At 31.4% G+C, this 72,089-nt stretch overlaps 2 protein-coding genes across 4 annotated transcripts; both read right to left on the bottom strand.

Moving 5' to 3' along the window:
• Positions 1-2,707: 2,707 nt before the first annotated feature.
• Chd1 (chromodomain-helicase-DNA-binding protein 1) lies at positions 2,708-22,721 on the bottom strand. Its single transcript, XM_088233683.1, has 25 exons — positions 22,312-22,721; positions 19,666-19,754; positions 17,703-18,122; positions 16,265-16,447; positions 15,087-15,268; positions 14,674-15,003; positions 14,159-14,400; positions 13,843-13,956; positions 13,338-13,502; positions 13,106-13,248; positions 12,882-13,019; positions 12,393-12,744; positions 11,964-12,188; positions 11,197-11,346; positions 10,867-11,115; positions 10,586-10,747; positions 10,377-10,503; positions 9,867-10,054; positions 8,672-9,039; positions 8,177-8,528; positions 7,883-8,086; positions 7,355-7,672; positions 5,469-5,785; positions 4,631-4,885; positions 2,708-4,107 (listed from the first exon to the last, which is right to left on the bottom strand). The coding sequence occupies exons 1-25, from the start codon at positions 22,318-22,320 to the stop codon at positions 3,909-3,911; spliced, it is 5,481 nt and encodes a 1,826-aa protein (XP_088089809.1). The 5' UTR covers positions 22,321-22,721; the 3' UTR covers positions 2,708-3,908.
• Positions 22,722-26,914: 4,193 nt separating this feature from the next.
• Positions 26,915-37,047, bottom strand: LOC148276842 (major facilitator superfamily domain-containing protein 12-like). 3 transcript variants are annotated; one of them, XR_015823646.1, is made up of 11 exons: positions 36,841-36,999; positions 36,145-36,280; positions 33,567-33,715; positions 32,329-32,412; positions 32,157-32,228; positions 31,826-31,940; positions 31,504-31,742; positions 31,222-31,411; positions 30,845-30,956; positions 27,436-27,586; positions 26,915-27,123 (listed from the first exon to the last, which is right to left on the bottom strand). XR_015823646.1 is itself a non-coding variant. In XM_088233687.1 (11 exons), the coding sequence occupies exons 2-11, from the start codon at positions 36,276-36,278 to the stop codon at positions 26,973-26,975; spliced, it is 1,548 nt and encodes a 515-aa protein (XP_088089813.1). In that variant the 5' UTR covers positions 36,279-36,280; positions 36,841-37,047; the 3' UTR covers positions 26,915-26,972. The 3 variants fall into 3 exon arrangements, 2 of the variants coding, with proteins under 2 accessions (XP_088089813.1, XP_088089814.1); XM_088233687.1 differs by having other exon boundaries at positions 32,006-32,228; positions 36,841-37,047; XM_088233688.1 differs by having other exon boundaries at positions 27,512-27,586; positions 32,006-32,228.
• Between the last annotated feature and the right edge of the window lie 35,042 nt (positions 37,048-72,089).

Genomic DNA, 72,089 nt, shown 5'->3' on the forward strand with positions numbered 1-72,089 from the left:
TGGCCACTTGGTGCACTCCAGCCCATTTGTTTCAAATCAGACTCCAATGCGTGCAAATGTGGAGGCGCTGGAGATCTAAATCTCATTTTTTTTTTGTCCTTAAATGACAGGGGGGGGAAAAAATTATTTAATGTTTTAATGACGTTTTTTACAACCTTAATCATGTGTATCAAATTCTTTCTGGTACAAATAGTTTATTGATCAATTATGTCTATATGCTTTGTGTTCAAACTGCTCAACTGCTGCAAACAAATTGCTATAAGTAATATTTCGGTAGTCAGATGGCAAAAGGGACCATCTGCAATTTTAAAAAATGTTCAGAAGAGCTGAAATAAGACTCAATTTCTCAATACACCAACTAAAATCTTTTACTGTTACTTTTAAATAATAAATTAACATTCTAAATGATCCTTTTTTTATATTTATATTTCTCTTGTTTTATATTTCAGGGTATTTACAGATATATTTATTAAAACTTTTGAAAACTAAAAAACAAAAAATTTGTTCAATTGAAATAATATGTTCAAATTATTTCTTTATTTTTTACAATAAAGTTCGGAGTAATTTTTCTAGTCCTATATGTATTTTACTGTTAGTATCACTTTTCTGTTTACCAGGCGCAATCAGGTTTTTGGTGGGTTTTTTCTGTTGGTGCCTATTTGAATATATGTTGAAACTTAATTTATATTTAAATTTGTTGCTACAGAGAGTGAAAACATTTTTGAGAAGGGAATATGGGAGTCTAGGAATTTACAGGGCGTATGACCTGTCATTAGCTGGTTTAAGTTGCCACTTTACACACTGTAACATTCAGTCAACACATGGAAGAGTTGAGGAAATATGGATGTTCAAACATGGGTGGAATGGTAAATGTTACACAGTGTGTAAAGTGGCCACTTAAACCAACCAATGACGGGTAATGAGCCCTGTAAATGCCTCGACTCCCATATTCCCTTCTCAAAAATGTTTTCCCTCTGTTGCAACAAATTTAAATATGAACAACTCCCTAGGGAGAAAATCCAGCCAGTTTGTAAGCATTTGGACATACTCAAAATATTGTTTACTTAGATTAGTCAAATTTTTATCATTACAATTGTCATTTCATGTTATTCTAGTACATTTATTTTTGTTGTCTATTGTTTGTACTGATATTTTTATTTGTTTCCGTTTTTGTTATGTTTATTATAATTTGTAAATCCCTATAACTTGTTTTAGGCGGATGTGATTGTGTTTCGGTAGAGGCCCTAATAAAGAAAAAAGAATGTCAAGGTAAACCCCTTCATAATATAATGATTCTGAATGTAATTTATAAAAATATGGATACAAATTGCATGTCACAGTTAGACAACGCTCAGAAATGAAGACTTTAAATAAAATACCTTGGACTAATAATACGCCACTGGCTAATAGTCGCCCATGCGGACCAAAACCATTCTACGGCTATCAACCACGTTAGAAACCAAGTAGAAGTTAAAAAACCTGCCATTACACATTTGTTGTTATACTAAAAACCAAACAGAACCACAACCCATCCGGGTTGAAACTGGAAATTTAGTGTGGGTATATTTTTTATTGAGCTAAGGAAACACGAGCGGAGGAGTAACTGTAAAAGTAAAGGATTTCTGTGAAAACAAACTTTAAAAATAAACAATAGAAATTACAGTAAAACCTCGTTTTTACATTCCTCAATTTTATATTTTCCCGCTTTTTACACCGAAATATTTAGGTCCTATTTTTTTCCATACATTCTCATTCAAATATTCCCCTATTGATGTTTTTCATAACTGCAGTTTTACGTCCCATTTTTTCATAACTCATTCAATCTGTCAAAAGAGGAGCCGCGCACCGCCGCGTGAATTGAGAATAAAATCGAGGTAAATAGAAAAATGTGTAAATTATTGTCTCAAACTTAATTCAAAGTAGGTACAGTGTCATTGACCATTTTGTTTAAGTGTCTTATTTTGTCATTTTACTAAATAGTGACATGCAGTTGACGGCATGTTTAGGAAGAGTAGTCTTTACATCAATAAATTACGATGCAGAAAGTTAAAAAATTGACAATAGAAATATCATTTGATGTTATACACACATAATGCGAAAATAAGATAGTTTAAATAGTTATCATAAAAGTGTGAAACAGTCCGCGATGTAAATGACAGTTGAAATTTTGTGGTGCCATACTAAAAAAAAGTAATATCATATAAATAAAATTTCCCAATATTTAGGGAAAAAATCAAATTTTATGCGAATTCAAATTTTTCTTTTCGTGTTTATAAGGTTACCTAGATAAAATTATTAATACGTATATTTTTTTTAATTCAGTAAGAAAATAACATTGCAGTATTGTTTGAAAAAATACAAAATATTTTAAATTATATCATTGGTAAATATGAATAATCCCCAATAATGACGGTTCTTACAATTTTTCTGCAGTATATTTATGAAGTCTTATGCAATAATTATATTTTAATGAAATTTCATTTTTTCATACATTTTTCATTTCCTCACTTTAAAGTTTTCTTAGTTCTCACTTTTTTGTTGTTGATCTCTTGAAAAACATAAAACGGGGGGGTTTTACTGTAAATCAATTTGACATGATAAATAAAACATTTCCCTATCGAAGCCTCGATATTGAAATAAATAAATGATAATAATAAGGTTTGATGGTTGCTCTAATAAGTTTTGTATTCTAAATAAATAAAACAAGTTTCAAATGTTTCATTTTCCACTGTATTGGGCATACAGATATGCATAAAATATAAAGTATATTACAGCTCTAAAATGTGATTCCTTTCAAATGTACATTCTAATTTCATTATACATACATAGTGGACATACTTAAAATGATTATTTTACAAGATTCTTGAAAGTTTATACACATAACATTTTCTCATTGTACTTAACGAGTGCCATTACAATTTATCGCTCTTTCTTAGGTGATCCATACAACAAAGAAAATGAGAGCAAAATGAGTAATTATATACACAGTATGATAAAAAAATAAATGCTGATATTTATGACAAAATCTTGGTGATTTCATAAAAAAATAAAATGATTTGATTACACAAAAATAATACAATAAAATCTTGATCAACTTGAAGTTCAATTTCCCTAATTTCATATTATACAGTAGGAACTACTGGAGAGGAACTATCCCTTTTAGATAGCCAAAAATTTCTTTAAGATGGAATCACCCTTTGCAAAAACCCTACTTATAATAATTCACTCAAAAAAGTAAAAAAATAAAAACAATAATACACATAATAATAAATTAACACTGAGAATAAAAATTCTAGCACCTTAATGATAAGCGTACTAAATATTTGGTGTCAATTATTAAAATATGTATTCTTTCATCCGAATAATCACATTTCTACAATATATACGATGTCACATAGGTAATAAGTCCGTAACTTGTAATTGTAATATATTAAAAAAAGTATATCTGCATACCCAAAGAGGTAGGTGATCACAATCAAGTCTTCCAATATTAAATGACATAATAAATTCATAGTTCACTTATCACACTTATGCCCGAGGCATACATAATCACTGTTTCATAGTACACGAGAGACAACGATCCGTATAATACAGTTTCCACGATTTAGACCAATACATATCACAGAATCTACTGGTCAATAGTTTCCAACTGAATAAAGCGTAAAAGTTTTGAGGAAACACTAAAAACTACACTACTCAATTGGACTTGGGCGGTTACGTCACATTGTAACAAGTAGGTGTCATATATTTTCATACAAGTTTTTAAAACGGCATCTGGTATATTTCCGTCTTCTTTTATTATTCCGTCGCTCATATCCAGGTAAAATACAAATATATCAACAGCCAAATTAAAATAATATCAGGAGTGGAATAATAAGCAATTAACGAATAGCGTAGCAGGCGGAAGACTAGGAGGGGGGCGGGGGTCGGCGGTCATAGTCTCTGCGGAAGTCCCTCTCCCGCTCGGGGGGATAGTCTGGCGGGCGCGAGGGAGGGTAGTCCCTCCAGTCGGGGGGGTATGGCCGATGTGGGGGGTACGGGGAGGGGTCACCCGCGTAGTACGCGGCTGTGGCCCCGTAGTGACCGCCCATATATGACGGGTGGAATCTGAAAATTTATCAAAATTTATAAAAAAACAAAAGAACTAAGGCAACGTGTACCATTAAAAGTACATGTTGGCCCTATAACTTCGAAAGCAAATAAAACAAATATGCAATTCTAAATGTTATCCTGGGTGGTTTTAATATTAATATAGTAAATATGGACACCATCATCATCAAAACCTAATCCACACCTAGTGGTGCATAGGGCAAGGCACACTTTGGGTGCCAATTTAAGGACAGCGAAATATTGCAGTGTAAACCAACTCAATTTGTAACCTTAATAAGGAATTGAACCCGGGCAGGACTTTAAGCATGGTAGGCGAATGCGCCAACCACAACATTACATTACAAGGTGAACTTTTCTACAGTTGATTTTCTTATTCAGGATTTTTCCCAGAGAGCAGCCATCAAGTCAAAAACACACGTCCAGAATTCTGATTCTATTTCACACGCAGAACTGTATTCTTCTTAAACCCGGGCACAGAACAAGTGATCAGAATAAGTGACATCCTATCATGTTCATTTACCTTCTTTTATCATGAATCCGCGGTCCCCTATCGGGCCTGTAAGACCTGTGTGGGAGGCCCGGAGCCCCATCGAAGCCCCTGGGTTCGGGCGGGAGCCTGTTGTCTGCGAACCTGCTGGCGCCCCCCGCGCTACCCCAGCGCCCACTTCCACTGCCTCCCGACACGCGGCGCTCCCTCTCCCTATCCCTCTCCCTATCGCGCCCCCCATGGTCAGATTTCTTGGAGTTTCGCTCTTTTTCTTCAGTGTCCTTGCTTCTAAAATTTTTAATGTAAACATTATTACCATAATCGTAATTAGTCTTATGTGGCTGCCTTTTTAGTATTGGTTTGTGCATAAAAGTAGCTTATTCCGATTGAATACTCGTACTTACAATATACTAAAATAAAAAAATACTTTTGCACCACATACTAGTTTTGACAAAACGTCGCTTTCTTTGGAGGCTAGAAGGCAAACTTTTCGGTTTTAAGTTACCTTGAAGAAAGCAATGTGTTGCTAAAACTAGTTAATTTTAAAAAAATCTAAATAAAGTAGTGTGAAAAAGTATTGAGATTTTTTTTATCTATTGATTAATAATGTTCCACAAAGTTGGTGCTTTAAACACCAAAAGTACTCAATAAGGTTTTGTAATTAATTACACGCATATTGTCATTAACCTAAAACCTGAATCGAGGCAAGAATCTCATTTTTTGAACTACTACTAGCACTAGAGAAATCATGAATTTGCTGATTGTTCTGGACGAAGGCAGTAGATTATGACCAGGTCGCAGATCACAACTCGCTTAAAACTTGCATCATTATTTTATATACCACCTAATAATTTGAGATAAATTGAATTACCTTTTATTGTCATTAGGCTCAGGCTCACACTCCCCTTCCTCGAGTTTCCTCTTATTATTTGGTGTAGTGGTGAAATTGTTATTGGAAGCAGCAGTTAGATTATCTTTTTCTCTCTTATCCCTCTTCTCTCTAACTTTATTGTCTCGTTCCTTGTCTCTGTCCCGATCCCGATCCCGATCTCTGTCCTTATCCCGTTCACGTTCCCTTCTGCTTTTTTTGTGGTTATTACCTAAGTCCTTTATGTTTTTATCAGTTTGATGATTATTGTGGTGACTATGATGTTTATGTCCTCCAGAATTATTTTTGCTTGATTTTTCCTATTAAAAAATAAATACATTTTCATTAGTCGAACACCTCATTTTCCCCCTGAATTATTGAAATATTCCCCCCAATTAACGTTTTTCGTAACCCCAGTTTTACATTGAAAAAAATTTAAAACTCATTCTATGTGTCAAAAAAACTCCGGGTTGAACGCCACCGCGTTTCCCCAAAATAACACAATATTTTTTGCTGGGCTATTATGCCGCGTGTCATTTGTACTATTTACTATCGTTTCAGATCGCATTGCAGCATCCACCATCAGGGTTGATGTTATTTGTGTAGATAGATGTGTAACATTAAGTACTTAGGATTTGTACTGTGTCACAGTTGTTGCTGTCTACAGCTCGTCAATGAGGAAGTTCATTGATTTTTTTTATTGGTTAATAGATTAGCCTATTTCTTTTTAAAAAATTACATATCGTATTATCAGCACTATGATTTTTTTAAGTTCTGTATTTCTGAAATAACTCCACTCCGTATGTGATGTCAGAGGTTCTTTTCCGCTTACTCTAGATCAGTTCTGCCCATTGGTCCATTGACAGTAAGCAAACTAGAAATCTTCCATAACTCTCTTATCATTAGTTGATTCATATGAACTACTGAGGTCGTTTAAAGTAATTCGTTTTTATTAAAATATTTTTTGATATTTTCGTTTTCTTTTTTTATTTTCAAGAAACTATGCCGTATAATTTAATGCTCCAATTTTTACCGCGCGCAAGAAAACTTTTATTGTATCCAATTTGCCGCAGGGCAGAAGTTCGTCATTTGAAATTTGTGGCGCTTCACAGTCTAAACTTGTATGTGATTTCTTTATAACTGGATAAGGAGACCAGAGAGCAATTGAGTCACCAAACTTGTTTAAGTATTTGTAAAAGAGGCGATCGAGATTTGCAAACATTCCGACAATATAAACAGAGATGATAGGATGCGTTTAAACTCATCCTGGTGCCCAGTTATAAAAAAAATCGCATAAAAGTGAAGACTGTGAAGCGACACAACATTTTTCATAAAAGTGTGAAACAGTTTTTGACACAATGTAAATGACAGATGAATTTTTGTGGTTCCATAGTAAAACAGAGGGATATCACATAAATAAAATTTCCCAACATTTAAGGAAAAAAATATTGTATGTATTTTAAGCATTTTTTAATATTGTAACTACATAAAATTATTTGAACATGTTTCTTTTTACGCCAATTAAAAAAAAACACAACATTGATTGAAAAAATATGAAATATTTTTACTTAAATCATTGAAATTTGGTAAAAAAATAAAATTATTCATAATCCTAAATTATGACAGTTTTTACATTGAAGTCTAGCATGTTAATTTTATTTTTAAGACATTCCATTTTTTCCATAAATTTTCTCAGTTTAGCATTTCTTTTTGTTGTTACCTTGAGAAACATAAAAAGGTGGGTTTTACTAATGTCAATTTTAAAATAGAAGTTCAAATATCAGTATATACTTCTTGGATAAAATAGAGTTACATAGTTGCATAAATAAAATTCTATGAGGAAGATCGGATATTAAAAACATATTAAAAAATTTCACATTCAAACTTACTATATCTTTACTATTGGCCTTTGGTTCATTTGTTTCATTTTTATCGACAGATGCATCAGATTTTTTCAGTCCATATTTATATAACCTGTACAACTTTTTGGCATCAAAATTGGTAAATTTTGATACAAAATACCAAAGGTTACTTCTCCACTCAACCTTTCTGTCTTGATCAAATTTTTCTAAACAGAGGTCTATTTGGTTTCCGATCTGACGTAGGCAAGCTCTCGTTCTGTTCATTTGTTCCGGTTCTGACAACGTTTGGTCGGGGTTATCTAATGCTCTCAAAGCCTTCTTAACTGGTCTCATTTTTTCTTTGCACTAAAACAATCAGAATATTATATACATAGATAGTAAAAGAGAACAAACTGACTAAAATATTGTGTTAAATATCAAAAACATTTTACTGATAACAGAAAAGGGCACATTTTTTAATGGAAAAACCACGAATGGTACTTATTATATTTGAATATATAAATGACGGAAAATACACACAAATGCACAAAATTGTATGGTTATATTATTCTTTACCTCTTCAAATACAGATGGATCGAGATCTCCCAAAACTTCCAAGGCTCTGGGTTCATTGTTGGCAGTAAAGTGCATCGGGCCTGCGGGTTTTTTCTTAGTTGCATTTTTTGATTTTGGTTCTTTCTTTTCCTTTTTGACTTTTTTCTTGTCTTTTTTATCAGTTTGAACTTCCTCCGTGGCGTGGTTAAGCTGTTCCTCACTCGCCTATAATAGAGTTAACAAAGGTAAAATAAATCTAGGAAACTTATTGCGAATTAAATTTGCAAAATCAGTACACAACACAACAAACATTACCTTTTCCGTTTTAACTTTGACAGTCTTTTTGGATTCATCACCAGATACAGGATCATCATTTTCTATGGTTTCTTTTGATATAACTTTGGGTTTTCTAGTGTTTTTCTTTCTGACTTTGCCAGCTTTCTGGTCCTGAAGTTTTCTCAGTACTTTTAATAAATATTCAGCTCTAGATTGTAAATGCTTCCCTTGAGGTTTTCTATCGTCATTAAATAAAATTTTATCCCCTAGTCCGAGGCTTTGGTCCATTTTTATAGCTTCCCAAGCACTCATACCATACTGGTAAATACCACAGAGCAATTTAGAATCTTCGACCACACTCCAGTCTACATCAAAATTTGGAACTCTTGTTCTGGAATTAAAAATAACAAAAGACACATGAGACAGATTCTTTATTATAATTATCAAATCTTTATCTATTTCAACACTAAAGTGATATAATTTTGAATTTGAATTTAATATCACAGTAATTTTACTAAGTGTATAATAAAGTACCTAAAGTCAAGCTGCCATTTAAGTCTGTCTTCTCGCTCAGCGGGTAACATTAAGTCCAGAGGAGCCATCTCCATCTCACACTGACTGAGAGTTTTGGCATTGACTGTGATTCCTCCGAGCATGAAGGTAATGCGAGCCTTCCTCTTCCCTCCTGTTTGTCCTGCCTCCTGAACAGGCTGCTGACTGTTTGCCTGACTTCCGTTCTCCCCGAGTGACGCTATCTGCGCCTGACACCGAGCTCGAAGGATTTCTCCTAACTTCTTCAGATCGGCAAGGGGTTTTTCTTGCAGTTCGGCATCACAAGCAATATCTTCGAGACGCTTCAGAGGAGCAGAGTATTTTTTATAACTTTTGACAAAGCGACGAATCTGGAAAGGGTATAAGAACTCTTGAGTTCAAATATTAACACTAAATGGACCAACACAATGTATAAATTTCTCCCCATAAACTAAAATAAGGAAGTTCAGCCCTACGGGAAATTGAGTTTAAAAAATGTATTCTTACACGCAGTAAAAATTAGAGCATTAAATTGTACAGAGTAGTTTTTGGAAAAAGTATAAAACAAAAAAATATTTTAATAAAAACGAACTATTTTGCATGACGTCACTAGTTCTTCCGGATCAACCAATGATAAGAGAGTTGTGATATATTTTCCAGTTTACAGTAAGTTAATTGACCAATCAGCAGAACTCATCAAGAAGAGACGTCACACGTGAAATAATTTCAAAAATACATAACATTCAAAAATCATAGCACTGATAACACAATACAATTTTTTTTATTTTTGGCTTAGTTAAATAGTTTATTAACAAATATTAAAACCACTGAACTTCCTCATTAGCCAATAGTTTCTACTTTATAAATTATGCACTATTTAAAATGAACAATTTGATTATTTCAATATTAGTTATGCTGATATATATATATATATATATATATATTATATTGAAGAAATGGAGTATTTCTTACAAGTTAAATACATAATGTAATTATCACATTTGATTTAAGCCTGGAAAGTAATAAATAAGCCCTCAAGTACAGTGAAACGGTAAACATCAAATAATTCAGTTATGACACTTTATTTTTTATTTATTTAACAGTATTTCTCAAAGACCTCATTTTTGGAATATTATTTTTAAGATATTTAGAAAATGTAACCAAGTAAAGCCACAGTTGTATTAAAATACTCTTTTACCTCAATGTCAGTGAATCCCTTGATTCGTTCCCTTGCGGATGCGGGTGGGCGTTTTCTCTTCCGGGGATGGTCCCATCCCCCCTCTCCCTCCCCATCTCCTCCCTCTTCCCAACCGCCCTCTTCTGACCCGGTGCCATCCCCATCAGTATCTTCTTCCCCGGTACCAGTCTTACGTTTCTTTCCCCGACCTGATAAGAATGGTTCAGTTTTAAGTAAATAAGCATTTTTTTTTAAACTACACTCAAAACCTCATGATCTTTAAAGATTTACTTTAAAGTTGTATATTTCCACCCAGGGAAATATTTTTTTTTGGAAATCTAAAAAACAAAATAAAATAGGAGGATAATATAAGATTCTCGCTTTTCATTAAATTTTGCAAAGAAACATAACAAAGTAATTATTTTTTTATGAATCTATAATAAATTAAACCTGTTTTAAGTTATTTTATTATTTTTATGAATTTCCGTAGTCTTGCCTAAAATTTTACGCAAACACATTTTCAAGACATACCTTCATCTCTTTGTTGGATTTGCTGAAGAGTTTTCCTAGATCTGGGTGGTAAGTAAAGATCCTCCATTTCTTTAGTTTTTTCCTCTTCTTGTATAGCCTTTCTAAAATCTTCTGGTATAATATTATCCTAAAAAAATGAATATGAGTACACAATATGAATACTGTCAATAAAGATTCATATAACATTTTCAAAAAAACATAATACATACCCAATCTTTAGTTTCTTCATCGGGATCCTCTTTCAAATCGTTAGTTTTCTCTTCATCAAAGGCGAAGCTAGCTACTTTAAATGCAGAAAGCAACTCATCTCCTACCATTGTTGGTGCATCATCGCGTGTCTCAGCTCTTCTCAAAATTTCATCAATATCACACTATAAGTAATGTCAAAATAAATCATTAGAAAAATGACAATATTAAATAAACGAATAGTGAAATAATTAAAACTGTATTATAACATAATATGCACATTTCATTTAGAATCGATACTTACAACAGGTTCTTCATCTCCATCCTCGTCATCCTTAAACAACTCCTCGGCACCAAACTTCAAGATGGCATTGAGATCTTCCTTATTGAACGGTGTACTATTAGAGGATCCAGCCCCTTTCTTGTCTAAAACAGTGCGACCTGTTGTGTCCATACGCTGTATAACTAGATGATCTAAAACCATTTTCCGTTTTGCTCTTTCTACTATTTCCTCCTCTACAGATCTTGCAGTCACCAATCGATAAATGTTTACCTGCAAAGTTATTACTGTAAAATACCTTTGTGTTTTCAAATGAAAGAAAACAATTTGAAAGAAATAAAATTAATAAGATACCTGATTCTTTTGTCCTATCCTATGTGCTCTTGCTTGAGCTTGAAGATCATTTTGGGGATTCCAATCGGAATCAAATATTATCACAGTATCAGCAGTTGCTAAATTAATTCCTAAACCACCAGCTCGAGTTGAAAGCAGGAAGCAAAAATCCTATAAAAAATCAAATACATTAGATAAAATATGCATTCCAGTATCCAGTATCCAGTATGGTGCCCAATGGCAAATTTCATATTTTAAAGTAGGGAGATTGCAGCTACTGAATTTTTGGTCAGAAGTGGAGAGATATTCGCTATCGAGAAATATTTAACAAACAATTTTTTGCTTACTGCGCGGCTAGCAGTAAGTCTTGTAAGCATTACAATATTCGCCGCATAAATGAAGCGCCTTCAATAAAGTTAATTCGAAATTAGGGAGCCAGATTTAGAGCTTCGACAGCAGCTGCTGTCAACAGACGTTGCCAAGGTCCAGCTCTATCTGTTTTTTATGGATGAAGACATCTAGCGTATTAGAGGAAAATACACAATGTCACTAACAAGACGCTTGTTGATTTTGAGAATCGAAAAAGTGCTTGCATCTTAGAGGTTGGCATTTTAAAAACGCTGTCTTTAAAAGATAAAATCCACATTCATTTACTTAAAATTAAATTAAGAATTATTTAAAGAACTTATGTTCTATTTGTTGATCTATTTATTTTTCCATAATTTTTTTTTATGCTTGAAATCTACCACTGGACACCCTGCGCAGAGCTAAAATAATTGTGTACTTACCACGGAGCCTTCAGCATTAAAATGATCTAATGTTTGCCTTCTTAGCTCTCCCTTAATGCTTCCATCCAAACGTTGGAATGGGAAGTGTCTTTTGGTAAGATACTCCGCCAATATGTCTAACATCCGAACCATTTGGGAAAATATAAGTACACGATGCCCCGTTTCACGTAACCTACATAAGAGTTTATCTAAAAGCACCAGTTTACCAGACCCTTTGAGTAGTTGCTGAAAATCATAGAATTTTAATTAAAATTCGGTAACACATACTAATGCTATTGAACTTTTCATCGTCCACACAATGATACAGAAAGTCTTCAAATATAATTTTAGATATCAAAAAACAGACAGCCACAATAATCTTGACATGAATTAAATCAGTAAGGCAGGCTATGGTTATACAGTGGTCAAATGAAAAATTACTTAAATTACCTGCACAACATCATCATGAGATGTTTTGGCTTCATATTCAATTGGTCTAGTCAAAAGAGCGTGATTACAACATTTCTTTAGTTCAACAACGATATTTAGGAAGGTGTTTGTTGAACCCTTAACACCTTTCCGCAAGGCGCTGTAGTTTTTTGTTAAAATCCACTTATAATATTGCTTTTGTATTGAAGTCATTTCTACCCTTAAAATTTGTTCTACTTTAGCAGGCAATGATTTCTCAACATCTTTTTTTTGTCTTCTCAAAATAAACGGTTCTAATTGCTTATGTAGTTTAGAATAACCCCTTTGAGCGGAGTTTTCATGGTCCTTCTCAAATTCCTCCCAAGTCGCAAATCTGAAGTAATTAAAAAAAGTTATAAGTTGAAAATGCATTTTGATTCCAACATAGACGATGGATATTTAAAAAAAACTCAATATATTAATTAATTAGAAATCTATTATCACAAGAAATAGGTGCAATGTAAGACATACCGATGAGGCATAATAAAATGTAGCAGGGCCCAAAGTTCTTTTAGGGAATTTTGGAGTGGCGTACCAGTGATAAGAAGCCGGTGGTTTGTATCAAATTCCTTTAAAGCTTTGTATAGAAGAGAATCGTCATTTTTTAATCTGAAACAAAAAAGAAAATATTTAAACTGCGCTAGTAAGCAATAGTCAAAAAAACATTTGATTATCGGCAAACTCTATTTTGTTACCTGTGTGCTTCATCAACAAGAAGTGCTGCCCAACTAAAGGATCCCAGAAATAGTCTGTCTTTTAATACTATTTCATATGTGGTTAAAATTGTGTTGAATTTTAATCTCTTTGAGCTGGCAAAATCCCATTCATATTGTCTTATCTAAAATTAAATAATTCATTTTATATCGGTGTTCTAACAATTAAATAAATTATGGTATTTTCATTGAAAAATCACATTCATGAGCTTACAATTTCACGGGATGAGACATCACCGAGGTATGTGACTACATTGATTTCTGGAGCCCACAGTTGGAACTCCCTCTGCCATGCGGTCATTGTACTGAGTGGAACAACACACAAGTATGGCCCGTGCATAGATTGGGCATGGAACAGGTAGTTTAAGAAGCAAATAGTCTGTAAAAGAAAATTTTATCTTTATTATTATTTCAATTCAAATTAATGAATTAATGAAAACCTGCGATGACATAAATACATATAAAAACCCATCAAACAAATTTAACATAAGCAATCCTGAAAGCCTGCTAACAGAATATATTAAACTTCCCATAAATAAGTTAACGTTTATTTTAAAACCAAATTTGTTTATCCGCAACATTAATTAAACAAATATTAATTAATGCGGATTTCATGTTAGCAATTAGAGTTATTTAAAATTAAGCTTCAATATTGGGTATATAAAATCATTATTTTAGAATTATTTATGTATTCTTTTCATAAAAATAGGAAATGTTACCTGAATGGTTTTACCTAAGCCCATCTCATCAGCCAAAATAACGGAGTTTTCTTTACACCAGGCGTGTACCATCCAATTTAATCCGTCCATTTGATAATCTCTTAAAACCAACACCTAAAATAAAAATGTCCATAAATAAGTAGACCTGAAATAAAGTACTATTTAACGACCTTGACTCAGCTTGATTGCGGGGATTGTTAATCGAATCCTGACATTGAAGATAATAATAATTTTATTCTTTTTTTAATTTGGCATCATTCCACTTTGGCAAAAAGCCACTGTTTGCCTCGGAATAAGATACTAAGGAGAGCATTACCTTATCACCTCCCATGTACTCCGGCTGACCCAGGATTTGGTGGAACTTGGGTCGATACTTGAGTGCCTTGCAATGTCTAGACGGGGTTGAACTAGAGTCTTCTCGCATTCTGAACTCTTCAATCTTTTTGGGCCATTTCCTACAAATAAGAACTGAATCTTCCCATGTGGCATCGGAATACGGGAGTGACTCCCATTTACAGTAATAATCGGTACCACTTCCGTCATCACGAATGTGTTGAGCTGTGGAAAGTACATATTCAAATATTATTTATTCATAAATATATTTTTTTAAACAAAGTTTAAAATAAAATAATTTTCAAAAAAAATAATCGATAGAGTAGAAATATATTTTGAAATCAATTAAGATATAAACTAGTACATATTTTTTATCGACTAAAATGTGCAAATTACCACGATGAATATGAGCTGAATACCAAGTATTATTAAATTATTTATTTGCTTATAAAGATTTTTAAATGAGCATATAAAAAATAAATATGTGATGACACCTACCTATTATTCTTTCTACGTCGTAATAACTTTTAAGGAGTTCTTGTTGTAATTCTAATTGGCACTCAAAGTAATCAATATCTTCTGGGCCAGCGTGTTTTTTCCACCAAGCAAGATCGGCCTCTTTTTTCACAAAGTTTTCTAATTTTTTCATTCCTTTGACCTTCTGATCCTTTAAGCTCTGCTCAGACTCCCACGTATTGTGAATATGCGACCAATCTTTCCACTTTATCAGGTACTGCGGTTCGGTAGTTTCAGTGTCATTTGAATCTACATCGGCGTTTGGATCACCATTTTCTTCTACGTAATAACAAGTTGTTTTATTGCCTGTAACTAAAATCAAAATAGGTTTTGATCGATATGTTTTTGAAAGGTGAGAAAATTCATTGAGAATGAAATCAATAAATGGTACAAACCTCCTTTCTTTCCCCATCGATGTGAGAGCACCCTCTCGATGGTCTCACTCTTGTCCTCTTCCAACGGAAGCTCCGGCTCTCCCCCTTCAACCTCCAGCAGATCTGAAGAATCAGTCTTTTCATCTTCACTAGCCTCTTTATAACTAACTGTGGCAGTACTTGCCATACGACGAGATACCGCCCTAAATCACAAAAAACAAATGTTTTAATTTTATTTACATAGCACAAAACAGATGCAACAATAACGCAAGATAGACATTAGAAAAATACAATTTACTGTATATTTATAGATTAAAAATGAATTAGTAAAACAATTTAGAGATATTGCACATAGTTTCCTCACGTCACTAACTCCCAATAATATTATCAATATTTCAACATTTAAGAAACGATAAAATGTGAATATAGAGGAACTTAAAACTGTGTTATAAAATAGCGGTCAAGCATTCAATCATCTCTACATACCCCTAAACAAAAAATTGAAAGTTAACTATATCCTTTTTTTCTTTTCATAATGCAGTAGTTATTTTAAAGTGAGCACTTTTTGTCATCACATTTTATAAGAACATATTCTGCCGTCCTAATGAAATGAGTGGCATCTCCAAAAAATAAAATCAGCTAAGTCAGCATCAAGAAAACATAAAATGCTTCCACCACTTTCTTTTTTTTTTTTTTTGAATTCTAAAATTTTGTTTCCCCGCCCCCCGGAGCCTCCAGAAAAAAACAGTTTGATATAATTATACGGAACGCTTTTTTTATGCTAGAATAATATTTTTTTGCTTATGTTTTAACATAAATATAAAACTATAAAATAATAAAACATAATTACCATAGGTTTTATGGTTTACTAACCTCTGTTTTTACGATTCGTAAAAAAAAACCCCTTTTTCTTTTAACACTGAAATTGCAAACTCAACTCAACTCGTCACAAACGTGTGAATTTACAGCAAGCAAATTAACTGCGTCATTATTGTCACAAGACAACTCAATATGACGAATAGAATGCCAACATTTTTTCGAGTTTCATGCGGAACTATCATCATGAATGGGTTAATATGTTTGGCGCTAAATATTGTACTTAGGATACAAAAAAATTATATAACTCATTTTATTTCAAATTAGAGGTGCCACTTTCTTCACGAGGACGACAGTATTGCTAGGACCAGTTTTGTTATTACCTTTTAGTTTCATCATCACTACTCTCATTAGTCTCATCATCACTGGAATACCTATTTCTTCGTCGAGGGGGCTTCTTTTTCAGGGGAATTTTCTTTTGCCCAGGCCTTTTGCTAGGAGGTGGCGGGGGTGGATGACTCTCATTTTCACTACCTGAACTATCTGAGTTCCAGTTATCAGATCCACTAAAAGAGGAAGAACAGAGATTATTTGTAAATGAATATTATTTTAAAACTACAGTAAACGTTGAACTTAAAGTTCAACTCATTTATGGGTGTTATGAAATTTGTCCATCTTTTAGGTGATAAGGGGGAAAAAAATATTCTAATGAGGAATTCCAGCCCAACCCGGAATTGAATTTTAAAAATGTTTTCATGTACACGTGAATATTTAAAAGTTTTGGAGTAGGATGAAATATCTCAAAAACGCACGCAAAAATAAATAAAAAATGTTAAAAATAGTATTCATTTTAAAATCGTAAATAATGACGTCACTCCTTACATCTACGTGTAGTATTTCCGGTTTCCGCTTTAAAGCCCTTGCAACGTTTTGACCATAGAAAAAAATAGTATAATTTGACATTTTAACCAGAGATTATGTCAACTTTCTAGGTTTTTCTAAATCGAAACGTTCGTAAAAACAACCATAACATAGAAATGAGCAAATTACGATCAACTAAATGAAGTAATCAAAGCAATATTCCATAGATTCTTGTCAGGTCAGTGAAAGTAAGAACGCCAACCGTTTCATGACGTCACTACTGAAAAGTGACACACTGATTACAGTCATTTGGCGCGGTATTTGATACATGTAACTTTAAAAAATCATATCTTTGTAAATAACGCACACAAAAAATAAAATATTTTTGCTTAGTTAAATAGTACGCTAATAGAAAAAAAATTTTGAAAACAGTGGAATTCCTCATTAGACAGTCATAGTTGCTTACTTGACTTATTTACTATTACTGCCTACTATTTGTTCAGACGCGTACTATATTCAGGTCTGCACAAATGTATTAAAATATTATATCCTAATGCAGAACCAGTGGTGCATTGGGCAATGTATTGGTACTCCAGTGCAGCATGTCTTGATCATTATATGCATGAAGACATAATAATCAGTCTTCCGCATCAAGTGCCAGTCCAAGGACAATGAAACATTTTAGTATAAAACCACCTCTTAAATCAATATTTCATGTCGACCTTGCCGGAAATCAAAAAATAAGCATGGTAGGAAACTAACCAACACTACAAGACAGACTAATTTTTAATTGATTTTTTTGGAATATTTAGGATATTTACACAAGTAAAAGTTTTTTCGAGAAACATTTATTAATTTACTTAGAATTCTGGTTCTATTACACATACGGAACTGTATTTTTCAACCGCCCAGACACGGAAATTAAAATATATGCATAAATAAATAAAACTATTATATTACCTTTTCTTTTTGAAAGTTCTTTGCAAAGGCTTTGCCCTATCACTTGAGTCACTATCGATCAACTTCAACCTTTCAGGTTCTCTGCGAGATCTCGCCGATCGTCTAATGCAGTAAATATCCGGATTCTCTTCCCAAGGCTCAGAACCAGACTTGGACCTCCCGCTGTTTCCAGATCTGTTGGAGGAACGCTTCTCCGGAGAGGACTGACTTTCCGAAAGTTCTCCGGCAAGAGAATTTTCTTCCGTCTTTGGTGATGCTTCTCTTTGCGGTGAAGAATTAATTCTAACCAAACCATTTTCCTCATCGGACCCTGAGCCTGACCTGGAGTGGGAGCGTGACCTTGACCGTGACCTCGATCTCGACCTATTAGAGCCTGACTTTGAACCTGATCCCGAACTTGATGAACTCGATCCAGAGTCACTACAATAAAATACAGAAAATAAGTATGGGATTATTGCATATAATTACATAATAAACTCCATAAAAGCAGTGCAGTGAACAATTCTTAAAGTAAAAATTATTATCTTTTTATGGCCATAGATCGAGAACACACATGCGCTAAATTATTTTACCAGAAACCTAGAGCGTTGACCGAAAAAATCTAATTCGGATTTTATGTTCACAATACATCATATTGTGCAAGATAAACTGATTACACACAGGACATAAACTCGAAATAACAAAATCGGATGACAAATCCAGTGCAACGCTCTGGAAATTATCAACTTCATTCCCACCATGAAGACGTCAAGAACATGACCTATAAAAGGACCACGGGGAGTAATAACATGGCGTGGTGCAGTACAGTTCAGTTTAGTTTAGTGTTCACCTAGTCACATCATCCAGTTTGATTAAGTTCTCGCTGTCCTGTATTATATTCACCATGTAATAAATACACATCAAACATCATTCTTGTTATTTCCAACTGGTGTAAGAGCTCCCTTGACTAACAAAATCCTACATAACTTTTTGCACATACATATTGGTAGGCTCATTACTAAATGCTATGAAATATCAACTTTCTCAACACTTTGTTGACTGTTTTGAATAACTAACATAGAGAACATTACAGAAAAATTTCAATCATTCAGTTGATCAAAAAAAAAATACAAAATTCAAGACTAGCTCATTTTTGGGATTTTTAAATACCTTCAAATTACCGAAGCACAATACTAAATTCCAGCAAAATACGTATATTTAGGCACAAATACCTTTTAATAGATTTTTAATAATACAGAAATCAAAGAAATAAAAAATTATAAACGATAAAATAAAAATAGGACAATAAATACACAAACATTTTTAATAACATACACGCTCAAAAATAGCAGTGTAAGTCTCTCTCTGAGCAAGCGCAAACAAATTTTACTAAAATATGCACATTGTACATTATGTAAATAGTAAATAAAAAATCGTATCATTGTAAATTTATTATATTAAAAAAACAAATAGAAATTTAAGCTAACAATAATGAAAGCAAGATCAAACAAATATATACAGCGAAAGTGCATAGTTACATAGAACGAGGATGACCAAGAAAGACACCTACATGATCATATACGGCATCAGACACGGCGGCCTCCGTGGTATAGTGGTCAAGACGCTTGACTCACGCACGGAAGGTTCCGGGTTCGATTCCCGGTGAGAACACAAAAATTAAAATGTGATTTTTCTCAAGCCTGGTTGTTATGTAATGTAATGTTTCACCACTGTAATTGGGCCTCCTGGCCTGTTGTGGTGCCAAAAAAAATGAAATGAAATATAAAACAAAACTTCGAATCCTTCAGTTTCTAAAGTCTATATAATGGAAGGTCAATTATGAAAATGAATTAAACTAAGATTTAATGCCAAAGTAAACAAATGTGTCATTCCATCCTCTCTAGCTAACCCAGTAGTAAAATGGTGTGATGGTAATAATAGTAACTACCTAAAACTTAATGAATATTTTTTATCATAAAATCACCTGTCCGATCCGGAGCCAGATGCTGAAGAGTTACTTTTGCTGGCATTATTACTTCCCGACTCACTTCCAGATTCTGACATGCATTCTTTCTGAAATGCACAAATTCATAAATAGTTCATAATGTTAAGTACAAATTTTAAAACGTGTGTAAATATTTGGACCACATTCAAAATTTAAACAACTGTTTAGTTGAGATAAATAAATTTGAACCAAACCTCGACACATTTCAACTAAGTAAATAAAAAAGAAATGTGTAAAATAAAATTTGAAATAAATAAAAAAGCTGACGTTACATCGATCACTAAAGATCAAATTAACACATGTTGCGTGCCGGCTACGTTGATCTGGGTATCGAGCATAATACACGGGGTGCCACCTACACGGATCCGTTATAAAAACGGTGATATCGCAAGCGGTATTTTTTTTCATGTAACATGCAGCGTGTATTGTGAACCCTGCCACATCCCAAACCACAATAATCGGTATGAGCATGAATACATATTGGCATGTTTGAAAAATTAATTTAGTAGCGTTTCAAAACGGAAAAAGAAATTGTTAAAAAAAAACCAATGGTTACTTACTTCTGCAGTGAAGAAAACAATTTTAATTATGCCAATATGTCTTCTTGCTGATACCAATCAATGTGGTTTCGGATGTGACGGGGTTTACCGTACACACGGATCCGCGTAGTAGTATATATTACATTTTTAAAATAGGTATGATGGAAATGCAACAAAATCATAATAAGGGTAAACATTAACATTAGAAATGAGAAGAAAATATAAGCGGCATTTCTTAAAAAAAATTACTTTTTAGGGAAAAAAAGGTTTCGTTTATCTGTAGTAGTAGTTGGAGTAATTGACAGTATAACAAATTAAAGAACTTTAAAAAAGTATGATATTATTAATATTAAATTAAATTATAGTTGCTATACTTTTAGTATTCATATACAAAATAATATTTTGATTTTTCCAAAAAAAAATGTCAAATAAGAAAAAAGGTTGCTGTTGAACCAGTAGTTGACGCAGCAAAATTATGAATGTTTCATAATTGACACCCTTTGTGGTAGTAGTTGACATCATTAATGACAATTCTTTAATTTTGTTTAAAATCTTTATAATATTCAAACAAAATAATGAATTGAGAATATTAAGACTTTTTCTCAAAGTGCAGATTTAGACAATCTAAAATAAAAAGCGGCGAAAAGCTAAGATTCAAAACACAACTATGATATTTTAATTGTGGAATTTGTACAATTAGTTAACTTTGGAATAAAGTACAGGCGGGCTTAGACATCCATAGATAATTGATTCCTGAAAGTGTTAAATGTACTAAAGTAGAAGCAAAATAATTTTAAATGACAATAATTGCACATTCAAACTATTATTTATCAAAAAGTATACGGTTAACGAGCCATACTAGGTGTTTCCTTCAAAAATTTTACAAAAGTTAATCAAATACTACAAGTCTTTTGTTTTCTTTAGAAAGAATTCTATGATGTGAAAAAATATAAAAACTTTAAGAAATGTACGATGCAATAAATTTCACAAAAGGAAAATGTATTAAAGTTGAGGGCAACCAGCATAGAAAAGTGATTAAATAACGTATTTTAAAAACAAGATATCCTTAAAAGTATCCAAATGCTAAAATAAAAATTTCTAATATCCAAATTTTGACGCTTAAGAAAAAAAACTGATTTTTCTAAAGCATCAAAATTAAATTTATTATTTTAGAAATATTTGATAATACTCCTTCCAAAACATAAATTAAAATTTGTGATTAAACTGGCATCAAAACATGAGTTAAATCATTTACAACTAACTCCGTAATTATATTTTTTAATACATTATTTAGGTATTTAAAAAATGTATCAAAATGAGTACTTGTTGTGGAAAAATTGACAAAACAAAATAATTTTTAAAAGCACTTTATTCATCATAACGATTTGAAAATACATTTGATAAGAAACAGGTATATTTTTTGAAAATACAAACATTTTCAAATCCTAAATAAAACACGTCTTCTCTTAAATAATTAAACAAACTCCTTTCGGAAAAGATTTCACTTTGATATCGATTTAAACACTCAAATTAATCTGAGGACGAATGATCAGCTAACAGAAGAAACGTCGAAAGATCCCTAATATTAAAATTCACAAAAAAGGACAAAAAAATTGGAGATTTAACATACATTCTACAGCAACTTCTGAAGGAAGTTTTCGTTGAATTGGAGGAACACAGGAACACACTGATGATACAAATATTATCCAAAAGCTTAAATTAAGCAGCAATATTAATAATATTGAGGTTACATGTCAAGGAGGTGAATATTTCAACTTAAAATTGTGAAAAAGGGTCCACTTTAAATTTTAATGATTTTGGGGTCATATGATAGACAAAAGGTTACTTTACATTTTGCAAATGAAAAAGCGATGGAACAACGATGTTTTCATTGAAAATTTAATATTTTTATAATGTAAACAAGGCTAAGAAGAGACAAAACGAATGAAAACTTTAACATATGCCGAGAGCCACACCCTGTGAAAAAACCCTAAACAGCGTTGCTGGAGATGAAAAAAACAATAGAAATAGGCACAATATATATTAAAAATCTATTATTATAAGAGCATTTAACTGTAAAACCTACCTGGTGCATTTTGTGACAAGGGAATAAAGATTTGCGATTATTATATAACTGCGCGATCCGAACTATTTAAAATATTACTAAAACGATAAAACGAAACTAAAGGATTCATTTGAAATCATCTTTAAACTCCTTATTTTATAAGCAAGGGATAAAAAGAGTTACAAATATTTTTCACTTTACGAATGCTGACTGACGCCATTTTGTGGAGTGGTAAAATTTGGATTGATGACGACTATTTCTAAACTAGATTTTTAACGTAATTTCCATTAAAAACTATATATTTGACAGTTAACAACTACAAGTATTTGTAGATAGTACAATATAAACACGCGCAATGTAGGTTAATGCACTCGAATACCCGTTGGAACACAGCGCAAGCAGACCGAACGACGAGCGATGTCAGCCATATTGACTTTCGTCGACTCTTCTTAGTAAAATGATTTCCGTTTCCTACTATTGCTATTATAAATAAACTATTTTTATAAATATCGGGGCGAAAAGGATAATAAAAATATTATGTAGGTAGGCAAAAGTTTATATTAATTTTTTCAAATTATTTTTAAGTAGGTAACTGCAGGATCTTCTTCAAAAAAGTATCCCTACGTATGAAGAAATAATGTTTTGTAGTTTATTTTGAAATAAAGTTTCTGATTGATTGTAAGTTCTCCGTAAATAAAATTTCCCCCGAAGACCCGTCCCCGGTATTGTAAAAACAATTTTAACGTCTTATAGCGCGTATTTAGTATATAATCACGCGCTTAAACGCCTTAAAATTGCGTTCATAATATCAGCTCTGGTAATTCAGTGGGCTTCCTGGGTTATTAAAGTAATAAAATACTTGACTGGCCTAAATCTGCACCTGTTAATTTTATTTTGTTTTTATTTCTTCCCGTTCGCCAAATAAATCATTTTTGTTTCTAAAACATGGTATGCACTAACATTGTTTGGATTTTTTTCAATCTAACAGACGGGTCGGTAAGTGGAAAAAAAATATAGTAGAAAGTTACGAAAAATATTCATTCATAAAATAAAGACAAAAGTAAAATTTTTCAACTATTTTACCTTCATCGTAGTTAAAGTCATCAAAATTACTTTTTAGAAACATATGATAATAATTGTTTATGCGGTATTTAGAATCTACAAAACTTTGATTGGATTCAATTATTTTTAAGTACATATATTTTTAAGTAGATAATTATTTTTAAGAACTAAAATAACTACTGAAAAGTTTAAATGATAGTTAAGAAATGTTTTTTTACATGCAATAAACGATCTCGTAGAAACATTATGTATGTCGGATGTTTCACGAAGAAAGAGCGCAACAGTGATGGACTTTGAAGAGTTTAGTGACTGCCGGCAATACCTACAGTTGTTTTGCTACGGAAAGTGGCAAGTGGCAATCCTTATTCCGGCCATGCCTTATTATCTTAGCCTTCTTACTATTACGGATTGATAAAATTCATTAATAATTACTTGCCAGTCAAAACTTTTGTGCAGAGTTAATTTCTGGTTTGTTACTATAGCCATTTTCTTCCGGGTAAACAAATTATTATTATGCGTTTCATTTTAACATCGCCAATAGGTTAATGTATAGAATTCGTTACAGGCATATTAATTAAATTTAAACCGGATTTCTTCATATTCTTATTGTAATATAAGCTAACTTAAGAAATAAATTAATTTAAAAAAACAAACTAATCTACCTACCAGGAAAAGGGTAAAGCGTCCCTATGCGCTTTCTAAATAGAAGCGCATGAGTTACATTTTAGAATATTAGTCTCCAAACTGCTTGACTTGTGACAGAAAAAAATTTGTCGTAAAAGTCATTTTGTCATTTGTATGTGTTAAGTGTCCAAAATAATGATGGCAAACATGTTTTTAAAATTTTCATTACAGCTTATTATTTGTTTTGGATGTTTCATTAATTTAAAGCTAGTTTCAAAGAAAACTTTTTTCACGCAATTTTCTTCGCCAACTATCACAAAAAAAATTGTGGTTTGTGGTCTCAGAAACGATGTGATATTACTGAAACAAATGAACTGTAGTTATTTATTTATTTTTTTAATAAAAGTTGTACTGTCTAAGAGTCTTATCAACGTTTTTTGTATATATTTAAAAAAAAAGTTTACGTACAAAAAAATATTGCGACAGAAGCCTCAGAGGCTAAAATTCACTTAAAAAATAAAATGACTACAGGGGATGTGATTAGTAGCACCAAAAATAGTATAGGAGAGTTTATTTGCCAGACAAGTGCATACTTTGCATACTCCCTTTCGTACCACCTTAAAATAAAGTAAAATTTAATAACTGTAAGAATTATCAAAATGCCTATTTTAAATATTTTACAACATTTCTTCTTTGTTTTTATTTTTTTTACTCACTATGTAAGTACTTACGCCGCTCAGAATTAAACCTCTGTCTATGGTTTACAAATTTTAGTCTGTGACATTGTCAAAGAGAATAACGAATGTTTCTTTTTTCTTTGCACTTTGCACTTTAACTTTGGCTGTCGAAGAATTGTCAGTTTGACAGTTTACGATGAAGCATGTACTTCGATGTTATTTACGCGTCTAATTTTTATTTATGCACTTGTTTACGTTTGCAGCCACGAAATCACCCACGAAGCTTAATTTTTTTAAATACGCACATCAACCAAAAATATTATTTTTCTAGGTAAAATCAATTTAATATCAGCCATGAAAATATTTTTTTATAAAGAGATATGCGGTAAAAGGGGTTTAAAATAACTTTACGACGTTACCTGATTTCCGCTAAACATTTCGGTGTAATACAATTATTTAGTATTACTTATTATACTGGATTATTTATTAATATGATAATATGGTAGCATGATACTTTTCGTATTGTGTGTAAGAATATTATAATATCAGTAGATATTTGTTTCTCATATTATAAGCATCTTTGTTTGAATTATTGCCCTAATATATTGAACCCAGGATCAAACCAGGAATCTTTGAGCAATGGTTCGACATCATTAAGGTATAATACTCTCCAATGGCAAGAGTTTCACTTATGTGAAAGATGATGATTTCCAAAGTAATAATATTCAGCTGCCTGACTGCTCTTCCAATCAGCATAACCAGAGGCTGGTTGATTCTGGAAGCCGGGAGGTAAAACAGCCTGTGCTGACGCAGTCGGAGATCAGGAACATCAGGAACGTAAAAATTGATTCTCTCTTAGATGGCTGAGTTCTTGATAAAACCTCTTTGTTCATTTTATTTTCGTAAACGCCTCTACTCATTTACGAGTGAGTTTGTAGTGATAAAACCTCTTATTAGTCTGAAAAAATGGGTCAGTGTGAACCCATCCCTTCTAAGTTGCAAACTGTTGGTCTTAAGCATGCCCGAGAGGAATGCAGTGGGATAGAGCCACGGATGCAATAATATTCAATATAACATCCACTCATTCCAATATAACATCCACTCATCCACCCTCTCACACACTTACACTCACACAAACACACTAGTATGTATTGTACGTGTATTTAATTTATTTCTGTGGATATCTGTCATTGGTTTTATTCTCTGTATATTTTATTTGTTAAACTTTTTTTTACATGTATTACTGTTGATATCCCCAATAAATAAAGTAAAATAATTTAAAAAAATACCATACTCCCTCATATAGAGATACCTCAGAATTTTTTTTGGTACTCTCTCCTACATGAAGGAATATCTCACCTCGTGCGGACTCCATATTATCGAGGCACTCTCAAGCCTGGTCTGAACCAACGAGTTGTACCGGTACATCTCGATTATCTGTTATGGAAATGTAAGATGATCAGTCTTTGCCAGTCCAGAGACAGTAAAGTATTGCAGCATAAAACCGCCCTACAAACGAATATTCCATGTTAACCTTCCCAAGAATCCAACCCGGTGCCTTGAGCATAACGAACTCATGCATGGTAGACGAATATCCAACCAGTAAACTACGAGATGAATTTTTCCCACTTGATTAATTTTTCTTTTATCGATTTTCACCTGAGTGGCACTCGAGTTGAAAACACTCATCCTAGATTCTGGCTCTATTTCCCATACACAATTATATTGTTCGTCTGCCTGGACTCAGATTAGCTGCATGTTATTAGGTCATATTTCTAATTCCTAGGGTAAATCTAATAAATCTAAACACGAGATGAAAGACAATATGGAAAGATTAGTGGTACAAGGATGAGAAGAGGGAACTCGATCTCGCGGAAGAAGTCCTACCAGATGGATAGACTCAGCGACAGAAGCAACTGGCGTCCTTCTTCAGAAGGCCTCCAGAAGCGGATGGGGGCGGATTGTAATGACGTTATTCCCTCCTTCCAATGTGACCACGACTGCTCTGCCAAGAGCAAACAACTTAGAAGAAGGGTAAATCTAATATTTTGGAAATAATTAGGATTAATATTGGTCTTTTCATTTACACCTCAACAGGAAAAGTTGTATGATGGATCGTGAACCTTTTTATATGAATTTGTGAAGATTCTTACAAATCGGTGATCAACTCTAACTGTTATTTTTACTTATTATTTTATTTGCATGATCGGTGACAAACATATCTTCTGTTAAGGAAACAAAATAAAATAAAAAATCATCAATCAAGTCACAAATAATGTTTTATTCGATACTTCTATTTCTTGCATGGATAGAATCTGATTATTTATGAAAGTGTACTTTTCTGCAACATTTAGATGAAAAGATATGACTTATTACAATTGTTGTAAATCCCAAAAATGCACTTCCTCCGCATACATATGCCAATATTTGTCTGTAGTACTGGGGACAGTCAGTTTGATTCTCGCATTTGCTAAAAATTAAAAGCATTGTTAATTTTTGGTACATACATGATGTATTCAATAATATTTTTTTAGCCGGTAGTATGTGCATTTCAATGAGTTTATGTATGACTACATAATTCTTTTTTTATTATATTTTTTGCAATAAAATACTGTAAACTTTAATTTAAATTAATTTAGAGTAGTTGGATTGGTAATAAAAATTAATATTTAAAATTTTTATATAATTCACAGTGCTTTGATATAAAAATGCAACCAGACTATATACAACTTTCTTATGATTTTTACTCGTTTGAAATGTCCAAATTATAAAATATGCTTACTAATTCTCAATAGTAATCACCGCAAAGCCTGTGATTAGTTTATCTGCAAATGTAACAATTGAATACACCACTGCACCTTGATCTGAATGAGGCCCGATTAAGTCTGCTGTGATGCATAGACTTGATACCATTGTTACAGAGCTGCCAGCACCTTTAATGGAAATATGACTTAGTGAAACATTCCCCATCGTCGACGGAAATCCATCACCCCATTTGACAAATTTAACCACTTTAGAGGAGAGAGAAAAAATCATTATGAGGCAATTATTTTTTTTAACATTTAAATTTTACTTTCGATTATACGTGTTTTTTTTTTGTTCTTACTAACAACGTTTGAATATATTTACCGCTGAATGGGATATCTGGATGACTTAGGAGTGATTTAACCCTTACACTGCTAAACAACGATATATCGTTGTTGTTAATCCCTATCATAAAGTTCTAACTAAACTGATGCTGACGTCATAATCCCCAAAAGGGTAAATAAATTCGGGAACTGCTTGTTGCACTTAACCGTCAGTGGTATAAAACATTTTCAAAACATAAAAATTACTTATTCGACGGGTTATTAATTAGTTTCGTACCTATTGAAATAGGTTAGGCTGAAGCCCTATGGAAAATTGAATACAATTTTTTTTTTCATACGTGCGGTAAAAATTTGAGCATTTAATTGTAATGCAAAGTTACTTGAAAATGAATAAAAAAAATTTTTTTTTTTAAAAATAAAAACGAACTTCTTTGAACGACGTCACTTGTTCATAAAAATCAACCAATGATAAGAGAGTTGTGAAAGATTTCCGGTTTGCTAATCGTCAATGGATTAATCAACATAACTAACCGAGAAGAAGAGAAAGAGAACTTGCGACGTCACACGCGGATTAATTTCAGAAATACAAAACTTTAAAAAATCGCAGCGCTGATAATACGATACATAAAAATTGATGAAAAAAAAATAGCTTTGTTTAGTAATCTATTAACAAATATATATTTTTTTTAAAAACCACCAAACTTCCTCATTATAAATTTACTTATGATGTTTAAATTCGCAGTGCTTTTGAAAAAAGAGAAACGACTAAACACAGGAAACTTCTAGCTAGTCGGGACCTGAAACAGCGATTTTTTTTACATTGCAAAAACAGTGAAACATAAAATAAATTAATGTTAATATTTAGATTTTTCAATCACTTATATGATATTTGAGGAAAATAATTGTATTCTGTGTTTTCCCCGCTATTATACCCGATCCAGTGATTACGAAAATATTGATGTACTTCCGTAATGAATAACTAATTGAATACTTTAACTTTAATATAAAAACTCTTATCCAGTGAGGTCCCTATATCACCAGAAAACCCCACAATTAAGAATATAAATAAATAAGTAAAGAGCCATAAAACATAAAAATAATTCACCATGGAACCTGATGATTGTCAATTAGGACGTTTGAATATTAAAAAAATAATTTTTGAATTTATTATAATGGGTACCCACAGTAATGGGAAATTAAAATGTTTTAGCTGTTCATTAGGTACCTAGTAATTATTACTCTACAAACAAAACGTAATTATTATTATACAAACTCTATTCTACAAACTATTCTACAAACAAAATGTAACTGTGGTAAATGAGGTATATCAGCTCGATATTGATCCAAGAATACTTCAGAAAAAGCTTCTTCGATTTCGAGCTCTTCATAAGAGTCATATAAACTATCATCACTATCACTTAGAAGTTGATCGTTATTGTCTAATTCACTTTCAAAATAGGTTGAGCTGCTAAGTCTCCAAGTTTCTCGGTGAGGTACTATTATTTCTATATCACTTTCACTATCCGTCATCATTTTGAATGATATATTTTGTAAATTTATTCACAATAAAAAGGACGCTTTGCAGAGTTAAATTATTTGTTAGAGTAACAAAGTAAGATTAAAAATATATATAAATGTATAAAATATGTAATTTACCACAGCTGTTTGTGATTTCGACAACTGTTGTCTATCTCGCTCAATCCATTATGCGTGAACTATCTATTAGTGAAACGGAATATTTTTCTTGGAAGAGATATCAATTTGTGAGACAGTTGCACAAAAACATTTTAAAAAAATAAATTATATTATAACAACTACCAAGAAATATTATCACCTCTTAGTACATTTACCAGTTATCTTTAAGTTTCAATCTAAATAACTCCCTACAAACATTTGGACATACTCTTAAAATATTGTTGATTAAAATAACTTGCATAAAAAAATTAAAGTGTTTTTAGGCATTAACTAGGAGGTGAAATAATTTATCCAGATGAAACTCACCGACATCAATAAAGGTTTCAGCTTTTTTAGTTTGCAAAAGTCAACAGATGGAAGAGTTGAGGTAATGTAAAAATAATCATGAATGTGGATGTGTAAACATACGCAGAATGGTGAATATTGCGCAGTGTGTAAAGTGGCCATTTAAACCAGCCAATGACAGATCATAAGTCCTGTAAATGCCTAGACTTCCATATTCCCTTAGCAAAAATGTTTTCCCTCTCTGTTGCAACAAATTTCAAGATATATTTTACTCTATTTTTGTTTAGCATGCATTGATAGAAGTGGTAGGTTTGATAATCAACAAAAAAACTCACAATTATGTCGTTTCAATAAAACAATGCGCCTTGAGATTGCTGTACGAGATCAGTTTTGTTTGTTTTTATTTTTAACTAAGAAAGGGTTTACAACCGCTGTACGAAAATGTGATTCGGGCGGCACAAGTTGTCGATCTTGCTCACTCCACTGGGCTTGAATTAGAGATTTATGAAATGGAAGATTTTTCTTGGAATTTCTATTACTTGTTAAACCAGTAGTGTGTTTGGAAAACAACGTATTCGATAAAATATTTTAAAAATGTATAAATAATAGGATTTCTGATTAGATTCTTGAAAAACTGCGTAGCAGCCTAAGGGTTAACATACGCGGTGATGGATTGCCGTCGGCACTATGTTGTTCACTACATTTACATTTTCAATTATGAAACTATTTCTTACATTCCTCGATCATTCTAACAATTTAAATCAATCTACACAATATGTTTAAGATGTACCTATATTAAATAAGGGCTGAAATTAAAATTCAATATTAACCACTTGGTATGGAGTAAGGAATGTGCAGTTTATAAAAATAAATAAATAAGAGAAAAGAAAAATACCGTCAAATGTGGTAACTTAAGTCGAAATTGAACTTTGAGCTTGAGATTGTCTTAACTGATGTGCATTTAAAAAAAAAAAAAAAATATTTAACACTTTAAAAAGACATCAATAATTTTGTACAATCTTACAATTAATATAAGTAAATTGGTAAAGTTAAGTATTCTATTCTATGACGGGAGTTACAGAAGAGTTTATGTCAGTCTAAAGATTAATTCAAAGGATGTACCAAGTAGTGCTGCAACCGCGTATAGTTGAAAAGCTCCCGAAGTAGGTTCCAATGATACTGCCACCCATATACATCCTGATATACTTACTAATGAACCCAAAGTATACAGCATCTGCAATGTGAAGTAAAATTCATGTTTTTGATCAAGCAGTGATATTTTTTATTCACCAAGCAAGTGTCACTTTTGTGTTTTAAAACTATTGAATCCCTTCATAATTCCTTTCCCACACCTAATGGTAGGCAAATGCGCTGACCATTAGACCATGAGGCGTGCAATCCCTTATTTATATTAAATTCCAAATTCAATGGTCACTTACAAAAACTAAATCTTAAACATAAAAATAATAAAATTCTTTTATGTAAAAATGAATACAAACCTTGTTACTGATGTACTGATTTCTGTATTTTAACAGTAAAGAGGCGAAGAATGATGTAATGTAGGATGCCAAAGGAACACTTGCTATTGACTCCACAGTTTCTGTTGTATCTACCGAATTGAGTCTTTCATCCAAAAATAATGGCATGTAAACTAAACTTAATGCACTGAAGAGTCTTGATGCCACGTATCTGAAAAAATACAAATTTAAATATTGTTTATAATTTTTCAAAAATTGAAATTGTAACATTCATGTTTGTTGTTGAGTTTTAACAATACTTACAATAAAGCAGACTGGTATAGAAGTGGTGAGAGAAAGAAGTTCTTTTTTTCTACTTTTGGCGAAGAATTTATTTTCGGACCATACAGCATATTACTTAATGGCTCCTTTTCTACACTCCCATTATTTGTAAGTTGTTGATTCCTTCTTGCGTTAGTATCTATGTTTTTTTGGTGGTGCAAGCCAATATGAAATATTATTGTTAGAATACAACCTATAGCAGTCAAAATGAGAGCAACATCCTGTAAAAATAATTCCACCGTATTTATCCAATCATGGGACGAATATTGTTAGATTGATCATTAAAAAGAAAATACGATTTTACCCTGAATTTGTAATCGTCGGTCGGACCAAGAGATGCAACATTATTGTCCTCGATTCTCAAAATTCCCCATGTTATTAAATAAACTGTAACGCCCGAACATACTGATGCTGTATATCTGAAAACACATTTACTTAACAAATGTTTAAAAAAAAAAAATATATTTGATCAATCAAATTATACCTTATGGCCGTTAGCTCAGATCTTTCATTAAGGTTTTGGGTCAATGAGGGTATCATTGCAAGATGAGATATTTGTACTATAGCCCATCCACATTGAAATATAACTATGACAATAGCGTAATAAAATGGTTGCCACCAAATAAGGTATGTACCAGTAGCGCTCATCCAACAGCCAATGCACCGGGAAAATATTTGTGGGAAGCTGCATAGGACTAATGCCGTCCCTAAAAGTTAGAACATGTTTTATGTGTTAGTTATATTAGTTGATAAATGACTTTATATTAAATAAAATGATATATAAACATATTATGAAGTTATTTTTACCCGCTAAATGCCAAATTTGCTTGCTTCCCCAACGATCAGCTAAAATACCAACTACAGGAGTCGCCAAAGCGTCCATCACTTGACCTGGAAAACATATTGTTATAATTATTCATTAAATTCAGTAAATAGTCATTTGACCATATTTCAATAATTGTCGCAGGTTTCAAACCCACAACTCCCATAGTAGAGTTCTCAAGATTACAGAGGCCATATATTTACCTAAAAGCATTATTTTTCCATAACAATGTTTAGTAGTACAAATCTAATAATTTATTATATTTTCAATAAGTTCTTTATATCTTCTTCTTATTTTCCCTCTCCCTGATGGAGGTTGTAAATCATCACAGCAATTCTGACTTTGTTGGCAGTTGCCCCGAATAAGGACTGAGTGCTGCAATGGAACCAGTCATGAAAGTTCTTTCGCTAAGAGATGCGCCTTCTACCTGCACTGCGTCTTCCTTTAATATTTCCCTGTTGAATGACTCGTAAAATGATATATTTTCCGCCTCTCACCACGTGCCCAAAGTACTCAAGTTTTTTTTTCTTATGGTGAAGACCTAGAAGAGACTACTGAAGAGTAGGTACCTCTTTATCTTTTTTCATCTGTCGAAGAACGTCATCATTTCGGACTCTGTCCACCCAGGAGATTTTTAATATCCTCCTGTAGCACCACATTTCAAAGGCTTCGATCTTTTTTTAAGTGGCTTGGATGAGTATACACGTTTAAATGCCGTAAAAAAAGTACTGAGAAGGCGTAACATTGTACAATTCAGAGGTCTAAATTAAAGTCTCTACTGCAAAGAAGGTCACACATCCTGAAAAAGCAGTCTCGCGCCTTTGATCTCTTGTGAGTGATCCCATTTATCATTTGGCCTGCATCCTAAATAAGTAAATCTTTATTTCGACAAAAATATAAAAGAATAATAATACATTTTATAAGTATTTTCGAAATAGGGAGTATGTTTTGAAATTGAAACATTATGAATCAATTATTACAACATTTCTGGGAAAAGTTACCTTGCATGTCATGTAGCATGTATGGTTACTTAAAAGCTCTTTTATTTTGTTTAACAAAGTAACAAAGAAAATGATAGCTATGTTTAGTGAAGTGCACTGGACATTTCTTTCTCTAGATATTTAATATTTGGCAAAAAAACATATTATTTTTTATTTATTGATTTGGTGTTGATGATTATTTTTTTACCACTTATTCATGATTTAAAACCTGTTAACCATACCTAGAAGCAGCATGGATCCTGCAGCAGTGGATTCCATATGCAGAACAACTTGCAAGAATAGCAGAGTGTAGGAGAACCACATGGCAGCGCACAAATCATTGTAGATGTGGCCAACACCAAATGCTGCCTTCTGCAGCCATGTCAATGGACTGAAATAATGTATCATGTTATTTATAGTCTAATGTTTATATTTTTGTATAGGTACACTAACGTCTACCTTAATAACAAAAGGTTAAATCAATAAAAAAATTATAATGGTTCCTAAACTTGGGTATCTGCATAGGTAATCTAATATGATTTATTTTCGAGAATTGATGCATGACGGTAAAGGTACTTACACATATATATATATTTTTACTGTATGGCAGGTACTTGCAATTTACTTAAAAATATATATATAAAGGTTGAATGAAAATGTGATTTTAAGACAGTTTTAAAATATGGCATTTAAGAATATTATTAATCAATTAAACTAGTTAACTCACTGATTATCACAAGACACTGTCAATAAAAAAAAATATTTAGGATAGTACCTACATCACATCGATTTTATTTTTTTCATTTTCTTATAAGTATGTTTTAAAAAAACTGATGGAGTGATCGAATCAGACACAGATCGCGTAAAGGAAATATATGGCGTGGTCATTTCTAGAGAGCACTTAATCGCCCCCCTCCTCCTTCTACCCTCGATATCTCAATAGAGACTGCATCAAACATTCCGCGGGCAGTCAACGTTCCTAATGGTTCTCCGACACTGGCTGAATTAAAAAAGGCCTTGTCAAACTTGAAAAACAGAACGGCACGAGGAGTTGACAAAATACACCCGGAATTTATCAAAAGCAGCATCACCGGCATTGTTGGCCCTTTACACCAACCAATGACCAAGGTGTGGGAACAAGCGAGGTGCCCGAGAGACTGGATACATGGGGAGATCACCGCATTGCACAAAAAAGGTGATCCATTGAACTGTGATAACTATCGTGGCATCACACTATTTAGTGTACCGGGAAAAGTGCTTGCATACATAATACTGCAAAGAGTTCGAGGACCCATCCTGCGAGTATTGAAGGAGAACCGGGCAGGTTTTCTACCTGGTAGGTCACGTGCGGATCATTCCACAACATACACTGTATTCTACAGGAGAACAAGGAACTAAATAGTTCCTTGGCTATGTACTTCTTAGATTAAGAAAAAGCATTTGATTGTCTGCACAGACCCACACTCTGGAAAATACTAGAAGCATATGGGGTGTCTGTAAAACTAGTCGAACTTATCAAAGCCCTTCACTCAAATAGCGAATGCCAAATCAGAATCAATGATGTTGTCACAGATTGGTTTGAGGTCACCACCGGAGTTCGTCAAGGTTGCGTCCTTGCACCGTTCCTTTTTATAATCCTCATGGAATTCATCTTAAGAAAGTCAATTCCACTAGATCGAGGAATATCCATATCCATCTCCTCCTCTTAAAAACTCCGCGACCTGGAGTATGCCGATGATGCGGTTATAATTGATGATTCAGTCAAGGGTCTTTAGGCCACAGTAGATAGTCTAAATAGGTACTCCGTATGCATGGGTTTAAAAATCAATATTGCAAAAACCCATGTACCATATGTAACATTTCATGGTTTGGTGCCCAAAATCCCTTGACTGTCAAACCAAGTCATCGAAAGGGCTGAGAGTTTTAAATACCTTAGAGTACATGTTACGGAAAATGGCAGCTTTCAAAAAGAGCTGGGATTGCATTTAGGAATAGCAGGCGCCACATTCAACGGTATGAAGACTGTCTGGAGATCAGATATTTACTCAGTGAAAACCAAACACGCCGCCTATATAACGCCCGCATAACACTTATTCTCCTCTATGGATGCGAATCGTGGCACCTCGCTAGGGCCCAAAACAGCAAAATCTGAGTTTTGAGAATATTAGGTGTCTCAGAAGAATCTTGGGTGTGCGGTGGTTTGACTATGTGAGGAATGAAGTAATAAGAGAACGGACGCAGCAAACTCCGGTGACAACTGTCATCAAGCGGAGGCGATATGGTTGGCTTGGCCATGTGCTGCGGATGCCTCCTGAGAGCCTTAACCACGCTTGCCTACTTAACAAGGCATCAGGTTCTCGACGCCCTGGACGTCCACTCCTAACTGTTCGTCGGCATTTCGTGCCAGAACTACGTGACGCGAACCTGACTTGGGAGGATGCAGAGCTGGCAGCCGACAAAGATGCTTCAAGGATCTTCGTGGACACCATATGCTCCAACTAGGGAGCGGACATGGAAAAATGAATGAATAATATAAGTATACTTTGGATTTTATATTAAAATTCAGTTAAATAATGTTGTAAATGCATTTTTGACTGTATTAAAAGAAGATAAAACCGTTTTAGGAGTATTTTGAAATAGGTTGTAAAAAGGAAGACCACTCTGTTACAATCTTTTCTCTACTTGTTCTTCCTACCACGCACAAGTTGCATATTGAACTTTGTTGGTCTTCTCAGATACCTACAGTGACCATGAACATTCGCGTTTTTGCTTTTAGGCAACTCCCTCAATTAAAAAATAGGAAATATAAAAAAAACTTACATTTCTTTTACTACATATTGATCGCTAGGTCCATCATATTGTTGGTATGGAATTGAAGATATTCCATTTTCATCACGTTTTGTATTATTACGACTGTTTATAAGTTTTTCCCTTTCATCTTGACTTATTTCCATGGCTAAAACAACATAATTTTTTTGAATTATCACGATGCCTTAGAATGAATTACGAAAGCAGTCAAATAAGGTGTCTTGAATATCTAATCCTGCTTACTGTGAATCTACATGATTAAGTAGTTTATTTATGTATATTCATAATTTACATTATTTTATTTCATTACTTTACTGCTGAGATTGACAAATCGAAAATCATTAACTTGTAGAAATTAGGCTTTGCTTGTTATTATTACGAGTATATTTAGTAGAAAACTTCAAAGAATTTATTTTACAAAAACAATATTTTAATTAGTTTGTAGACGTAATAAGTAACCTCCTAATTGAGATTAAAATAGCAAAAATGAGAGAATATTTTATTTTAAAATTAACTTTTGGTACCTACCGAAGCCATATAAAAAATACGTTTTTTTCTTTTCCCTATGAGAAAATAGTGGGAAAATATAGTATAAATCAAAAATAGGAAATTTCCAGGGAAAATGAATTTTGAATGATTTCGATGGCTATCTATAATTTTTTGCTAAACAATCATAAATTACGTACAATAAGTATTGATTTTACTAACCTTTAACCACAAAAATACTTTTGGTGATCTTATAACTGACACACACATTTAGCTGATTATAACGGAAACATTATTATTGCATGCTACCATATTATTATATTAAAATTAAAACACAGCATTAAAAAGTGTAGGATGGACGCGGACGGTCGGAAGCGAAGAGTCGATAGTGACCAAGTATTGGTGGCTGTTTCTCCCCAATGAAATTGGATACTTGATAGTGTTAGTCAGTACGAGGAGTAAGCTGAGGTGCATAGTGTATCGGGTGTCCCGTAAGCAGTAAGGTGTAATGTAATTTTACCAGGGTTGACGATAATTGATTGTAAATATTGTTTTAATAATGATACAATTCTAAATGTAGTCAAAACGCAATGCGAATGTTTGGTGAAACTATCTACGATAGAAATGTCGAGATTCGTGCAGAGGGCAAGGCGAGGACAAGGATTGCCTATCGATGAAATCAAAAAAGAATATTGCCATGAAATTAAAGTAATAAAAAATAAGTTAGAAATAAAAAAAATGACAGCCAATTTATTATGTATATTCACTATTAACGAGGAAGTAAGAAAAACCAGTAGAAGCTCGAATTTGCATACTATCTTCATCATTTCTTTCTCCGTTGTTTATAATATCCTAAATAATTTATTTATTATGTTTCAATTTATTACATGTCTATTTTTATTTTTTAAAATTTATTTTATTCAGAAAACATTGCCAACATAAAAGACCAATTAAGTTTTCATAAACTATGCAAAAGATTTAAACATTTGATTTGACAAAAAATAAATAAATAAGAAACTCAAGTGAGAAAATAATAATTGTTAACAAAAATAAATCACATGTAAGACGCCCTTTTTGGAGCGATTCTATATTAAAATTAATCAAAGATGCGCCGTATAGTCATTTTCAATGTTGCCAAAACGATATTCCAGGCTCCCTATAAATTTCTTTTGGATGTTCTCGATTTGATTAATATATACATTATACTGAGGGGACCATACTCATGAAGCGAATTTGAGTTGACTATGTACATAAGTATAGTAAAGAAGTTTGAGTGTATCTATCTTCGTCTTTCAGTGGCATAAATATCTAAAAGCGGCTCTACTCGCTGGCCAAAACGTTGGCCAGTACGCTGCCAACGAAATCGCTTAACTGCCCACACGTTGAGCAGTCGTTCAGTACTTGTCTTGTCCGTGCGAGCCAATGTGTGGACGTCAAAAGCGCACCAAAAATTACGGTTGCGCTCTCCGGTAGTTCGTAGCGTATTAAAAGCTGGGCCAACGTGTGGACGCCAGCGTTCAGCTAGCGCCCTTCGATTTGCGTTGAAAAATCGACAATTGACGGAACCAGCTCTGCTATCCACAAATACCCCCTCTACACTTTTGCCAATTTATTTTATACAATTCACAGGGTATTCAAATTACAATATAAGACTAGTTAAAGGCATTTAAAAATAAGAAAAGAAGCATTGACAAACGTAAGGGACACCAATACAAAATCTGGACTATTTATTTAGTGCTCGTTTAAATAGTTATAAACTTAAACCAAATACGTGTTTACCAGCGTATTGGCGAACGTATTGGCCAGCCTGTAGAGGCGTTTTTATATTCCCAACATATGCAAGCCAGAGGTGTATGGTATGTTGTATTGCTTGAACATGAAGGCCGTTTGAATATATCCCGATGTCTGACTGTTCCCAATCCCTGCCAACTAAATAATAATTCTACGGTAACTGTTTTGGAGTAGTTACTTTTTAATTAATTGATGTTTATTAACGGGGAATTATTTATAAAAACTGCGTTTTCTTTTTTAGTAAATCTTTATTTTTCATGATAACAATACATACAGAGTTAGGCTCTTGTGTTCGGCAAGTGTACAAAATAATATTAAATAGAAATATAAATGCATAACAAATAAATAAATAATCAAAAATTGAAAAAATATAACACTTAAAAAAAACAAAATTAATTAGTATTTATTGGCAACATTCATTCATATATTTTATTTATTCATACAAATACATATATATTACAAAAATACAATAATATGCATTTATACATACCTACGTATACAATACATAAGTAGTTATAAGTAATATATAATGTATTTGATATTACGATTTAATTATGTTTAATAAGGCATGTTTTCAAATGATATAAAATGTCTCCTTCGGCACGAGACAAGGGCACCCTTGTGAAGGAACATTATTTACAGATTAATTATACACAATTCATTAAAATATTTAATTTAAAAAATATTAAATCATAAAGTACCTACAATGTTACATAATTCCATAGCACTGGGTACAAAAATCTACATTAAATGATCTTTTCTAATATAATAATGAATGTAATTGATCTATGTTATTTGATAATAACGTAACATTATTATTAATTTTATTTTCAATTAAAAAGTTGCAGCCCTTATTCTATATTACGCGATTAATAGCGACAGTAAGAGGTAGCTATTTTCCCCAGGTAAGGTCAAAGTAGAGATATTTTAAGTTAGGTTTACTAACTTTTAAAAGGCTGTGCTACAAAATTCCTTTACACGCGGTGATGCAGCATTGTGTTACCACACGCAAAAGACAGAATATTCTGAAGTTCAGATATTTGAAAAAAAAATGTTTAGAACACACTGTTAAATTTTTTTTTTCAATGGAACATACATTATGATGTATAAAAATGTAATATTGTTTATACCTATTATGGCAAAACGTGATTAAAAAATCATGAATACGCCGGTCATGAGACCAACGTGCACTCTCTCCTATTTCCAATAACCAACTGATTAAGCAAATTCCTTCTTATGTTTTTTCTCTTTCACACAAACACCGACCACAGAGCAGCGTCTCTGTATTCTGTGTTATAAAATCTATTCTTGTGCTCTTTTTAATACAGTAAAGTGGCATTGGTATCACTTTCATTCGTGTAATTATTAGGACGGATAAATATAAACTTAGAATGTTTTTTTTGTAGCGCAACCGGATCTTGGTTTTTAAAAAAAGTATTAAGGTTTGTATACAACCATAAAAAAAAATAGATAGGGTGGGGTGGTATAAGATTGCGCAGTCTACAAGAGTGCTTCTTCGATTTAAACTTACCGCCTATGACGTTTAGTAAAAAATTCAATCACTAAGTTGTAGTGTAAAGTGATGCCGTGTTGTCGTTGTCTGCTGAGTGTTACTAGTTGTAAATAAACGATTGTAGGTAAGAGAATAGTTTTTTTGCTTGCTTGTCATAATATTTATCTATTCTGGAAACTCTCTCATGTGGAGGTTTTATGCAATATACGGTTTTGTATTGTTGTTTCTATTACAAATCTACCTAATCAGCTGCCATACGACCAAAATTTGAGAGGTTTCATTAGATGGCGGTTGTAGTATGTTTTTGACACAATATTGGCCGGTTGTACAAAAGTGCGCAGCGACAAAATGTGCAAGAGTGCTCGCGCAAAAAATCGGAAACTCTTAGCAGTTTTCCATAAAAACATAAATTAGAAGAAGATAAAGCAACTAGAAATACTAAAACGAAGAAGAAAGCTGCTCCTTTAAAAAATGTTCAAAAACCTCAGCAAAATCCAAAGAAGAAAATCTGAAAATGCTCAGGTTGCGGAGAAATATTGAAGGAACCATTGATTTAGTGCAAAATATGCCAGGAATGGTGGCACGATAGATGCACTTGTTATTTGGGATCTGAAGATTATGTTTGTGATTTTCGTCTTCGATTATTGCACCATATACTGTTTGCGCACGGGTATACACCCTCTTGCGCACTGTTGAGCTGCAGGGTGTGCATGAGGGCGCGCACTGACTTTTTTTACTTTTAAAATTATGTGTTATAATAGGTAAGATTTAGACTACTCGCATTTTTTCTTGTAACAGCTAGATAGCGAAGAGTTGAAATAAACTTATTTTTATTTTTCTAAAATGTTTTGTTCTATTTGCATTAATTTTAAATCTCAAAGCCGCGCTCTCTTGTACCACCCTCCCCTATACTATATACAGCGATTTCATCGTGATGTACATATTGACAATAAGTTATCACCATCATAATGTCCCTATCTGCACCTTGTGGTGCATAGGGCACTGCAGTGTTACATGAAATGCAGCGTATCTCGATCATTTGTTACATAATGGTATGGTAATCAGTCTTACGCTTTAGGTTTCAATCGAGGGACAACGAAATTGATTTATTTATTCATTTTAAATTACATTTGTATACTTATTCCCTAACAGATTATGTTTTTTTATGCTGTACCCGTGTGAGCCATAATAATTAAAAACAACAAAATATAAAGTAAAATCATACATAAGAAGTTACAAACATAACCCAGTAAACAAAATAATAACATCATTAAAATTAATAGCAATAACACAATTGTTATAATAATTTTAACATGGTGTATGTAGTGTAAATTAAAGTAATCAATAATGTAACAAATAAACGGCTTAAACGAAATTAAATAATAAAAAAAAACATCAAAATTTATTATACGAATTACTAAAACTTGAAAGAAAAAAAAACCAAACATGGACACAATACGAGAATATCGGAAAAATATCATATACAACCTTCTAAAACGATACAAGGGTAGTCAACACTAATAAACTACCAGAGAAAACTAAGCAAAAGACTCAGACAACCTTTACAAAAGATGTTTAAAATATTATCATCAACAGTAGAATGTGAATTTTAAAATTAAAATTATTATGTTAAGTGTATGTAACCCGTAAGGGTTTATTAATGAAATTTTAAAATATAAAAAAAACGAAAATATCGTGGTCTTTGCTTGATTGTAATAACGTCAAAAATAATAAAAAATAATCTTGTTTTGTTATTGCGAAATATTTTAAAAACCTTTTTGTGTCTGTATGGTTACCATTTTTCGCCGGTACCTGAAAAGAAAAGAAACGATTTTCTTTATCGTAATAATAAGTATTTCCTATCTTTTTAAAAAACCTGTAAAGCATCTTGTAAAGTTATTGCACAGATGTCGCTAGTATGTTTGATCGTAAAATGGAAAACTGGTAAATGTTTTCAGTTACACATTTTTTAAAAGTAATATTACTTTAACATACATACGATATTAATAAAACAACCACTACATTTTTACATTTATTTTAAAGAAGTAGACAGAATTTTTTTGAATTTACGAGTTTTTTATATTTTTTATTGTTGATTTTTTTGTACATTACCAATCTATAAGAGTGATTTTAGTAAAAATGTTTTGCGATGATTTAATAATAATAGATTATTAACTTATTGCAGTATCTCAAAACATAGGTCGCATGTATCCTGACGGTTCTATACCATAGAACGTTTTGATAGTTATATTGTTTTGACAGAGCTTTTTTTTTATTTTTTATTTTATATACTACTTGCTGACCCGACAGACGTTTTCCTGCCCGAACGTTGGCTTGCCATGGAAAAATACTTTTTATTGATAAGTAGGTACCTAGGTACTTGTTTGTGATTAAATTCAAAAACTAAAAATTGTTAATATTTAAATATTAAACTTAAGTAGGTACTTGTTTATGGTTGAATTCCAAAACATATAAAAAATATTTTTTTTAAATATGGCATTCTTTTTGCAAACGTCAAACTCCGGTCTTCTCACCAATAGAGGGGTGTTCTTATGTGGGAATAAGATTTTTGAAAATGTATGGAATTTAATATTATTTAAGTATTACCAAAAATCCAATAAAAATAAATAAATGGATAGAAATTATTATCAAACTCCAAGAAGATCTCGATAGATTAAATTTATATTGTAAACAAAACTTACTAAAATTGAATATTAAAAAATGCTCTGTGCTCACATTTTCAAGGAACAACTTTAAAATCATCCATAATTATTGCCTTGACTATCAAGTACTTACTAAAGTTAATGAGATGCGGGATCTCGGGGTTCTACTTGACAATAAGTTAACGTTTGAGGCACATGTCAACTCAATTGTGAAAAAATCATACCAAATGTTAGGTTTCCTCTTCCGTATAGGGAGAGAATTAAATCATACGCGCACTCTTAGAACTCTTTACTTCACATTTGTTCGAAGTCAATTAGAATTCGCATCTCCCGCTTGGAGCCCTCAATACAAAAAATACATTAACCGAATTGAATCTATACAATCAAAATTTTTATCGTATTGCAATTTTAGACGGTTGACTCAGAATACAGGTCCAGATGAGTCTATAAACTTACCTAAACTCCAAACTCTCCAAACTCGAAGGAACATGGCTGATGCCATTTTTATGTATAAAACTTTGAATAACATGATAGGTTGCCCTAAGATACTGTCACTTATTAATTTTAGAGTCCCAGTAACGCAGACCAGAAACCAATCTCTTTTTAAAATTTCTAAATGTAAAACTAAATCTTTTCAAAATTCATTTGTAAATAGAACCTGCCATATGTGTAATCAAAAATTAAATTGTATTGATATTAATAATATATCTTTAACTTCCTTTAAAAGTGAAATTTCCAAAAATAATTCAAGTTATTATGTTGCGCCTTGAATCCGCAGCCTATATTATGCAGGTGATGTGCAGTTCTGTATGTAGGCACATAATAAATGAACACTGTATGGTCAACTATAGTTGTATTATTTAATGTAATATGCAACTGTGTGACCAATATTCATTTACATTTCTAGTAATATTATAAGTTTTGTATGATTAGTTATTTTATGTTATGTATAATTTTTATGTGACAACATTTACAATAACAATATTATGTGGAAGCCTCTAATTGGACTTTATGATATGTATTTATGGTGTAACTGATTCTTATAAATGTACAAATGTCTGTTGGCTTTCCAATGAAATAAAATAAAATAAAAATAAAATAAAATAAAATAAGGAATTTAAGGAAAGAATTTGATTGAAATCCACAAAAAACAAATGCTGTTTGTAAACATTCAAAAACAAACTTTTTATACACAGAAAAAACAACATATTTTATTTTTTTTGCAAATGCATTCTCCTCGAATGCTACCCTGGTAGATCGATGAATAAAACATTTATGCTCCTAACTTTTTTTTTACATATTCGATAGAAGATTTTAATATCTACGAACACGCACAGCGTAAAGATCTATATTTCTCTGAAAACCGCATGTAAATTGGTTAAGCCGTTTAGGAGGAGTACAGTGAAATCACACGTACAGAGGAATTATACATGTAAAGATAAAACATCATTTCTACAAAGGAAATTTATGAGTCCACCTCAATATGGAAACCTGTTCTGAGGAGGACTGTGCAGTATTCAAATTTGTATTTTTTACATATTTCACATGTCATTCAAATATGTGTTTTTATTTATTTTATCCAAATTTTATCGAAATATTGTTTTTTATTAGTTAATTTAATTTTATGTGTAAGCATATTACATAATTTGCCAGAAAAATAATCCTTGTACCTTTGTCTTTGTCCAAATATTAATAAAGGGAGAAATATTGACAGTGATTTCATTTCTTGCCCTTGTTATATATTCATGTCCCTGAACAGGGGGATGACAATGTCCATCTCCAAATACGTCCAGTAAAATAATTTAAGCGTATATTAGGCATTTCTCAGGCACATAAAAGGCTTTAAAGATTTTCGTAGATGGGGTTTTTATTGGGAGATACCTTGTGAATAACTTTTAAGATGCAATTATGTACTTAAATAATTTGTTTAAGATGTGTAGCTAGAGTGGATCCCTTTTTTATTAGTCCATATTCTAAATGAGATTGGCAAAGTGCGTAGTAATTTTTTTCTTATTGCTTTTTCTTATGATGTTTCTGATTGCATTTAAAATTAAAAATGCATTATTTTCATGTCTTAATTATTTTATTTTTTATTAGTGTACACGGCAAAAATGCGTTTTATAAACATGAACATAAATACGTTAAACATAACAGTGTTCTATTAAAAAATTATGAAATAATACAAGTACAATATATTTTGACATATTACGCACTTGTTTTATGCTTGGTACTAAATTATAACTATGCGATTTATTATACTAAAGATACTTGGGTAAAAAAATAAAGATAAGGTAGTATATTAAAAATAGCGAGAATCATAAATTCTTGATTTGTTGGTATAATATATTTATTTATTTTATTTTTCTGTTTTTTTTTTACAATAAACATAAGTGATAAAACAGAGTATTAAAAAAATATAATATTGAATGGCTTAGGTATAATACAAACTGTCTCGTGCTCAGAACTCAGGGGTTGTCGACAATTTAAAATATAAATTGTAAAAAAAATATATTTAAATATATATATATATATATATTATATAAGTATATGTTTTATTTTATTTGGGAAACCCTACATATACCTATAAAAATGTTATTTTCATGTAGGTACTCGTATATATTTTTCAATAATCAAAGAAAAGAGTATTTTTTAAAAAAGAAAAGTAAGTTATTGTAAATTGTGCGGGATTAGGAGAGGGATGCATGAAGAGAGGGTAAGGCGGGAAGGGAGATATACATATTTATTATTATAATGTCTACTAAGTTACATAATGCATTTTTAGTATCAATTTTAAACCTGACAGAGTGATTTTTGTGTAGTCTATGTCTTTAAATATTGTATTTATATATATATATATATATGTTTAACGTGTATTTATTTGTATATTTCTTTTCTCTTTTTACTAATTTATCTAAATATTTAAACAGCATTTTAAGAATGACTAAATCCTTATAGATAGCTACTGTACCTTCTCTCTAGATATCTCTCTAGATTGTTGAGACTGACTTAAGCATTTAAAGGCTTAGTTTAAATAAATAAATATTAATGGTGAATGGTGAGTGTTTGTACCGTGTATTTTTACAGTTTGGCTGGTTTAAGTTGACTTTTTGTAAATTCAAACCAGCCGATAACAGGTCATAAACCCTGAAATTGACTATTTACCTTTTATTCTATATCTTCTATTATTACCACAACTATAAAAATTATGATTTAATTATATTTAATATTTGTTGGTCAATGGTAAAATTCAGTAAAAAGGTTTTCTCTAACCCGGTTTAGATAGAACATTAAATTGTACTACCAAGTTTCTAAAAAAATGTGTGAAATTAAAAAAAAAAAAAACTACAACTCTTATCTACGTTACAGGTTTTAGTGAATCAGCCAATCAATTATAGCGTCGTTACTCGTATGTGTTGTGATAGATTTCCGGTTTCCGGGTAGCCATTTTATTCAACGTGTTAACGTTAACGCTACGGGGTTCAACTTTGAAATGTCAACACAACTCACCGACTAGCCGACGTCTCGGGCGGAGTAAATTCAGAAATGTAAAACTCAAAAAATCATTGCTATGATAATACGATACATAAAAATATTTTTTTTGGAATATTGGCTCAGTTTGACAGTCTTTTAACAAATGGGCATTTTTTAAAACCGCTGAACCTTATCGTTTGAAACTAGTAAACACTAATAAATTATCAAAGGTGATCCGAAAGATATTTTTAAATTGCAACAAAATTTTGTGACTAATATTCTCGCGACGTTTTTTTAAAGTACCTATCTGACCTATCTGTTTTATATATGATCGTAATGTGAAATTCGATATTTTTATGTGGAAACATGATGCTGTTTTTCTGTTCTAATAAAAAAACTCGCTAATAAGCGATATTTTTAATCGATTAAGGCTTCTATACATTTCGCGGGAATTCGATATGGGAACTTGATATCACTCATATATTATTAATCTATAAAAGTAGGGAGTTCAGTTAATTTATACATCAAGCTGACCTGTGGTCATTATTGAAACATGATCGTATCCTTAATAATTTATTGAAGACTTGTATATGCAACGGACTAAAATTTTACGTTTGATATTAATTAATACGAAAAATGAAATTCAGTAAATATTTATAAAACTAGGCATTTAAAATTTATGTAAGCATAATAATTATTTAGTACCGCCAATAGAGCTTTTGCATAAATCTTTTTACTTTTCCAATATTTTTATTTTATATATTTCAATAGAGACGCATTAAATCGATCTTAATCGTTAATCGCACTTTATTGATTCGTAAGACGCCGCATATGATATATATTCAGGAGAAGTGTTTAAATATGTTTTTGTCAAGTGTAAATCTAAATATAAACCAGTTTTTGAAAAAAAAAAATTTCTTTTTCCTTAAAGCTTACAAAAAAACCTCTAATGTTTTGAGATTTTTGTAAAAATGCACACACAATATTATATTTAGGAAAATACGTTAAGCAAAATATTGAAGAACGACATAAAACATTTTACATCGGGATATTAAAAAAAAAGTATTCGTAACAAACGACGATACTCACATTACTACGTTGCTACTCTATTATGACAAAAATAAAATATTTCTTTTAAAATCAAACAAATATAAAATAAGTAACTGGGTTGTTTTATCAAGCATTTTGCGGACTTTTATGCAAATATGGGCTTTGGTTATATACGATTTATCTGCTGTTGTAAGTTCAATTATACGTAGTGTTGATTAAGTTTCTAAAGCAAAATCACATTTTTGTCTAGTTAGCTCAATCATTTTATTTTTCGCATAAAACAACATTAATTTTGGATTTTTTTTTACAAAAACATAATATTTAAAAATAAAAAAACAACGTTCGCAACGAATGTTAATCTAGTCCAAAGAACACAATCTTAATTGAAACTTATGCCGCTTCCGGTCATCTCTTTCGTCCCGCAAAAAATATCGCAAGGGTTCATACAATAGCTTACTTTCTAAACAATATTAGATACGACAATATGCGTCCCATGAAAAACGTAACTAATTGCAAAATATTATTTTACTTCGTTGGAACTAAAGATATAATATTATATAGACGAAATACATTACTAACTCAAAATCGTCAATTTGTGGGTTACGACATTATACGTCGGATGGGTCGATATGAAGATGCTTTATTTTTATTATATATATATATATATATATATATATATATATATATACGACATTTGGATCTAGACATATCAAAAAGAATTATCTCCATGTATATTTTGTTGTTTGTAATACGTTTAATGTTCTTAATTATTATGTTTTGAGATTTTTCTAAAAATGCATATACGATATTATACTTACAAAAAAACTTTGCCAAGCAAACGGCTTCGTATTATATAAGAACCAATGAACGCTTAATAGTATTGTCAATACTTAGCATTTTACAATTTGGCTAGCCACGTTACGTCGCAAAGATTTTAGACCTTTTAGAGCGAGCGTTAGGGTAACCAATAAGATTTTGGGATGCCTCAGAGTACGGTGATAGGTCTGTTTCTATTTGTTATCTATGTCAATGACATATTTTGTCAACATTTAAATTAAAAAATAATACCATGTAGAGATGATACGGTTGTTTTAGTTGATGGAGTTAACTCCGTAGTAAAAATAATTATTCACCAAAGCAATTGCAACGAAACTAACTGCGATCTAACATGTTCAGTACTTGATTTGACAAACAAAATAAAATATCTTGGTGCATACAAAGACTAAAACTTAAAATGGAAAGACCATATTTCTGAACTAGTTAAACGTATTAGATAATGTACATAAATATTTATAAGATTAAGGAATATTTTAAAAATCAATAATTTAAAAACAACTTATTGCTCAATTGTACAATCTTTGTTACAATATGGTATTGTAGAATGGGGTGGTGCTTATGCCCATATATTAAACCGTCTTAAAATAGTACAAAGATTAATTATTAAAGTAATTTTAAAGAAACCCCCAACATTGAATGCTGAAAGTCCACATAAACTATTTAAATTTCATACAAAAGACACTATTTATAAAATAAATTCCACTATACAAACTTATAAACAAGAAAAAATAAAAGAACTTGAGATAAATAATACATAATAACAACATAATAATAATAATACTCAGATACCAACATAATATTAAAATTCCTAAATTCCACAAAAATCATGGTCAAAATAGCATTGTCTTCAAAGGTGTCAAAAATTACAATAATTTCCCCGATGAACTAAAAACTATTGAATCGAATATATCTATAAATAAATTCAAGGTAAATCTGTATAAATTTTTTGAACAAGTTTAAAAACTGCATTAATTTTTAATTAGTATGAATGTATTATTATTTTCTGTTTTTCTTTATATATCCTATGTTTTTGTTTTTTTTTCTGATGTACTTGTATATTCTAAATTATATTAACTCTAATAAATAAATAATTATAATAGTGTAAGCACAAGAGCTAGTCTCTTTTTTTGTAGAGTTACAGTTATAACCTTTACTAGATGTATAAAAGTAGATTTGCATAGAATAAAAAAAAAAACATGTAACATTTATGAAATTTACATTAAAAAAAAAAAAACCTTTCATTATATTTATTAAAAAAGGAACATGTTATTTCGTTATCAATTGTTTTATAAAAAATAGCAGGAAATACAACAAACCTAACTTAACCTAGCCTAACTTCGCATAACAGATAAAAATATAACTTTTTATATAATAATAAAAATTTAATGATTTCTGATGTTATAAAAATAAATTGAAGGTAATCGAATTGCAACTAAAATAACATTAAATAAATCAAAGCAATAAAAGTATGAGGAAACAATAAATACAGATACACTTAGAAGAAATATCTATGTGAACGCCTTATGAATGATTCAATAATAAAAAAAAGATAATATGTTATATTTTACTACAGAAACTACAACTGTAAATCTTATCCGTAATCTTACCTGTAATTATGTCGTTTTCTTAGACCCCGGTGCACGTAATGGATAAGTTTATTTTGTGTAAGTGATCTATCACTTATACACAACTAATTAAACTAATATTTAATGTGATGAAGTAGTTGTGCATGCTTCAAGCTTGGTGCATTTAAGATTCCTTGTACAAATACGGTGTTCCGTGTCCAGGCGAATGAAGAATAGAAACTCTTCCATCTGTTGACTTTTGTGAAGTAAAAGAGCTGAAACCTTTATCACGTGGGTGAGAATCATCCGGCTGAACCAAATCACCTACTAGGCAACGCTTGAAAACAATTGTCCAATTTTTATACTTTTTCTTTTACCAGGTAGTCAATTCAAAGATGTCAAGTCAACAGATGGAAGAGTTGAGGAAATTGTTTCGGATTCATTTTCTTTCATTCAAGTGTCAAGCCATTCCTGCCTTTGATTCCGGTGGTCCTTGTTTTGAATCCCAATGTACCTACTCCTCCCTGACGGCGAGTCAAGAAAGCAACGCGTGACAACACAACAATAAAACACAACAACGAAAACCGTACCGCGAGCGTGACAGTGATTTCGAATCACCAAAATACAAGGAAACGTTCAAAGTGACCAGTGCAAACGATAACGGTGTTTTTCTGGACCAGTGCCAAAGGGAGGAAATCGTAAGTCCTTACTCCTTTCATTCATTCCAGGATTGACACTCGAAACCATAACGTCAATTACTTTACCTAAAATCAAACGTTCCCTGTTTTCTTCGAACACGCGTATCGCGAGAGGGCAGGCCATGTTTACAGTCCCGAGGTCGAAGGTTTCCAGCATCCAACATGGATGTTCAAACATGGGCACAATGGTGAATGTTACACAGTGTATAAAGTGGCCACTTAAACTAGCCAATAACAGGTCATAAGCCCTGTAAATGCCTAGACTTCCATATCCCTTCTCAAAAATGTTTTCCCTCTCTGTTGAAATAAATTTTAATATAAATAACTCCCTAGGGAGGAAGTCTGCAAGCATTTGGACATACTCAAACATTGTTATAAAATTGTGTTCTTAATCCACCCGGACGAGAGTACATAATGATATATTGCACTGTAAACTCGTATTTTAATCAGACACACACTGCTTCCATGTAACAGATGATGGAGATACGATGGATCGAGTGTTCCAAAGCAGTGCCACCAGGTTCCAATAACGGTAAAATGATTATTAAATGTGTATATTTGTGTTTTTTTTATGAGTGTATTTATTATATATGTTAATGGGAGTATTTATTGACTCCAAACTTTCATGGAGCTACCAATTTGAGCATGTAAAATCAAAAATAGCACCCGTAACTGGCGTATTGTATAGACTTCGAAGCTTGCTTCCTCATTCCGTTTTGTTTGCCGTCTACTACGCTTTGATTCATTCCCACCTATCTTATTTATCATGCATATGGGGTTTTGCCAGCAAAAATCAGATCTAGGAAATACAAGTTCTTCAGAACAGAGCTCTAAGAAACATTCTTGGACCTAAACGGGATTCCCATGTCAAGGATATCTACCGACAAACAAAGATACTTCCTTTCAAGGTAATGCCACTGCATGACATAACCAATACTATTTTTAAAATCCTCAACTTTTCTGCTCACTGAAATTTAAAACACACATTTGGTCATAATATTCATAATTACAATACGCGTTATTCAAGGAATCTTCATGTGTCTAAGTTTCACTCAACAAAGTTTGGCAGTAGGTCTTTGGAAAATATTGGCCATTTCAAATATAATAAACTGCCCGATAAGCTAAGATACGAAAAACTGAATAAAAAATCCAGAAGTGTCACAGTTAAAAAATATTTCTTAAATCTTTTTGATATTAATAATTATTAATGTAGTTTATATAAGATGGTGTTTTATGTTTCTTATACAATAATGTTTTCTTTTTATTTCGGATGTATTAATTTGCATGATATTATGTATTGTCAAAAAAATGTTTTTTCTTATGTACGGTCCCAAATGAGTTTCTAATAACTCCTGGGAGTATAATATGTCATTTTTGTATTAAATGTTTTATTAATAATATTTTTTTTTTTAAATAAGATATTTTCAATAAATCGAATATGAATGGTAATATAATTTCAAATGCTGATGATACCGTATTTATTATAAGGGAATCTTCATGGGACGAAGTAAATTTAAAATCAAATATAGATATTAATAAATTGAAAGAATGGTTCGATGTCAATATTTTGTCTCTGAACACTGAAAAAACATATTACATCACTTTTACATTGAAAGAACAAGTTACATCTCCTATAAATATTTGTCTACACACTGCAAAATGCAATGAAGGATATCAGTTTCGTAATGATAACTGCCGTCAAATCACTGAAAAAATTAGCACAAAATATTTAGGCATTATAATAATAATTGATGTAATGATTGAATATAATGATTGATGAAAACATAAAATGGAAGGAGTAAATAAATAATATTGTAAATAGAATGAGAAAACTTGTATATGTATTTATTATTCTATTCTTTTAAAAAACATGCACTATCCTGGATTCAAACTAAAGATATGAACTCTTTTTTTCTATGATTTATTACGTTGCCCTTTAATAATAAGGAATATTTTTGTGTTTTATTAAAATAATTTTTTATTTCCTTTTTTAATTACTATAAAAAAATAATAACATATTATCTTTTACAGAATATTTTTTTTCTTATGTTACCCAAAAATATTATAACTGTCCATTATTTATTATAAGAGCAAAAATCTGCCATGCCTTTGTGGGATTTTTTGTTTACTATTTTTCTATTAATATGTATTTCATTGCTATGTAATTATGCTATATTTTTTAATACTCTGTTTTATTATTATGTTTATTGTAAAAAAACAAAAAAAATCAATTAAAAAAAAAATAAAACAATTAGAAAATTAAAACCAATTAACTTTGCATTAGCATTATCCATATCCGTACGGAATAATCGGATGGGGTGGTGCTTTAAAAACCAATATTTTACCGGTCGAAAAAATACACAAATTAATTGTAAAAGTTTTTTTTTTTAAATTGTCTACTTTTCCCACTGTTCAATTATTTCAAAAATTTAAGGTTACATATATAAAATTGTCATATAAAAAGAATGGTTTGCTTCAAATACATAAAAACAAAATAAATAGTAGTGTTTCTACGTCACAAAACGTAAGTACGCGACCTAGAACAGGAGGTAATATCTTAATTCCCAAATTAACTACAGCAACATCATTAAACTTTCAGAGGAATATTTTTCTTTAATGAAATGAACAGAGAAAATAACAAGAATACAACATATTTAAGAAAGAAGTGAAAAGTTAAATTTATAATTCTTTTTTGTGTAGCACTAATTAAACACACTGTTTTTTTTTTTGTAATTATTATCCTAAAAATAATAATAATTAAAAATAAAATAAACAAACTACTGTAAGTCGTCACTCCCCATTATGTATATAAAAATTGTTTTTTTTTACGTAATGGGAAACGGTAATGTAAATATATGTTTCATTAAAATTATTTATTGACAATTCTTGATGGAATTCCATTGTAATGATGTTATAACTTATATTTAGACCAGTCTGAAGATGCCCATTAGAGGGTGAAAGCGCTAATTGGTCAAAACAAATAAGTGGAAATGTACCAAGTATTTTTTAAATTAATAACTTATATGGAAATATAAGTTGTTACATCATCAGTAAATATATGTATTTAATTAATATAAAAATTGTATTTAGTAGTGATATTGTAAACTTATATTTATTATCTGAATATTTATTTATTTATTTACATACATTAGTTTATTGTACATTATTTGAGACGTAAGTCCCAACTCCATGGGACCAAAAGTCCTGTGTTGAGATGGGACTAGCAATTAGTTGACACTGACACATGATCATATCACCACAAATATAGGATCAGAAACATATAAAAAAAAGATACATATATATATATGGCACATCAATATGGTAAACAGTAAACTCAAACATTCGGAAAATCATCAAGGAGTTTCCTATTCAAATCCCTCCCACTAAAGAAAATCCAGTACTTAACCACTTGCTTGAAAATAGTTTTTGTCCTTGAGAGCTTAATACGCTCTTCCAAAATATTGAAAACTCTCGGTGCGATAAATGAGAGATGCCTCTGAGCAAAAGTCGTACGGGTTTTGGGTATGAAAACCTCGTACGGACATTTTGCTGAGACATTTCCTTATTGTTCGATTAATATGAGTTCTAGTACTGCGTTAACATTTTATGATTTCTCTGAATATTCTTCCTTTTCTAAATCCGTTCATAAGCGGAGCATGTAAATATCCCCAGACGCTTCCAGGAGACCCTATCGCCAGCTAGCACTCTCGCCTCCTCCCACGTCAATCCCGCGTCCCTTAGTTCCACTGAATAAAGACGATAGATGGATCGTCATCGACGGCCTTCCGGACAGCGGGAGCCTTCAGTTCTGAAAAAGGAGCAACTTGAGGTATCTGCAGCACATTTTCAAGGCAGGTCTTACCCTCGAAACATTAATTATAAAAAGCTGCTGCGTCCGTTGTCGGACTTCGATGTTGGTTATGAAATTGAACCGCCAAATCGAATATCTAATATTCTCCTCATGCAGTTAATCTCAAAACTCAGAAGTTCGGCGTTTTGCGTTTTGCGTTTTGGTAAGGTGCCAGGATTGTTGATTGACCCATGGCATTATACAGGAGTTTAACGATCGGAATTTCGTTTTAACCGAGTATAGACTAGAGTGTTATACAGCATGCATTGTGTTAAAAGTTGATCCAGCAATTCCTAGGCGGGTTGCAAACTCCTTTGAATATTAAGTGCTGTAAAATAAAAATAAAAATGCTTTTGTGATTTATAAGAAATCCTTGCATATTAATTGTGTACATGATATTTAATTACCCGCGAAGTACAGCGAATATAAGAAAAGGCGGAGATTCAATATTCCCTTGGTCCAATTCTTCTTCCGAGAATATCTTCATAATCAACTTTATATTCATCCAGTCATGAATTTTCTTTTAACGACGTAGATAAAAGGTTCTTTGGAGATTTCTTCCAAGAAAAAGATCTCACGGATGCTGAATTTTTAATTACGGCGGAAGAGAACGCTTTTTTCTGTCTGTTACTTTAGTTCGTTGTAAACTTTATTTCTGCTATCATCCGTATTAAAATTCATTGCAAAGTATGATACTGAAAGTTCTAGTTTTTCTAAGTTAATTAGGAACAAACTGAATTGTAAATATGACCAATTAATACTCCCACATGTTTTCAAATTAGTTGCTCACAAAGTTTTCTAAGAATTTTCATTTTTACTAACAATAATGAAAGATTCCATATTTATTTACAATATTTGAGTTTGTCCAAATGTTCGTAGACAAAAGACAGCTCTTTAACTGGTCCAAGAAGAAATTTAAATTTTAAATTTTACTAAAACCAACAGATGGAAGAATTGAAGAAATATGGATGTTCAAATATAGGCAAAATAGTGAATGTTACACAGTGTGTAAAATGGCCACTTAAACCAGCCAATGACAGGCCATAAGCCCTGTAAATGCCTAGACTTCCATATTCCCTTATTTAAAGAATTCTCCATCCCTGTTGTATTTTGTCAACATATTTATTTGTTAACCGAAAATATACATTCAATTGAAATAGCAATATAGTAAAGTGCTTTCGTATGTATCTAAGTTATTTTTTAATGTCGGTAGGTAATATCAAATAAAATTAATAAATATAATAGTAATATTCTTATTTTTTCGTGATAATATATGCTTGCTTGTTTATTAATTTAACTTAAAAATGTCTTTCTTGCTTACCGTAACACTTTATTTATTGTTTGCTTTACAGAATTTATTTCATAAGATTATATCTTTGCATTTTTTGTTTATATGCTTACTGTTTTTTCTTGCATACCTTTGTTATTATTGTTTTTTTTTTTACTTTGTAAAACTTTTTATCATATCCTTTTGACTAATTTCACTTTTTTTTTTCTGTATATTCTGTTTATTATTTAGTATGTTAGCATGTATTTCATTTTTATTTTTTGTAAATGCCTTTTGGGCGTTAATGAACAAAATAAATAAATAAATATGAAAGCATCCACATCAATTAAAAAAATATAAATTTGAAATTACAACCCGCAGACAATTCTCGTCTTTGCGGGAACAATATTATATATGCTTGATAAAGATATTACATGTGGAAAAAAAAATTATGCGTCACTAAGCAAGCTTGCAACAATCAGAACATTATTTACTTATACACATCGGTACTTAATTGCAGCGTATCTGGATACATTTACATGGAAGATTAAAATATAAGTTTCACACTAAACTTATACTAATTTAATTCGATATTTAAAAAAGTTTATTTTCCAACGTTTATAGTTGTCTATGTGTCATAAGTTCAGTCTCTGGCGCTGATTCCTTATTGTAAAGCTACATAATAAATACGCCTGTCACTCAAATAATTTATTTATAAAATATTTCATGTTTAGTGGTCAGTGCGTTTCCCTACCACGAAAGAGGTCTCGGGCTCGATTTCCGACGTAGTTGACACGAAGTATTAATTTAAAAAACGTGTTTTTACACTAGAATATTCATAGTACCTGGATTGGTTACCTGGAGCGCAAGACTGATCATTTTACCTGTGACAGGTAAAATGATCAAGATATACTGCGATTGGTGTACCAATGCAGTGCTCTATGCACCATTAGGTGCTAGAAAATACTGATTATGATGATGATGATGATGATCTACTTATAATTATTAAGTTTCCCTGGGAGAAAATAAAAAATACACTCTAAATCAAAGTTATTGTAATGCGTTTCGAATATGTAGATACTGTACATTGTTCATAATCAAATTTAATTAGTAAAGATTTTTTTTTTAAATTATAGTATTTTCGTACCTTAATCGAACCAAACAAATCGCTATCTTTAGTGTTAAAAGTAATTTTGAAAATAATTAAACCACATTGTATATTTCTTTACTAAAATAGTTTTAAAGTTAAAAATCAACGATTTTTGTCAATACTTTGACGTTTTTAGGATTACATATTAACTAAATTAGAATTGTACCTACCTTTGACGATTGAAGAAATAAGTACCTAATTATTTACTTATTTATTTTGATAGAAATGTTTTGCGTTCTTAAACGGAAGTATTACTTATTTATATCCTATCGTGATCATGTGCGCGAGGTTTATATCAGTACCTTGGTAATATCCGCGATAGCCGTCGGGCCTTTGTGATCTATTCATTAATTGATCTCCATCTTCTGTCTCGATATTATTTCAATTAAAATGAGGGGAAAGCCGACAAGCCCGTTGGTTATTTTGACATGAATTAAACGACATTTGCTGTAGGTAATGTCGCTGTGATAAATAACTACTACTTTTGCTATATTGTTTCAATTAAGACAATATTATCCTTCTTGAAATGAGATTTATGACGATGCAATCCCCCTCAAATCATTAAGAAACAGACATGCTTTTCTATGCGTATAAGTCCAGTGCACTTATTTAGTCAATTTGAAATACGTTATTAAAATATCAGCTTGGCCAATCAATAAATTAATGATTTATATCAGTTATTTCCTAATCATAGCGGCAATATTATACAATCGGATTAGACTAGCGCACACAAAATCTAGTTAATTAGTATTGAAACTCCAATATTAAGCAATAAGGTTTCAATGTACCGATAAGGAAAAGCAAAAATTACCCTTTAGCAATCAACATTATATAAATAAATACAAGCTAAATTACCCAACTTAGCTTGGAATTGATTCAATCACAACATCCATTAGTTATAAAAAAATCTCAACCCGTTTTTTTTTTTAATATCCTGCAAAATCAAATTCCATTCTAAAATAGTGGAAAATTCTCAAAATTTCAAATCACTACGACTTGCCGTTTGTGAGTTTAATCTTATAGCAAAAAAGCCTGTTGAAAAAATGACCCGAAAATAACACAGCGGCCTTAAAATTTATCTTAAAAATGTAAAACGAACTCTCTCATGACATATGTGCATGTATAAAGCATAGGTGCTTTATTTTTTTTATTGAATAAATGCAAAAAAATAACTTCAACCAGAAATTTTGTTTATTAAAATATTAACTATTACTTACTACTTGTGCATCATAAAAAAAATAATTAAAAAAATGACCAAACACAGGGAAAAGACTGAAGTTATACGGTGTGTAAAGCGATTAAACCAGCAATTAAAAAAAAAACATTTGATAGGTTAAAATTATTTGAATATTAAATTTTAAATAGATATAAAAAGAAATTTTTAAGCAGCCATTTACTTCTTGGCATTAATTACAAAATAACGATGTCGTCTGTATTACCAAAAGTAAATCTGCTATCGTGAGCTTCTGTCGTGGAAAGCCAATTAAGATAACGTCAGATGGAAGTAGATTTGTTTGATGCTCTCCATCTAATTGATTTAAGAACACTGGTCCTATATCAAAATTACGCCGCTTCGATACCTTTGTTATTTTTTACGTTTTTGCAACTGAACCGAAAGTTTTGCAATTCTCATTATCATTTTCCTTTCCGCACCCAGTGGTGCATGGACATTACATTGGTACACCAACAATCCAGCGTATTTCGATCGTCTGTCATATAAAGGCAAGGTGACAGTCTTACGTTTCAGGTACCAGTCCTGGGATGGTGAAATATTGCAGTGAACCACCATTGAAACAAGTATTTCATTTTGTCCCTGCTACGAATGGAACCCGGTTCAGTCCCGAGCAGAAAATTGAATGATGATAATACAAACACGTAAAAACAAACGTTTCAACAGAACTTTGAAAAAAAGCCAATTCAGCACTGCAGCCCCACTTTTGCGCCTTACAAATCAATCCTATGAGAAAAATGAAATAAAAATGAAATCAGGTTTTACAAATAAAAAGAAAAGTGAGAATCGAAATTCTTTTTTGATTTCTATAAAATCGTTGAGTAAATTGATCAAAGGGAAAAAATATGAACCGACGCAATTAAGTTAAAATACGATCATTGCTATAGAATGGGAGATTACGCCTTTCATTTTTTTTTACATTATTATTATGATTTAAAATTAATTGATTTTAATTCATCAGCCATGTCTTTTAAAATAATTTCGCTATGGGAACACATAGACAATCCTGTTAAGAGTGATTTTGTTCAATGTTCCGTGGATCGACGATGGTTCTAAAATTTTCTACAGCAAATACAATATTAGTATCCAAATTACTCTGATGTCCGTGAAAGTTAATCAGAGAGAGTATTTTTTTAATAATTAAAAAAAAAAGAAATGTATTTTTTTTTTAATTTAAGAAGGTAAACATGAACAGAAAAATATAAAAGGAAAAATAATAAAACCCACTAAACCGCGAAACCGGCTTGTCAGCTTGAATTAATATTTCATACATTGAGTAAATGTATTTTGTTATTTTGAAACTTCTTATCTAGAGTTTTAAGAAACTCACTGTAAACTTAAAGTTGCATATATTACATCTACTGTGTACCATGTTTATGTGTATGCTTCATTTTAAAATAATTTTATTTGTATTTATTGTAACTAATTTTTTTTCTATATTTTTTGACAATTAAAATAATTTTATCGCTCTTTGTATTTAATATATATAAAATATATTTTGTACCTCTTAAAAAATATCCCTTTCTTTTTTAAATAAAAAAAATATATGCACATATAGTTAAATTTCCTATTTTATTTTTATGATCTATATCTAAGCATGTTCTTTATATAAAACTGTTGTGTTATTTAGTATATGTATTTAATATGTACAATATATAAGTTGTTCCTCTTAAAAGAAAAAAAACATTTCTTTTTAAAATTTAAAATTTATTTGCACACATTATTATAATTAAAAAAAAAAAGCATAAATTAAATCTAAGCATGTTTTTTATATGAAACTGCTGTGTTATAGTATTTATGTAACAATTTTTTTTTATTTATTTTTTCCACATTATATGGAATTGTTTATATTCTATTCAATTTGTATTTTTGTAAGGCACTGCGTGCTGTATATATTAATAAATAAATTAATTCGTATTTTTCTAAATTTTTCTATAGTAGCTGTATAAACTATCTCATGTGTAGGTATGTTGATACTTAAAAAAAAAATTTTCGGCCAGAAATAAAATATCTTTAAAATAAAACTTTGTTTGATAAGATTTAAGAGAAGATTAGCTTTTTAATTTCTCAAAAATCACCAGATGGAAAAATGTAAGAAATATGGATGTTAGTCATCGAATTATTTATCTGGTAACTGAAAAACTGCACAAGCTTTACATATAACACGGCATGATACTGAATTGAATATTAATTAGTGTTTCGACGTATACATTATTATGTATTGTGATCCATGTACAAAATAAAGTATCAAAATACATACTCCATAATGTATTCTTGTATGCAAACTAGGAAAACAATCGCTATTAATATCATTATATCAATAAATCATAAGGAAACAGGTCGTGTGTTTATATCACGACTGTAGGAGACAATCGGCGGAGCAAAGGGTACTCGGTTCGTCGCCGGGAGAGAACCACAGTTACTTGTACCGTAACTGTAAGTAAGTTGGCCCAATTCATTAGGCTATTCGCCTTTACTTGTATGCCAAAGATACACAAGTATCCCATTCAAATTACTCGATCTGTTATCCATTGTATGACCAGTACAAATATTAGCCTGCTGTACCTACTCGGTTCGTGAGCATTATATCGATGATATATTATTTATGGACTAAGTACTATTTTAAGTACGGAGCAGAACTGTAGGAACGAAACAGCAAAGAGGAATTCACAGAAAACGGACAGTTGCGAAAATAAATGCAAACTCTCACGCACAAACTATTAATTTTTGTTTGTATTTTTTTACAGTTTTCCTCATCGGCTACACGGTCACTATCAGTGGTAGGTACGTTTCCGACAAAAGTTCATACAAATTTGGCAACTTTTGCATGAAAAATTCGAGTTGACGTCGCGTCGGTAAATTTGCTTTTGAATGGATAAAATGGCAAATTTGCATTTTATTATTTACTAGCGGACCCAGCAGACGTTATCCTGCCCGAACGTTGGCTTGCCTGCGATAAACTCGGGAAAAGACTTTTTATTGATAAGTAGGTACTTGTTTGTGATTAAATTCAAAAATTAAAATTTTTTAATTTTCAAATATTGGATTTAAGTAGGTACCCAGGTACTTGTTTATGGTTGAATTCCGAAACATAAATATTTTCAAATGTGGCATTCTTTTGGCAAACGTCAAACTCCGGTCGTCTTACTAATAAAGGGGTGTACTTATGTAGGAATACGATTTTTGAAAATGTATCGAATTTAACATTTTTTTAGTGTTACCGAAAATCCAATTAAAAAAAATAAATGGGTAGAAATTATAAGGAATTTAAGGAAAGAATCTGATTGAGATCCACAAAAAACAAATACTGTTTGTAAACATTCAAAAACAAACTTATTTATAGACAAAAAAACAACACCTTTCGAGTTTTTTGTAAATGCATTCTTCTCGAATGCAACCCTGGTAGATTGATGAAGAACACATTTATGCTCCTTACCTCTTTTTTACACATTAGATTGAAGATTTTAATATCTACGAACCCGCACAGCGTAAAGACCTATATTTCTCTGAAAACCGCACGTAAATCGGTTAAGCCGTTTAGGAGGAGTTCAGTGACATCACACGTACAGAGGAATTATGTATATAAAGACATGTTTTTAATTTTTTTAAATTTTATTAAGAAAACAACATAAATTATCAAAAATGAACATACTTCCAGTTAAAGTTTTTCACAAATATAATGATAGAACATGTTACACAATTAAGAGAAAATATTAATTATTATTTTATTAGATATAAGGCAATTATATATATCCAGAATAAATATGTTTGTGTAAGCAAATTATTCTACCGAATCCCAAAAAGAACACTTCCACACTGCCAGAATTCAAACTAAAGGATGGATCATGGGGTCTACCACATACTCTGAATTCGGACAAAGAAATTTCAGGTTTCTTGACCCCAAAATATTCAATATGTTACCCAAACATCACAAAACCATGACCCGAATGTAAAAAGATTCAAGAGTTTTAATAATGTGGATGTTCAAACATAGCTATGAATGCGTTTAGATTACTGTAATGAAATATGCATATGCAAATTTCCTAAAGCATCCAACCAAAAAAATTAAATTTGTTTTCAATGCAACATCAAAGCTTATTACAAGAGTAAAAAATATTGTCACATTTCACATCTTTTAAAAAAACATATTTATTTAACTTTTTGTTCATTGGCGAACTTATTGCCAAATGGCAATTTCTTCCAACCAACCAACAAAATAAAAGTTTTATTTTTATAATTCAATAGAGATAATAAAATACAAGCTTTGCTGGACAGTATTCAAATCCCTTCATGAAATGGCTCCAAGATACCTTTCGGACGTTTGTATTAGGGAAAAAAAATGTCAAAGAAAATCTACTTTAAAGACGGCATTCGATTCAGGAAGAGGAAAACTTGTCGAAATCCGGCGGTGAAATCCCCAAACACAAGATTTGCAGATCGTGCTTTTGCCGTTTCCGGCCCCTCTGCCTGGAACCAATTGCCTTCTAACTTACGAGTCATCAACTGTCCCAGTCAGTTCAGATCCCAACTAAAATCTTACTTCATAAGATTATCATACCCTCAATTTTAAATCAGAATTTATAAACTTATAGTATTAGAAATCAAACACTGATTTAAGTTTGCTGAACACTTTATTTTTTATTTTTACAAATATAAAAACAAAAATTTCGTGACAATAGGGTATTTTCATAAACTGGGGATATGATTTTAAATGTATTCAGTATTTAAATAATATTTTTACGATTGCGACCATTTTACTATAAAAATCTGAAACGATTTTTTTCATTTATAATTTCCTATTGAAAAATTGATAGAAATAAAACGGCCCGTAACTGGCCAAAAGGGCTGATGACGTCACGCGTGACTTATATAACCTACGTTCACTCAAATCCTATACTGAGATACTCCGACGCGGGCGGCTTGTGGCTTTTTATTTGTTTTTTATAGTTAAATTTCGTCTTTTCCTTTGTTTTTTTTTTGTTTTCATTTATAAGCATCCATAGCATTATGAGTGACATTGGTTTTTTACAAGGAAATTCCGATAACTTGCCCAAAATGGATATAATCATGATGGGTATTTTTTTCTCATCCAATACAAACTTTTTAAGTTCCGAGTATAGAAATGTAAAGGCCACAAGGTAAGGAAATAAATAATGTTTGCTTCCAGAATGTATTCATTTAAATAGTTGTATTATTTGCATGTACTATAAATATATTATTTCGCGTACGTTTAATGCAAAATGGGAGTAACGTGACTTTGACACAACATAATCTATAAAATACCATTGCTTGTAAACATCTCTGTTGCTCGAGTGCGTGTTAATGCCTTTTTTTATTAAGTGTAATTTACTTACCACAATGACTTTGACAATGCCATAGATTACATTCAAGTAAAACGGACGGGTGATATTTGAATGATAAAAAGTCGAGTCACCCCAGTACATAAAGTTAGAACCAAAGCGTACTCGGTGACGTTGATTTGCGATGAAGTCTAGGAAATAATAGATTCCTGCAAGTGTGAAGACTGTCCAGCATCTCAAGGTCAGTTGCCATTTTGTAAATGCAATAAATTTCACAAATAAATAATGTAGGTTTTCATAAAGCAATTCTTTAGTAATTTTATTTTTTATACAGTTTTACAAATTAAACTTAGTAACATAAGTACAGAAATATAATACAAATATAAACAATAACGTTCAAAAAATAAACTATTTTAGTATTGTAGTACCTGTTAAGCTTTATAAGTGCTAATTTCAGTAGGTACCTACTGTTAATTAAAAATCTATAGTGGTTTGTTTTTTTTTAACATCTCGTTTCATAACGTTCATATGCGTTTAACCATTTTTCCGCATTTTTTCAGTACGTACTAGGAATAGCCAAAAATTCTTTATTTAGCGTCTTCACCGTAGTGTTTGTGCACATCAGAACTAAACAGTACTTGCATCTTATAACTAAAGACATTTTATGCGCGTTAATTAGTTAAAACAGTGTAAAACAACCGATTAAAACAATAACAACACGTAGGCCATACAAATTCGTATGAATTTGTTTGAACGGTCAGTCAGTTTCGTAACGCGTGACGTCACAAGCCCATCCGGCATCTGAATGGTCGTTTTGGCGCCAATTCAAAGTATACGTTTTTAAACCGCTCTGAAAAATTAACGCGTGGATATAAAAAAATAAAAACTATACAGTTACCATTGCATTTTTTTTTCTATTTTTTTGCAAAATTAAAAAAAACGTTATAATACCCTATTGTTTCGCCTTGTTAGGGCATTTTCAATGTCTGTTCGTCTGTCAAAGTCGTTTGAAAATGCCCTAACAAGGCGAAACAATTGTCACGAAATTTTTGTTTTTTTTTATATTAATTTGTAAAAATAAAATAAAGTGTTGAGTTAACTCAAATCAGTCTTCGATTTCTAATATTATAAATTTAAATATGGAGTTCTACAAAATAAACACCAAATCAATCAATCAGAAAATATAGTCTATCACTTTAGTTTAGTGAGAATGTAAGTTAAGTATACAATTGTAAAGCACCCTTGAGGTGACTTTTAACAAAAAATGCCGCTATATAAATCAGCAATAATTTAATTATAATAATCAAATATTATTACAAAGTTTGAAAATGTATCCCTCAAACCAGTCGAAGACCGGTCATAAGCCCGTTGAATGATTTTCCTCTCTGTCGTGTGAGATGTGTGTTAGTTTATTTAGCATCTGTTATTATTCTGTAAATTTACAACATTTTATTCAAAAACTTCAATAATAGAACCTACAGCACACCATACTGTTTTTTAAAAAATATTTTTGTACTCAGTGTCAACCATCTTTAAAAAAAAAAATCGTTTTATGATATTTGCCTTCATTTTTATTATTTAGTGCCTCGTGGTCTAGTTGTTATCGTATTTGCCTATATATATAGTTGGATAACTTATATAGCGCCATTTTTGTGAAAATCACCTCAAGGGCGCTGTACAATTAATAAATATCCCAGTACGTCTTGCAGCTACAGAGCGCATGGACGGTTAGGATTCTAGTTCCTCGTTTTCAATTAAGATCAATAAAAAAATATAACAGATAGGAGCTAGATTACAGGACGTTTTGCAGCTACAGAGCGCATAGACAGTTAAAAATTTAGCCCCCATTTACACATTTTAAAAATTGACAAATAAATTTAGTGTATTAATGATACTAAAAAAAATTAAAAATAATATGAATAATAAAAAGGAGTAAGATTACAACACGTCTTGCAGCTACTAAGCGCATAGATGATTGGAATTCTAGACCCCATTTATAAAATTTAGGTATTTTTAAGTTGGTATATGAAAGCTAGATAACCAATCATCCTACCATGCAAGAGATCTCGGGTTTGATTACCGACATGAAGTATTTAACTTAAAAAACGATTTTGCACTACGTTACTTCATAATCCTTGAACTGGCGCCTATAGTTCAAAACTAATTTAACTTCATGCAACAAAAAAATATCTAGATACGGCGCGACTGGTTTACGAAAAGAGTGTTTTATGCACAATTATGTTGGAGAAATTGGAAAACTCATGTTTTTTTTTAGTAAACCGAAAACTTGACCATGCTTTAATTTCTCTTGACCAGGAAAAGAAATTTAAGAAAAGTTTGAAGAAATATTTGTCACGTAATATATTTACAGAAAGGTGCTGTATTATGACAAATCAAATAATAATAACTTTATTTCGTTTTCACACGTTTTCACCATTTAACCCTTTTGGCGGCTGAATATAGGAAAAAGTTATTTATACCGAATACAATATTAACAGATTTTAATACAACGTCACCAGGAATTTCAAAATATAAATTTTTCCTGTTAGACAAAAAGGTAGTTAAGTGTTTTCGTTGTTAACTAAATATTTTTTTACGTAAATATTTGCATGTTTGTTTATTTGTATGTTCGCCACAGAAACTAGTTAGAAACGGTAAGTCATAGTGACATAAAATTGAGAAACAAAATTTAAAATACTATTTCTAGATCTTGAGAATTATCTCTAGAATTTTTCTCAGGCTTATTCGAAATAAAATGAAGCCCACTAACGGTAAGTCGCAGCGACGAGAAATAAGAAAGTTTATTTTGTTTTAAGTATACAAAAATAAAATAGCAATACCTTTTTATTTTTTGAGAGCCGGTAAAAATTTGTTTAACTGGATAAAAAATCTAATATTTGGACAGAATTTTTTTTTCACAATATTCAAATAAAGTATAAAACTGACTATATTTTATTAGAAAAATGATCGAGGTACTCTGTGTTTGGTGTACTATTTGATTTGAATAAGGCAATGATAATTTAAAAAAATATATATACTAGTCACATTTTACATACATTTATACGGGACAGAGACACAGTTTATAGTGACACAATCAGAAACGACCTATACCTGTGAACTTGCCACGACTCGCTAGAAAATACGCGTTGAGTCGGGGCATTCATAACCATACATACACATATATATTCAGATACCACTTTTTACCTTTATAATTACATTTTACATTTATAAATACATATGTGTCGTTCACCAGTTATTCCACATTATATCGCAGTAATCCATTCCCGTTCGAGCTAACCAAACCAATGACGGTAATTGTAAAAATTGTTTAGATTAAAATTTTGAATGACAACGGCAATAAAAATGGCAGCTAATGGGTAGACTTTTAGACCAAACGCAGAATCGAACGTAAAATGACATAATCGATCGACAATTTGTGAAGTAACTTCAATATTTTTAACTTTCAATTTCTTTACGTTATGCACGACGTCACGATTATTTGTCTGTCTCGAATCGATTCCATCCTAGGAAAACAATATTTCAAATGTGTCTTTATAATTTATTTGTAAAACCGCAAAGATTATTTCACGGCCATTATTCGATTAAGATAATTTCTTTTATAGAGGTCAAATAAATTATTAAATACAATGAAAAGGCGAGAAAGTGAAATGCTTTTACATTGCTTTTGTTGGTCAGGAAACAAATAAGAGTGCTTTTGTAATAAATTTAATAAGGTCACTGCTTCATATCATTATACCCCAATTATGGAATTTGCCCGTTCTTTTTACTTTCCATTTCCACCTTATCTTTCATGTTTTCATGAGTTCTTGAACATCTTAAAGTTTAAACAATCCAAAAATTATCGTATGTTTTCACCTTATGTTTTTTTTTAATTAAATTTATATACATATAAAAAGGGTGTAATTTAAATAAATTTATTATAACAAGTAATGATATTCCTTTGTCATCACTTCCTTCGTTTAAACAACTTTAGTTTAGAAATATTAAATGAAGCATCAACATTGTGATTTTTCAATGAATAATCAAACTACGTATTTAGTCAGCCTCGTGGTGTAGTGATCAGTTTGTTTGCCTACCATTCAGGAGGTCTCCGATTCGATTCCCGAAATGTTTTTTTTTTCAAAATTTCATTGATAAACACTTACGGGTTACATACATTTGACAAAATATTTTTACTTTTACAATTTACATTCTACTGTTAATGATACTATTTTTATCATCTTTTGTAAATCTTGTCTGAGTCTTTTGCTTAGTTTTGTCTGGTAGTTTATTGTATAATTTTAGTCCATGGTTTATTAGTCTCGACTGTCCTTGTCTCGTTTTAGAAGGTTGTATATGATATTTTTCTAATCTCGTAATGTGTCCATGTTTAGTACAATTTTTTTCAAGTTTTAGTTCTTCGTCTACAATCACATCAGTGGATAGTTTATAAATAAATTTTAAGAATTCTAGTTTAAGAGTTCAGTTACATTTAATTGCTTAGTTTGTTTAAAAAGTTCTTTAGTTGCTGTTAGATATTGTAGGTCATATGCTAACTTTAATATTTTATTTTGCTGTCGTTGTAGTCTATAATTGATGTGATATATTTAAATAAAATGATATTTTAGCACTAGAATATTTCATAGTCCTTGGACTGGTACCTGAAGTGTAAGACTGATCATCTTACAGTCATGAAACAAAAATAATCAAGATGCGCTGAAATTAGTGTACTGATTCAGCGCCCTATGCACCATTAGGTGCCGAAAGGTGATGATTATGATAATGATGATTTAGTTTTAGTTTTTGTAAATTCACTAAAACAAATTTGACATGCCGACTGGTTACTGAACACGACATTTCCTTTGTCAATGCTAAAAATAAACTAACGCTTATTTTTAATCTGTCTGTGTCTCGATAATCTGTCTGTGTCTGTAGACTCGATGGCTATTCTCAGGTAAACTTCCAGAAAAGGGGATTCGAATGAAAATAAGTCCTCCTCGTAGTGTAGTATTTGGCGCGTTCGCCTATTATGGTTGAGGTTCCGGGTTCAATTCCTGGAAGGGTTGATATGAAACACTATTCTTAAAGGTCATTTTATGCTTCAATGTTTCATTGTCTGATCTATTGGTGCGCTACTTAAAATGAACATTCAGAATTTAGGATGCTTTTTTATAATTTTGAAAATATGTAATAGAAGAGAGGTTTTAGGTTCAAGTAAATATGTTTGATTCCCGGCATGGTTGATATGAAATATTCATTTAAAAGGATATTTTCAAATTAGAATATTTTTACAATAAAATATTGCACTTTGAAAAACCATTATAATCAATATTTCTTGTCCACCCTGCCAGGAATGGAACACAGGACCTCGAAAATAATAAACAAATACGTCAAGCACTTAACAATGAGGTGAACTTATCTCCACTCGATTGCCAGTCTGGATTTTTACATAAAGGTAGCCATCGAGTCGAAAGCACTAATAATAATAATAAATTTTATTCTAGTACAACGGCTAAATAATGCTGAGTCAATTCAATTATATTGAAAAAACATATTCAATTTTAAAATAACAACGTACAGATCACATACAAAATATTTATATAAAACATGTAAATTCAAAATTCTAAAGGTAAAAATAAAAAAAAATAAAAAAAATAAACAAAATTAACGAAAATAATAAACTTGTAAGGCGAGAAAGGAAAAAAAACCAAAATAAAAGTAAAATAATTAATATGAATATTAAAAATAAAAATAAATTAATACAAGCTTCTGGTTCTAATTCACACCTAGAACTGTATTCTTAAATTTTCTGGACACAGATAATAAAACTAACAGAGATCATTGCTAATTACCGCGGGACTGTCGTTTCAACGTAAAAATAATATTTTTGAATTATTTTTTCTAATCGTCAGCGTCTAAAAAATAATTGATCACAAAGATTTAATATTTTTTTAACGGTTTAATTTTGAAACAAGTACAAAAACATGTTTATTTCAATCCAATCAATGTATGCAGGGACCATCAACCTCGTGGCTTTACATTTTGGTTTTATTGTACAATTATTCACGCACGAAAATGGCGTATTGGTCAATAAAAAAAGGATTCGATCTTATTTCTCTTTTGATGATCGATCCCAATAAGGTTGCTTCGGCCATTGCGCAATTTTGCACCATCAAGTATTGTGAAATAGTCAACGGACGTGCGGTGACTTCGCAAACAAGTAAACTATAAAATATATATTATATCTCAATGACAATATATAAGTAATTATAATAAGAAAATAAGTTTTTATTTTAGAGGTTTTATAAAATAAAATAAATAAAGCAACTTAGTTGTTAACCGCTATTTTTTTTCCACTGATCGGATTCAAAACAAAACAAGCTTCTTTCTCAAGGAATATTTAACATATGATTTCTCTCATATTTTTCAGTATGGTGCCAGAGAAATAAAAAAATCCAGTCTTTTTTTCTTGAAAGGATGGTAATGCGAGACGGATACACAAAGTGACTTTTGGAAATCACCTAGACGGTACGCTTAACGATCGTCTGTATGTATCTACCGATCGACTACAAAGCTGGCTCCTTTAACGTAAAACAGATGGAAAAAATATAATAATTAAATTATTTTTTTAGAGTGCTAACTTTTTGACGCATATAATTTGTGTCTGACACCTAGATACTCTTATTTGTTAATAGGACAGAACCTAGCGACATTATTTTCACATTAAGGTGTTCGTTTTATTAAAGTAACAGTTATGTCGGAATTTCATTCGACTTCAAAACTGACTTATTTCTCTCTCATATTTTTACTAGTCTTTTAAGAAAAAAAGTGCCAACCTCAAAACGAATAAAATTTTTAATAAATCATAATTAAAGGAAAAATTGCTAGGTGGAACAAAATTTTTGACACTTTTTATGCGTAGATAAACGTATCGAGGGGTTCTAGGCTCGTCGGTATAAAATGATGTACTTACATCAACACTTGCTTGTGGGGGTATCGGTACTATACCTTTTTAGTCGGTCGGGAGACTTTTATCTTCAACTATGACGTCATACTGAAGCTATGTCATTTTAGAGCGTAGATATGTGTACCGTGACGTACACTTCCCCTTGATTTATATCGATGTACCTACCCAAAACTTGAAGGGGGGGGGGGGGTCGATAGTATATCTTTATAATCGCTAGAGGGATTTTATTTTCAACTTTATCGTCAAGGTGAAGGTATGACGTCTTTATCTTCCCATTATAATCGAGGCCCAGATCTCTTTCTTCGGATTCTGCCACAAATTGTAGGCAAGATATGATTTGAAAATTTTGGGTTATTAAATTATTTTTCGTATGTACATTGTCCGTACCATAAAAGAGATGAGACCATTTTTTGCAGGCGGATAAAAGGTTTTATCGAGAACACGCCATTTAAGAGAGCATTAATTTTTATGTTCCGGATGGATATCTCCGACAGCGTCAGCAGACTGTTTTACCTCCGGGTTTTTAGAACCAAGCTGCCTCTGGTCATGCCGATACGAAGAGCAGTCAGGATGCTGAACACGATCACTTTGGAGATCGACATCTTTCACATCAGTGAAATATAAATTGAAGAGGCAAATACTCTTGGTATTGAGGAGTATTATGCCTTAAAGCTTAGAGCCATCGCTCGAGGGTTCCTATGCCGCGATTGTGAACGCTATCTTCATTGGTAATTATTGAGACGGTATAAAATAACATCGATATTTAAGTACGAAAATGAGTATATATGTATAAAAATTCAAAGTATCTTTGTCGGTTACCTGGAATTGATCATGTTTAGAAAAAAAAGTGTAAATATATTATATTTTTCATACAGAAAACTTAATTTTACTTTGTAGATAAAATTGAAGATGAGTGCTCAATTTCCATTAGAATGCGTTGTTATGTTGCCTATGTTGTCCCAATTTAAAGCCTTTAAAATTTGCTTTATTTGTTATGTTATTTTGGTCCAATAAAAAAATATTTAAATTTGAACAGTATTTTACAATTATTTCATTTAATGTAAAACTCGATGATTTATTTATAATATACCTTAACGACATAATATGTATTATCAGTTCTCTTAGCGTAACAGGTACTATGTACTATGTGATAGGAACGCATATTGAATAACAATACAGCAATTGTGAATTTTATGACCATGGACAGAAATAACGGCTTTGGCCGCGCCATAAAAACCTCCAGGCTCTGGTTTTCGCAGGAACGGACCGTTTTATTTTTTCTGAAATTTAAAAAAAACATATCCTAATTTCAATCGTGGAAGTTTGAAAGACCAACGAGTTCATCAAAGCTTGGGAACCAAAATTATAGTATTTTCGTTTAATTTCGATTTCTAAAGCGGCAAATAATATAGGAAATATGCAGTGAGGAATGAGGGGGTTGAAACAGCACTAGTTTTGTGAGTCTTGATATTATTTCAATAGTTATAATTATATTATGCCATACCCAAAACCCGTACGACTTTTGCTCAGAGACATCTCTCATTTATCGCATCGAGAGTGTTCAATATTTTGGAAGAACGTAATAAGCTCTCAAAGACAAAAAATATTTTCAAAAAAGGAGTCAAGAACTGGATTTTCCTTAGAGGGAGGGATTTGAGTAGGAAACTCCTTGATGATTTTACAAATGCTTGAGTTTACTGTTTACCATATTGATGTGCCATGTATATGTTTTTTTTTAAAAATATTTTTATATGTACAAATAATGCCCATGTACAAATAACAAATAATAAATCATGTACAAAAAGTTAAATAAATAAATTTAAAAAAATAAAGTGGTTGAATAATGTTATAAAAATAATGTTTATTTTTTATTAATTTATTTATGATTCGTACCTATCTCAAATTCGTTTTTTTTTTTTGAAAAAGACTAATTTTAAGAAAGGTTTTTTTTAAAAAAGTTTTTTGGTTTTGTAATTACTCGTTTTACTAGGTAAGCCGGTTAGATTTAAAAAAAAAATAAACACTATCTTACGCCCTAAACAAGTTTTATGATGATAATAACATAAGTTTCAGTTATTCAGAATTACCCATCATCATAAAATTCAAAAAGTTTTTTTT

Source organism: Micrasema longulum, unplaced genomic scaffold (genome assembly GCF_059751315.1).
Source record: "Micrasema longulum isolate JH-2025_06_02 unplaced genomic scaffold, ASM5975131v1 h1tg001139l, whole genome shotgun sequence".
Classification (NCBI taxonomy): domain Eukaryota; kingdom Metazoa; phylum Arthropoda; class Insecta; order Trichoptera; family Brachycentridae; genus Micrasema; species Micrasema longulum.

Coding starts and splice junctions, on each gene's coding strand:
- Chd1 (XM_088233683.1), bottom strand. Junction 8,087..8,176: donor TCAAAGTTAAAACGGAAAAG/GTAATGTTTGTT, acceptor ACTCTATTATAG/GCGAGTGAGGAACAGCTTAA. Junction 4,108..4,630: donor CGGATTCATGATAAAAGAAG/GTAAATGAACAT, acceptor ATAAATTTTCAG/ATTCCACCCGTCATATATGG.
- LOC148276842 (XM_088233687.1), bottom strand. CDS start 36,278: ATGGAAATAAGTCAAGATGAAAGGGAAAAACTTATAAACAGTCGTAAT. Junction 31,412..31,503: donor CTATACCAGTCTGCTTTATT/GTAAGTATTGTT, acceptor GTATTTTTTCAG/ATACGTGGCATCAAGACTCT. Junction 30,957..31,221: donor ATCAGTACATCAGTAACAAG/GTTTGTATTCAT, acceptor TTCACATTGCAG/ATGCTGTATACTTTGGGTTC.